The following is a 72,089-nucleotide window of genomic DNA, read 5'->3' as shown; positions in this document are numbered from 1 at the left end:
TTTGCTTCCGTCGTCGACGGACGGAAGCCGGTGTCGTCATCAACGGACGAAAGCTGGTGTCGTCGTCGACGGACGGAAGCTGGTCGTCGACGTCGGAAGGTGTTCTTCGTCGACGGAAGCTGGTCGTGACAATGGTCACGACGTTGGTCGGAGATTGTCAACATGTAGTAAACTTGCAACAAGGCCAAAATAGGTGATTCAGGTGCTAAGACCATTGAAGAAAGCGGCGATGTCTATGTGGTTTGTACACTGGCGATAATGCCAAATTTCAAACATTGTTAAATAGATTGAGTACTTGGACAATTAAATGATAGAGAAAAACTTTAAATACGTATAATGATTATAAAAAGAAATATAAGACAACACATATAATTACTTTTGATCTTGCAACAACATATGTTAGAAGATAATAATTTATTATTCACATATATGAAAGACATTAGGTTAAACCAAACATGTTGATGATCGTAATGTAGCTTTAAGGTCGTTTAATTCGAAAGTAGTGCAATTGAATCGCCTTGACATAATATTATATATGTTAACAACCACGAATAATACATAAAAATAAACGATGACACGCTAGCTCTTTGTCATGACATATGGTGTCGAACCCATTTGGGGAACAAAAACTCTTTTCAACATGGTTTCAGGTGGCAAGGCCAAATATGTAATTTGAATGCAATCGATAAAGATTTTCTTAATGTGTTGACTCATTTTCTGGCGTTAGGACCATTAACAGTTTTAAACATCGGAGAACTTTGTTATGGCGTCACAACCAAGTGGAATTCTTGTTATAAATTCTGGCGTCAGGACCATTAACAGTTTTAAACATTGTCACTGTACGGAGATAACATTCGATCGCTTTGTCTTGCGCTTAAAGCACAAAATAATCATCGTATGTGATAACTTTTGTAATATCGTTGATAACAAAGACTAGTGAACGAATATAATCATTGTATGACATAGAATCAGAGGATAAACTTTAATGTAATTCCATAGTTTTCGACATTGGACATTATGTGTCTATGTTACGGATGCATCGAGAAAACAAAATTAAATTAGGGATTGAAAAATATAATGTTTCACATATTAAATATTGAGGACATGCAAATGCATAAAAGAATGTTTTTCTAAAACTATTTTTATCGACACTAACGATATGTTGGGTTTCGTAGTGACCCACACTACACGGAATGAAACCTGCCAAGACCCGCCCCCATAATAAATGCAATTAACAAGCAAAACATAATTTAAGGCATAAGAAAGGATAAAAGATTATACCTTTGATGCGTGCTTCGCTCGCAAATCGAGCTCTTACTTCAAAAGCTCGAGCGTCACAAGTGTGTACACCTCCAATGGCTCGTACCCACGAACCCGACCCGAACGGTCCAAGTCCCGAAGGTTAGTTGGGACCCGACCAATAAAAACTTGGATTTTTATGAACTTAGAGGTTTTCTCACCTAATGGGAGATGCCTCATTGAGTTCTACTCAAGTGAATTCCCAAATGCCCAACCATTGGGTATTTATAGAGAAAATCAACTTGTCATCCCATTCATGATCAATGTGGGACAATTGCATTTTCCTAATAATTTATTTTAATCAAAAACAAATTAATAAACAATGCAATCAATGAGTTACAAGTGGCACATGGAGAGGAGAGGGTAGGTGAGGACCATTCCAAGAAGGGGGGACCATGGCCTTGGTGCCCAAGGCAATGCTCACAACTCTTGGTCCCCACCTTGCTCAAACTGGTTCTTCCATGTGGTTGCTAGGGACAACTGGCTGCCAACAAACCTTGGCTGCCAAGGCAGCCTTGCTGGCGCTTGGCGCCTAGGCGTGCTAGCAAGCCAGCCAGCACTCACATGTGCACAGCAAGCAAGCTACGCACACCATGCGAGCTGCTGCTGTGCCATGCCTTGTGCTGGGTGCTGCCTAGCAAGGCTGCTAGCCCATGCCAATGCTATCCTCACAATATGCCTAGCCCAGCTCTGGCATACACAGGACGCATTGCTAGAAAGGCCCAGCCCTGCGATGCTGCGTGCTTGCGAGAGGCTGGCTGCTGGTCGTGCGCCATTGCCTAGCATCATGCAAGGCTGCTAGTGCCTAGCACCACACATAGCCTTGCATTCTAAGCACGCTGCTATGCGATGCTCGATGCGTGGCTGCGATGGCTTAGTGCTGCTATTACCAAGCGTGCTAGCAAGGCTGCTAGCGCCCAGCACCACGCATAACATAGCATGCTGCTATGCGATGGTGCGTGCCTACGATGGCTAGGCTAGTGGTTCTAGCCCACGCCTTGCATCAGCGCGAAGCAAGCATAAGCCTAGCACGCCTAGCATGCTAGGCTTGCGATGGGTCTTGCCTAGCCTAGCACTCACATGGCTAGGCCAATGCAAGGCTACGGCTAGGCTTGTACTTGTAACTCGATTGATTTTGCGTCTTGTCGAATTCTAAATTCGACTCGACTTGCGACGCTCGATCTCGACGCTCTAAGCTCGATATCCGACGTCTTTGTTCGTAAAACTCCGACGACTCATCAAATCCTTCGGATTGATTCGTCTTCTGGAATCGGTTGTTCGATTGGGTTCGACCTGAAGGGTTCAGTCAAGATTAAGCTGTAATATTAATTGTACATTAATATTACTGATCGGAAGCGGCCTCCACCTAGACATTCCGATCACTTGACCTTACTGAAGAATTAGCTTTCCGATAATTCTGAACCCTCTATCGGAATAATACACTTGTTGGAAGGACACCATTCCTTTCAATCTCCCACTTGTCCTTCCGGACAAGTGTGCATATAGTGTATAGCCCATTTCCTATGTCGCTTAATGTCTCTTCGTGAACTATAAGGTATGATTCATTGTCATCCTTATTACGTTTAGAAGTGTTTCTGAATCTCCGAGTTCGGCTGTCAATAAGCAGATGATTTCTAAAATCCATCTGAGCACGGCCATGCATTTTCACAGTCTCGCTCATCGAGCGGCCTTGTAAACAACAAAGACATATTCCCTATTGTTAATAGGGGGACATTCCCAGTATTGCATTGTAAGTTTCTCTTACTAAGAGGACCTAATCTCCCGAGTGTTCCCGTTATGATTCCCAGTTACGGCAGACGTTAGGCAACATCAAAGAGACTAGTTCTTAAACAAGAAAACTTCACAATACTCATGGTCGAGGAAACGAGTTCCGATAGCTATAATGAGAAATGTACTTATGACAATTTTGAATCTCTTAAAGTACTCTCATAGGTCGATCCAGTGCAGTTCCAAACTGGCACCTGTGCAAATGATTTATGACCATCATGCCCTTGCAGCACAAGAAACGGTGCTGTAAATCATACTACACACTAATCTCTGGTGGTCATCAATCGTCCATCAGTTAGATGACCTTGATTAGGGATATTTTTCGATTTAAATATTCAATGTTCAGGAACAGGTGTTTCTTTATCCAAGACATGGTCTTGATACCCTATTTTGAATATTTCCATAAATTGAATGGACTCATTATTTAATTCTAAGCCACAATTAAATAGTTCGTGGAATTTTATTAGTAAAATTTTATTCCACTATGAAACTTCCAAACATTTCATCTTATGATAAATGGCTTTCTTCAAATGTTTGAAGAGTAATACTCTTCATTAAACATTTATAGAAATCACACCCATATCTAATATGCTTGATTTCTTTCATGCAATTGTGAATGTTGTCGTTCACTTATTGCATAGGTTTAGCCACTATTACTTTGCAAATCTTAGCATCTTCAATATCGAACAATTTCATAATAAGATAACAAGATTTTGAGAGTGTTATGGATCATATGTGATTTAGGATTTATTGTCCAAGTGATGGCTCCCACTCATTTTCATGACTTGAGATCTTTCAACTTGACAACCTACAATCAGCGTTTGACAACGAACTTTCCAGAGAACACTTTCCTTTTATTGCCTTCCAAGCAACAATATTCTCAACATATATTTCAGTAGACATTCTGACGTTGCTTTGCTCGGATTTTATTCCGAACGACTCACAAAGATTTGGGAGGCCCCTAATCTCTTGTGATTATGGAAATTTACCTTAATTTCCGCACATTATTCATGGATCCGTGTCCATGTTACCATTCTAAAGCCACGACGCATTCTAGCTCTTTCTTATAAACGACTTCCTTATTAAGGATCTAATCCTTGCTAAGGATGTGCTTGCAACATCAATTCTCAAATTGCAATTGTTTCTATGCGTCAAGAACTTATCCCCTTTTACTCATCAAAGTACTTTGGATTTTCTTGACCATAATCTAACGATTCATCACTTAGATTTAGATTGGTATTTTATGCTTCTCATGCTCTAGGCATGTAAGTTGAGTGACGAATCCATATCATATCATACATGATGGTTTTAATCGCAGAATTATTCCCAATATGTTTCATTCATGTGTCCCTTTAGCTCATCCAGTTTCACTGAGTCTTGCTAAACTGTTTGCTATGTGATACGGTTGAAAGTCTCTACTAGAGCCTTTCTTGTTTGACTTAGTATTTTCCCAGATTATACTTAGTTCAAACATTTACTTAGCTTTATACATATGGGTCGAAAGCCTTTTCAAATCCTTCATGTTTAACACAGTAAATTCCTCTACTCGTTTAAACATTTCATTAAGTCTATCCAATAGATCTTAATTCCCACTATGTACTAAGTATCGGCTTTTTCTTGGTCCATTGTCGAAAATCCTTTCAAACCTAAGCATTTAGTATTTGAAAGTCATTTCACAATAGAGTTCACAAACTCCTTGTTGGACCATACAAAATTGACCCTTGCTCCCACTAAACTTCATTTTTATAAGAATTTCTATGATTCTCCATTAGCCAAACCTTTTATTGACTTTCTGAGAATGCATGTTCCAATTCCTACATGCAACGCTTCATTTAATCCCACAATGGATTTCTTGAGCTTGCTTTCAAATCTAGCATTTATTTAGAAAAACCCTTAGACCATTTCCATAGTCTCTTCTAAAATTCAATTTTAGGAAGACGGTTTCATATTTTTCCATATTTCATATGCGCAATTTTTCTAGAACAATCACGAAAAGACTTTAGCGTTTCGATTGGTGAATAAGTTTTTATTAAAATCAACGCCGTGAATTAATTGTATCCTTTTCAACCAATCTAGCTTTATATGCTTATGCATTTCCGTATTTGTCAGTTTTCTCCTTGAAAACTTATTTGCGATTAATGGGTCTGTCACCCTTCACGCAAATGAATCAAGTTCCAAACATGATTTACAAACATGGAGTCTATTTCGGATTTTATGGCCTCTAACCATTATTCGGAATTTGGATTTGTCGTAGCTAATTTACAAGACACTATTCCCTCACCATCCAATGGTGAATAATATGCTTGTAAGTCTTAGGTTTATAGGATTCAATCCAACCCTTTGGTGAATTCTATACCTATACGGGGTAATAGGTTGAGCATTTACATTGTCTTTTGATTCTAACCAATCTTATCAACTGCTTCTAAAGCATTTTGATTGTCAGTTTTATCAGGTTGACACTGTTGCTCGTCCTCTCGAACTTCGTCGAGTACGATTTTCCTCCCACTTGTCATTTTGGAAAGGTGTTACTTTCTAGAAAGACACCATTTAGAGCAACAAATACTATGTTCTCAATTAGGTTGTGGAGGTAATGCCCGTAGTCTCACTTGAATACTTACAAAGAGACATGTATATTGTCTTTGGGTAAAAGTTCGTTGTAAAACAAATAGTTAGCTCCTTCTTGAGCTATCTTAGCCCTTATTGAGCCACTTAGCTCCCACTAAGTCAATGAACTCCCACTGAGCTAAGAGCCCTAGACATATACTTGAAAAGACGCTAAAAACTATTTCTATCCATAACTGAATATGGTGTCCCTTCTTATCTTTATAGGAAGGGATGTGATCCATCATCATTCGAGTCATTTCCAAATGGCATCGAGTTCTCCGTCAAGACACACTATGTTCTTTTGGAGCTCTTTATGAAATTTCAATTTCATAAGTTTGATATGATCACACTTGGCTCAAGTAAACATCATTTGATCTAATCTAGATGTTTTGATGTCTTGCCAAGTCGATTCTATACTTCACTGAACGTTTGAGCTACTCGAGGTCCAGTTTGCTCACATTTGATGAATATAGCCATATTCTTGCAAATTCTTGTGAGACATTTGAAGTAATGAATTCCTTTTATCTTTCAGAGTCAATTTGTCTATACCAAGCACAATAGGTCCTTTGTTTGTCTATTTCAATAAGTAAGACTTTCTTGTCTTAGAACGATTCCGAATCGATCATCTATCAAGATTCTATCTGATAGAGCCTTGAGTACGTTCTTGTTGTAAGTGACATTGCTAAAGGGTTTGGAACACAAATCATGTCCATGACTTGAATTTTGTGAGTTTCATGGTTAGGAAATGTTTGTTTATAATCAAGCATTATTGACTCATGGCTTATGCGACCATGTCATTCAAGTAAACCTAGCAACTATTACTTTTACTTTTGAATGTGAGTCTTTCCGTGTGTAAACGGATCGTTTGCTGATTATGGAACACAATAACCATTACGTGTTCCATCCTTGGCTTAAAAGGACTTTAAACAAAACAAGTGACCTTACAACTGATGTAGCATTACTTGCTTCATTCTAAGCTTGTAAGTCAATAACTTAGCTTGTCTTCAACGGTTTGAGGTCACTTTCAAAGTGGAACACTCAAGTAGTATCCAATACTTGTGAAGATAACGAGTTGCTAAGTTGGCCATAATAACATGACCTCAAGGGTAGAAAAGGAATCTCATTCTTTTCTTTGTTCCTTGTTTCCTATATTTCTATAGTACATCATCTCATAACTTTAAGAATCATTTCTTTAAGTTCCTCGACTTTTATACTTTGTTAGGCATAATTAAGCATCTAATGCGCCGCAAAACAAAGTTCTATCTTTTCAACTAATTCGTACCTGAATTACTTCATCAATGAGTCCTACTCATAAGTGTATGAAGTGAAAAGATATGTTGGTTTGTCAAGTATTGACAATTTGGAGTTTTTCAACTCAATATTTCATGTTTGTCAAAACTACCTAGTATTTTGAAAACATGACATCCAACCGTCCTTTCGGATTTTAGTCGATTATAAGAATTTGTATCTTAGAAGTGCCCTTTTCTTTCTTTTAGAACCATTCTCGAAAGATTCCTTTTACCAATCAATGAAACAATATAATTTGATTACGAATTCTACAAATATAAGTGCAAAGTATAACCATTTATCAAGTTAATATCATAATAAGTTTGAATTTTATACATGCAAACTTTCAATCTTATTATGCGTCTTATCCACGCATTATAAATTTGTCCCTTTTTAGGCGAGAATAAAATGATTCCAAGATCCCAAAAATCAGAAAAATTAAGCATGCTTTGGCTTGTCTTAACACTTAATATTTTAGGGTAAGCAATCCAATTCCTAATAGCACCAAGCTACTCTTGGTTCGATAAAACGTTGCATCTAATGCTTCCGTGACATTTTATCTCCATTGCCACGACATCTAAGGACTCCTTACTGATATCGTTGAGCTTAACCAAGACAACTTGTATACCTAGTATACCTTACGCTCCTAGTAAAGTAGTGATGCCTCGCTTTGGCGTAGCCCATCACATACGCGCATTAGTTCGGTAAGTGTTGTTCTTGGAACGACAAATTTTAGCTCAATATTATCAAGGGACCTAGGGTTTCTATGTTGGTTTGATTTAAGTGAACTTAACTAATCACCGCAACATTTGAAATCCTAGACAAATATATATATAATCACAATATATATAAAGCATAAAATAGATGCATTTGGCAACTAGCATGACCCCTTGAAATTTTCAATTTCCATGGGTCTTCATCTTGGCTCGTCTTCATCGAAACGCCGTCTTGAGACATCTTGGCCAAAATAAATAACTAGCTAGTACGACTAAGATTAATCTAAAGTACAAAAATACTTAACGATTCGCAGACCGTATTTAGATTTACAAAAATACATAACGGAGCGCAGTCCGTATTTTCTATCCTAGTCGGGCCCCACTAGTTGCCATTTTCAATAACCTGTTTTGAAAACAATCTTCCATTCACCCATTCACTATTTGTGAATGACCCATGCAAATTACGAAATACATAATTAAACACGCAAAACTAGTAACTAACTTAGGTGGTTAATCCAATTAACGCGCCTAATTAAAACTAGTCAAAGTTGTTTAATTCATTATTTCTAAAAGCAAAGTGCTCACTTAATTAACTAAGCTCCCACTAAATTCTGCATCCATACTTAATTAATCCGATTAATTAAGTCGGCATAACCCATAATTTGTCAAAATCAAAATTTTGCAAAAGCCGGAAAAATCGAGGTCTAACCTCGTTAAAATAATTACATAAATAATTTAAAACGGCAAAAATTTACGCAAAATTACATAGCCCGAAATTAAGCCGAAACCGCCCACTCGCATCCTAGTGGGCTGTGCACCATGGCTACTAGGCAGCCCATGGCCTGTACGTGTGGTGCTGGTTGCTAGCAAGCACGCCTAGCGCAGCCTGCTCTGCTAGCTAGCACCAGCAGCACGCTACGCATGCTAGCTGCTAGCTGGCGCAGGCAGCAGTGGGCTGGCTGGCTAGGGCTTGCTGCCTCGCTGCCCAGCAGCAGCACAAGCACGCAAGCAGCCTAAGGCCCACGCACCCAGCATCATGCAACAGCACGCAACAGCCCTCGCCACACACTGCACAGCAGCACCATGGCATGACCCCTGTGGGCACCATAGGCAGCCTACATGCGAGCTGCTGGGCAGCCCGGCTAGCCTTGGTGACGCTTGGGATTTTGCCTCGATTTGCGTGCATTTTTCTCATGATTTTAATCCCGATTTACATGCGACGTAAAATTAATCTAAAAATGAAAATAAAACAAGTCCAACTTAATTAAATTCAATTTTAACGGGGCACAAGCCTAAATTATCCAAAATTACTTTGGAACATTTTAGGTCTTTCTTAATGCTTAAAATTAAAAAAGGCTATGTCCATAATTAATTTAGCCAATATGCAAATTAATAATGGATTTGACAAATGGGAGTTGGAAAAATAAATTAACCATCTAATGATAAAAATTTTTCCAACTTTCATACTTGTGTAAAATAATAAGATTACATCTTCCAATATGAAGATTAATCAAAATTTTACTCACAAGTATTTGAACTTCATGGATTTTAATCAACCAAAAATGAAAAAATCCAAACTTTGTTCAATATGGAATTTAGGGTTAGAGTTCCAATCATTTAAACCTGTAAAGATTAGAACTTTAACATACTTGGGAACTTAAAATTACACATTCACATCAAGCATTCACACATTAATGCAATTGATTTGCATAATTGTGAAAAATCAAGTTTGCGTGAAAAAATAGCATATCAACTCAAGCACTAATTAAAACTCCATAATTATGCTTAAGGATAATTAAAATAGCAGTAGATTAGGGATGCAATAATGCATTTAATCTAACCTTGTAATGCTTGCATTAATCAATGCTTAAAAAGATTTAAAATTTTCGTTGAAAGACGAAAAAACCCCAAAAACTTAGGTTTTTGGTTCGAATTTGGCTTCTGGACAGCTCTCATAGAGGGTTGAATCTGTTTCAAAATGTCGATTCCACCCAAAAATCACTATTTTTGAGCCAAAAAATCTGGGTTCGACAGCCAAATCGATTAAAATACGAGTTTTAAAATTAATTAAAACGAGCTTCTAATCTAATTAGAAAAGCAAAACTAGAAATTAAATCTTACTTTAAAACACCTTAATTAATCAATAATTGCAAAAATTAAAAGGAGCGTGGCTCCGATATTGCTGTTGAGTTTCGTAGTGACCCACACTACGCGGAATGAAACCCGCCAAGACCCGCCCCCATAATAAATGCAATTAACAAGCAAAACATAATTTAAGGCATACGAAAGGATAAAAGATTATACCTTTGATGCGTGCTTCGCTCGCAAATCGAGCTCTTACTTCGAAAGCTCGAGCGTCACAAGTGTGAACACCTCCAATGGCTCGTACCCACGAACCCGACCCGAACGGTCCAAGTCCCGAAGGTTAGTCAGGATCCGACTAATAAAAACTTGGAGTTTTACGAACTTAGTGGTTTTCTCACCTAATGGGAGATGCCTCATTGAGTTCTACTCAAGTGAATTCCCAAATGCCCAACCATTGGGTATTTATAGAGAAAATTAACTTGTCATCCCATTCATGATCAATATGGGATAATTGCATTTTCCTACTAATTTATTTTAATCAAAAACAAATTAATAAACAATGCAATCAATGAGTTACAAGTGGCACATGGAGAGGAGAGGGTAGGTGAGGACCATTCCAAGGGGAGGGGACCATGGCCTTGGTGCCCAAGGCAATGCTCACAACTCTTGGTCCCCACCTTGCTCAAACCGGTTCTTCCATGTGGCTGCTAGGGACAGCTGGCTGCCAGTAAGCCTTGGCTGCCAAGGCAGCCTTGCTGGCGCCTGGCGCCTAAGCGTGCTAGCAAGCCAGCCAGTACTCACATGTGCACAGCCAGCAAGCTATGCACACCATGCGAGCTGCTGTTGTGCCATGCCTTGTGCTGGGTGCTACCTAGCAAGGCTGCTAGCCCACACCAATGATATCCTCGCAATATGCCTAGCCCAGCTCTCGCATGCACAGCACGGCATTGCTAGCAAGGCCCAGCCTGCGATGCTGCGTGCTTGCAAGAGGCTGGCTGTTGGTCGCGCGCCATTGCCTAGCATCATGTAAGGCTGCCAATGCCTAGCACCACACATAGCCTTGCATTCTAAGCACGTTGCTATGCGATGCTCGATGCGTGGCTGCAATGGCTAGGCGCTGCTATTGCCAAACGTGCTAGCAAGGCTGTTAGCGCCCAGCACCACGCATAGCATAGCATGCTGCTATGCGATGGTGCGTGGCTGCGATGGCTAGGCTAGTGGTGCCAACCCACGCCTTGCATCAGCGCGAAGCATGCATAAGCCTAGCACTCACATGGCTAGGCCAATACGAGGCTACGGCTAGGCTTATACTTGTAACTCGATTGATTTTGCGTCTTGTCGAATTCCAAATTCGACTCGACTTGCGACGCTCGATCTCGACGCTCTAAGCTCGATATCCGACGTCTTTGTTCGTAAAACTCCGTCGACTCATCAAATTCTTCAGATTGATTCGTCGTCTCAGATCGGTTGTTCGATTAGGTTTGACTTGAAGGGTTCAGTCAAGATTAAGCTGTAATATTAATTGTACATTAATATTACTGATCGGAAGCGGCCTCCACCTAGACATTCCGATCACTTGACCTTACTGAAGAATTAACTTTCCGATAATTCTAAACCCTCTATCGGAATAATACACTTGTTGGAAGGACACCATTTCTTTCACGATACTCTATATGTTTATGACACTTTGTACACTTAAGACATTATATGAACTTTAGGACTTGTGCGCTTTGCGTGTTTTGTTTATCAGTATGATTAATCGTTACGATTACTCCTTTCGATGTACTTTTGAAGAATAACTTTGAAAAAAGTTAAACTATCGTTGTATGGCCATCGTTGTGCGCCAATACCCCTTGCGTCCTGGCGTTTGACGCTGAACACGGAGGATTAAACTGGTAGTGTAGGTATCGAGTGTTTGGCATCTAACGCTAGGGTCTATTTTTCTCGGGCTTCGTTTGATACAATGTTCTTTTGAGCGACAGTTTTCCTCATCCCTTTTGGGGATGTTAGTGTAACTAACGCCTCTATGTTTTATGAGTAACTGTTGTTTGGATCTTTGGTCATGACCTTTTTTTTCCCTTTGACATCTTCCTTCATTGCATTGTGCAATATAGAGGATAAAGCAATGGCTATTCTTTTGACACCTTGGTTAGTGAGTTATCGTAAGAATTTGTAGTATGTTGTCAAAATAATCGCTTTTCGTAAGAATAGCATATATCATAAATAGTGTAACATAAAGCAAGAATGATAAAGAACATGATGACTAAATCAAATATATTTGAATGGGTTAGAGTTTACTTTCGTGTCGTCATGGCCTTTGATCATGATAATTTGATGTTTCGATCTCTTGTCAATGTCGCTACAATTTGCTAGCGTCGACCCTCGGTCGTCATCATCATGACATTGAGCCGTTGTCTCCATATATGTCATCATGATCCTTGATTATGCCATCATCTTCATGGCGCCGAGGTATATGATGTTGTCATACATAATACTGAAATCATTACGCTTAACTTCGGCGTCAAGAAACCTGTTCGTCATCACTCTAAACACTAATTTCGGATTTTTGCACCAAGTCATTAATAAATTGAGATTGTGAAGTATAAACGACGCATAAAAAGATCTAAATATTGCATTTGACGTTGATTCATAAATTAAAGTATGTGTAATCAAATGTTTCATCATAAGAGTTACTGATAACCAATTAAGAATAATAAATAGGCCAATTAACGTAAACTTAAATTAACAACAATGTGTATTGCTACGTCAACAAAGATAATAGAGATAACAATAAGTAAAACATTAAAGCGATAGAATCATGTCAATGACAATGATAATTAGAAAATCAAAGTAATGATATGTTAGTGAAGATGATCAATAGAAACAAAAATAAATATTTTAAGCTAGGCAACCAATTAAAGAGCATGATCAAGACAATGTAAATTTAAAAATTAAAAGTGATAATGTGGCGTACCTCGGTGGTGTCGATGACTGACATAGTAAGTGACATGTTTGATTGAAGGCGGCATGTATTAATAATAGAAATTTACCTTAGGGCGATGACATTGTGATCTAGACCCCAATGTTGAGTCACTCAAGAAGATCTCATTCTAGCCTAGCCCCCATTGTCGAGTCGCATACATGATCTTGGGTGTCGAGCCCCTAGTGTCATGTTCTAGGTTAACGTTGTATATATTATTTCTTTCTCACATAAAACTATATTGTTAACTAAGCAAATAATATACTTCTCCATATTTCCAAATAACATATATATTCATAATTGCATTAAGAATGAATCAAAACATTAACAATTAATCAAAGTCTAGTGATGAAAGTGTTAGAAACTAAGGCATTAAAAATCAAAAACATAATAATATGATCGTAATGATTAAAGCATTGAGAATTAAAAAGAGTTAAATGACAAAGAATGATTGAGACATTAGGTTAATATTCAAAGTATATTATCTTGCCCCCTTATGGCAACTTCATGAAAAATGCAAATAATATGAAATGAAGTTAGCCACAAAATATAATGTTATCGTCAATTTTTTATTGCTATTGTTGATGACAATATTCCGATGTCACAATCAACTAACGTTATGAATCTCCACATGTAATCTTACTTTATCTAAAAATAAGCTTGTTACATAGGTTAGTCGTCACAAGATATATATAATTACTTAAGCTAATGTCATGATATATAATCAGTATTCTAGATAAAAGTTAATGAAAATATTTGTATAATAGAGTAGTCTCAAGTAAAATATCTGAAGTTTGCATTAGGTAAAAGCTTACTTGCATCATCATTAAAGCTACATTTGTCTTCATGTCGTCATTAATTGATGACACTAGGTTGATGACGACGTTATTGATTGTCGTCGTCGAAACTGGATGTCATCCTCGACACTGGCTGATGGCAGATAACGTCGAGTTGTTGTTGACGACGTCAAGTTGTTGACTAATGACCGCAATGACCTCATTGGCGTCATCATTGATGGTTGGCGTCACTTGGCTACTTTAGTACCTATTTCAGCGACAACATAGCCTAAAAATAAATAATGTTAGTTAAACGAAAAATAATATTGTGTATGACGGCAAACCCTAAATTTTCGTGACATCGCGAGACCCGTGACTTAAAGCGGCGCTTTCCATGACGTCCTTCCCTTTAAGTGTGATGTTTACTTTGTTAATGACGATATAGTCTGTCATAGCTTAAAGGAAACACAAAATAGTTAGTTAAATTAAACCACAAGGAGAAATATTACCAAAACTCTTAAGGTTGTCAAGGATAATCGCCCTCGTCGCAGAATTTTGAGTTCAGTTGGTGTCAGTCGCCACACTGACATAGATTGTTAACTTGTCGCCGACGATCACCACCTCGACGTCGCCATCCCGTCACGTCGTCACCGTCCCGTCGCCGTCGTTATCATTATGTCATGACGTCACCATTTTGTCACGACTTCACCATTTTGTTGTCGGGACCACGAACAATTCATATGTGGTTAAAGGCACTTTACGGGATTGGATATATCTTAATGATGGGAATGTGTTTGAAAAGGAACTTTTGTAGGGTTGAGATTTTAATCTAGTTGCGTCCCCACAGACGACGCCAAATTGTTTATGCTAAATTTCGTCAAGTAGGATTTAATGTGGGAATAAGGGCTACGAATCAACTAAATTAAAATAGGAAACGTTGAATGTAGAAAGTAAATGACGGAAAAATAAAGAAAGAGAGTGCAGACACGATATGGTGACACGGAAAACCCCAATGAAGGTGGGTAAAAACCGCAGGTGGCAATGATACCACCAATCTACTATAATACGGGCATAAAACCAATAATTACAATTACCAGGTATATTTGATATTTGATAACAACATAAATGAGTATAAACAAGTATATGTACATGTCTTGCGCATAAGATTTTTATAGTGTATATGGTAGGGTGTATATGGCGTAGTAGACTAGTAGTATTGTAGAAGTACGTTATAGTAGTGATCTTTTAGAAGAGTGGTGTTGGGATTAGAATATAGTAGTTGGGCAATGACACCTTTAGTGGAAAGTCCATGTGGATGGAGATTGGAGACATTGCATGGGAATGAAGGAGTAATATGTAGTGTATTTAGGTGGAGGTTATATACGTAGGATGTCAATGACACTTGTAGTGGAATTCCTATGTGGATGGAGATACTAAGGATTAGATAAGCTGATATCAATTGTATGGGATTCGTGGGATTGTATATGGGCATTGGCAGTAGGTGAGTAACTAGCTAGGTTTTTCATGTCCTTTGCCGTAGGAATGGTTGCTTTTTTTATAGTCTTGATATGTTATAATCTTGAGGTACTTTGGATGGTTGTTGCATGGTTTCCTCAACCACATCCTTAAATAGTGGGAGTGGTGGTTAACTCTTTTACATGGTCCTTTGATGAACTTGGACTGCTTTTGGGAGTACATACACCGTAACAACCTTGAAGACTTATTCTTGTTGACCTATTATTTCTCCTTGATTTTAGGGACCACTAGTAACTATCTTTACATGGTCTTGTATATCTTGGTCTTGGCTGTCAACGCCGGTCAACGGTCGTACAAAATGATCCATAACATCAACTTCGCTTACATTACGTCCTTTTAATTATTATTATTATTATTATTATTATTATTATTATTATTATTATTATTATTATTATTATTATTATTATTATTATTATTATTTATTATTATTATTATTATTATTATTATTTATTCTTCCTACTTATAGAGTTGTATTTAAACTATTGAAAAGTAATATTCAATACTACGAGTCGGAGAAGATTTGGCGCATAGCTCCTATATGCAAACATTGCATATAGAATGGCAATGTATTAATAAAGTTGAAGTTGTAGTGGGAGTGTGAAGTACCATTTAATAGGTAAATAGTACAATTAAATGTTGTAGTGGTTAAATATTATGCTAATATTATAAATAAATATGTAAATGGTACATCAAAATATTATACCACTGTGAGATATAATAGTACTACTAAGATATAATGGTACAATATACATGCATAATAGTACAAAAAATGTACCTATTATTTCTCCTTGATTTTAGGGACCACTAGTACCTATTATTTCTCCTTGATTTTAACCATAAAAAGTACTGTTTGGGGTAAAAATTACCCTATGCCACGTGGCCCAATAGCATGCTGACCTGTGTCGGCCTCAGAGAGGCCCAATGGGATCTAATCCTCTACTGACAAGTGGCACCGTAACCCTAATAGGGGAATTGATCCCCTTCCACTATAAATAGAGGAAAATCCTCATTTATTACATATTCATAAATACAAACATAAAAAATCTGAGCAATCACTAGTAGAAAAAATGAATAAGGCACCGCAGCTTTCGCACCGATTTTTGAAAACCGGTGTTAAAAGAAATAGGCGGGATTGAGGGAAAGAGTTTTCGCACCGGTTCTTACAAAACCGGTGCGAAAAGTGAGTAAATCGCACCGGTTCAGTTTGAACCGATGCGAAAACTTTGTTTTAAAAAAAAAAAAACCCGGTTATAATTTAACTTTCTTTCTTTCTCTTGAAACCCCTCGATCTTTCCTCCTCTCTCATTCTCTCTCCTCCATTGAAGCGTACTCATCTGCCTCTCTCTCCTTTCCTTTCTTCTCTCTTTCGATCGCCTTATTGCGACCTATGCACCCTTCCTCGGTTTCATTGTGGAGCTCTTCAGTTGTGCTCCATCAATCAAGGTTTTCCTCTTTCTTCTTTTTCAGTTGCATTCGATCTTAGGGTTTTGTTTGTTTTTAACTTGAGGTGTTTTTTAGGGTTTTGTTTGGCGGTGGTGGCTGTGGTGGCCTTATTGCGACCTAAAATCGTTGGCTTCATCTTCTTTTGTCGAATACTCTTCATGGTGGCGCAATTGCGTCTTTGGTGGATTTGGTGGGTTCGGCTGTTGCACAATTGCGAATACTCTTCCTTTTTTCTGGGTTTGTAATGAAATTATTGGCTTTGTTTGTGTTTTTTTTATGAAATTATCTTGTGGGTTGTTTTATTTTTATTTTTTTTATGGGTATCTTCTGTTTTCCTGTTTTTTCTCCTTAATCTGATTATGGTTTGATTAATATGATTTTTGGACCTTAAATTTTTGGTTTATAATGTTTTGCTTTTATTTCATCTTATAGTGTTAAGAAATCCTGCAAATTTCGGAAGGAAATTTGTAATTTCATGAATATCATCAACTTTAGCATAAGTTTGATTAAGCTTGATGTCTTTGTGAATTGTGAGAATGCTTGTGATAAGGGTAATCCTACTTTTTTCTATATTTCTTGAGGTGTTTATTTTCCTGGATTCTTAGTTTGTTTACTGGTCTTTTTGGTTGATTGGCTTTTTGTTGAACTTGATGAAGTTGTTCATATTTACATTGTTTCATATGATACGTAGAATCATTATGGGATTTGTAGAATACACATAAAGTTGTAGAGGGTAGGTTGTTGTGCAAGTTTCACCTATGAACAAGATATTCCCTTTCTTCAGCTTAAGAGCTTTGCAACGAATGGTCTTATATGCAATTCAAATGATTAGGGAGGAAGGTGAAAATTAGCATTTAAGGTAGTAGGTCAAAGCCTTTTCTATTCAATGTGATAACACAATGAGCAATTCTTTCAACTTGGAAGCAAAATCTCAAAAGTGTAGCACAGAGTAACCTTTTGTTTGGGTATAATTAGTAGGAATGGTCAGCCTATAGTTACCTTGTGCTCAGTATTGGGAAGATTTGGACTTGACTGACCACAATTATCTGATACTCTGTTGAGAATTGCAAGTAAAGAGGGGTTCCATGAGATGTTGGAGTAGTTGTGACTACATACAACATGATTGCTTTTGATGGTAAACGTTCTGAAGAATCTGAGAAGATTATTGAAGAAATAAGAAATAGAGATGGGGATTACTTCTCATGGATGAGGTAACTACTTGTGTTGAAGGACCTTGGGCATTTTTGGGTGATAATGACCTTGAAGTTTAAGGGAAACATGTCTAACTTCCCCTTATTTAATCTGATGTTGCATGGGTGCATGTCGTTCCTGCTTAGATGTTTCGGAAAGTTATCAGCACTACAAAATCGCATTGCAAACTTGGGCTTACTGGTATTTACTTTTCCTATGATTTTATTCATGCTATTTATTTGTTGAGTCGATTTGTCGACCATACAAAGTTGAAAAAGTGATCTGTTTTTTTTTTTTCACGTGCCTACAACCTGCCTATGCGTTTTCCTTTGTTTTTCTTATTGTGTGCTTACTAGAGGATATTCATGGAAAAATTTTGTTGTTTTCTATGTAATTGGAGTAGTTATGTGATGTTAATTCCCCAGCGTGTATGTTTCCTGCTTTTGTTACAAGCGAATTATTTATTATGTTGTCAGCATTTCAAGTTGAGTGTTTATCTGAAATCTTTCTATCTTGTTTTAGGTACCACTGGATTAGACGCAAAGGACGGCCTGCAGCGAGAGAGATTGCAGAGCTATCTTGTTTTAGGTACCATTGGAGTAGTCGGGACTATTATTAGAGCTATGCAGGTATTAACTTTACTGACTTAATTTTCTTCCTGATTCTTTGTATCTTGTAAGTTCTTGGTATAGTTATATGTCATCCTATGGGTAAACTGAAATCTCTCTTGCGCTGAAGGCCAATGAATTAGTGACTGATGTTTGCTCAATTATATATGACTTTTGCACTTATATTATAAACATGACTGCTTACTTTTGTTTACAGGTTATATATGTGAATAGGTTCTCACCTTCATCATGGAAACATGCTGTTAATGAGATAAAAGTATAGGAACCTGTGGCTCTTTCTGATGTCTTTTCAATACATATATTTGTCTTCCTAATGGCCTCCTGCTGTTATTCTGTGTGTAAATTTAATAAGACTTAATGACCATGTTCCATGTTGATTTCCTGATTTTCATTAGTTTTTATCGTTTTGACTTAATTGGCTGTTCATCATAGGTGTTCCAAAATTACCAAACCTTCCTGTAGAATTATAAATGCTATATACTCATTGGGTAGTAAGTGAAGCTAGATTATGATGCATAACTGTAATCTTGGCTGTTCATCATTTTGGCTATGCAGATCTAGCTACATGACCTACATTTATCTTGTTTTGTTAAATAACCTTGTGTCAATCAAGACATTGTCTTCAAATTAGAGAATTCCCAGCCCAAATTTTATTAGCTCATGACATGGACTATGCTGACATAGCTACATTATTCTGGTTATGTTCAATATCTTGTATGATCCAAATTCAGCAACTTTTTTTCTTTTTCATATTTTTATAAAATAATCCTGCCCTTTTCATACTAGTGCTTATGTAAATGGCATTTAGTTCGTAGGTTAAGATATCATTTTGGGCCGTTTGATATGAACTGTTGTCTTGTGTAACAGCCATCATTATGCTTTGGTAGGTTAAGATTGTTGAGTGGTGGTCCTTTCCTAGCTACTCATTTTATAAAATTTTCCAAGTTATGTTGTCCTTCCTTGTCTTGTGCCCTCCGTCGTCTAGATCTGATAAAATTGACTTGTATCTAATTATTCAATTTCGATCTATAATATTTTGAAGATAACTTGTAACTTGTTCGTAGATTAGAAATTTAAATTGATAATAAATTCGCGAGAACCACAAATCATTTCAGACGACTTTGGTTCGTGAGTAGTTTGACTTTTACCTTATTATTCTAAGTTTGACAAAAAATATTAAGAGTATTAATCAAACTAGCTAGAACAATAGACAGGGAGTATAGAAGTGGTGATATGGAGGTCTACGTTTATTAAATTCCAACTTCTAATATCCTTCTAGCCAACTCCTAGAATGAGGAACAACAAATCATTTTTTTTTTCTTATACTTTGAACTAAATGCCATTTAAGGGCCATTTTAAACACTATTTCAAATTATGATCAAGTACTTGACAAACATTTATAGACATAAAAGAAAAGATTTTATTAAAATAAAACTGACTTCTCATCTATCTTGAAGTGTAATTTGGTCTTTTTCAATGTCTAACTCTATGCTTATTAAAGAGTGAGTTTATTCCTAAACTTGCTTGTGTGATTGTAATGTACCACTGTGCTTGTGATTGATTTTACAATTTTCTAGAGTTAGTTAGTGGATCCTATCCTAACAATCAACTTATTGTTGTTAAATCTGTTGTCCAGGCTGACGTTTGTCATGCTTACCAAATTTTGAAGAAAGGTGGTTTAAAAGATGAAAATATTATTGTTTTCATGTATGATGACATCGCTTATCAAGAGGAGAATCCGAGACCCGGGGTCATCATCAATAATCCCCATGGAAGTGATGTCTACGCTGGAGTCCCAAAGGTTTTCTCTAGTTCACCCTTTCCATTGTCACTTGATGAATGTTATGACGAATTTAATCTCATCTGCTTGATGTGGTATGGCAGGATTATACTGGGGAACATGTGACTGTCAACAATTTTTTAGCAGCGTTACTTGGTAACAAAGAAGCTATTACTGGTGGCAGTGGAAAGGTGGTGGATAGTGGCCCTAATGATCATATATTTATGTATTATTCGGACCATGGTGGTGCTGGTGTGCTCGGTTAGTATTTTGATCCTCATAGTTCTCTTGCAAGTCATACTTTCGTTGTTTATGGAATCTGTATGTTTTGAATGTTTATATTATAAATCTCTTACAATTATCTTATATTGTACTACTAAAGCTTTTTGAGTGTTGAGCATTTACCGGGAGTAACAGCATATTATGGAAATTATTGTGCGGCTAGTCTCTCTTGGCTTTTAGGTGCTTTCATGTTGTCTATTTGACTTATCCTTACAAAATCCTTCTTCATATAGTAGGTAGTACATTGGCAGGTTCTTAAATACATGTGGAATTGAACTCCTGCTGTTCTTATGCCATGCCTTGTTTAGTACTAGATCAATGTGAGCACACAATGATTATTTAATATTATGAAGATTTATGGTTTTACAAGTGCAACCGTTTGAAGATGAACATACCCCTAGGACTGTTACTTGTCATGTTCAATTTCATTACTACTCCATAATGTTGGATCCTCACCAATGTGCTCAATCAATTTTTATCATGTTGTTTCTTGTGAAAAAATGGATTTCAACACGTTGTGCTTGTTCAGGTATGCCTACAACTCCATTTCTCTATGCTGATGAGTTGATATATACATTGAAGAAAAAGCATGCTTCTGGAACCTATAAGAGCTTGGTGAGGTTATCCTCCCCCTGTCCACCACATACAATTTTTTATCATTGCAGGAAGTGTACGATTATCGTCAAATTTATCAAGGAAATCAATGTATAATGAATTTTTTTTTGTTTTCTTTTTTCCTTTTTTATTTTTTTTTCTTGTCAAAAAAAAAAAAAAAAAAAAAAAAGAAATGCGTTTTTTGCCAAAACAGTGGATACTTATAAGTAGCAATTGTATACCTTATACTTGCATCACTTCTATAAACAAGTTATTCTGGATGGGGTTTCAGTTCTGTGACTTTTGTGATGTACTGAATATTGTTTAAGAATTACTTTACAACCCTTCCCTCTTCCTTCTTTCAGAAACCAAAAGGCATGCATGCATCTTGTATGGAAGAGAGAGAGAGAGTGTGTGTGTGTGTGTAGCAGCTTTGACAGGTAAAACAGCAGCAATAGCCAGCACCAGGCAGACACAGCACCCCCAGACAACAGCTAACAGCCAGCCAGAAACAGAAAGCAGTAGCCAGCAACAGCTAAACACACCATGCAAACAGAAACCAGCGACCAGACACAAAGCAAACAACACAGCCAACAGAAAACAGCAGCTTACAAAAGGAAAGTTGACCTGGCTGTTAAATCAAGGACTACGCTTCTCCAGACCTTGATTCTGTTTTTTCTTTTTCTTCACTTTTTTAAAGTGTAATATTACAAGATATTGAAGAAAATATATGTGTTTTATGTATATTATGATTATATATAAGTATTTGGTACAATTTATGTGCAAAAAATGCAAAAAAAAAAAAAAAAAAAAAAAGAAATTTTTTTGTTTTTTTTGGGCATTTTTGGCACCGGTTTTGGAAAAAAAACCGGTTCTCATTGTTTTTTTTTAAATAATTTTGGGGACTTTTGGCACCGGTTCACCATTAGAACCGGTGCGAAAAGTCATTTTTCCCACCGGTTTTGAATCGGTGCAAAATCTGTTAGCTGTTTTAGCACCCCCCAAATCCGGACCAGTTCAAAACCGGTGCGAAATGGGGGGTTTGAACCGGTGGGGATTTCGTATTTTCGCCTAGTGAATACTAATTGCAAGATTCTCTCTCAATCAGAGAGAATCCATTTACCTTCCGCACATTTAAACATCCGAAAATGTTCTAACTTGATTGTCGGAGGCGGAACTCCACCCAACCGGAGTTTCGTGGTTTTGCAGATACTAACGGTTGAAGCGCATTCTCGGAATTGTAATTCTCCCGAGGGACTCCAAAACCCCGAAACATTTGGCGCCGTCTGTGGGGAGAGTACTTCCGAGATGGCATCCGATTCTGTACCACCTGGTAAGGGCAAGCGGCCGTACTAAGATCCATACGGACCAGGATAGCGGTGACGACTTTGAGGTCGACACCTATGTGGCCCCAGATGGGTCATTCCGAACTAGGCGCACCCGTTCCAAAGAAACAAGCGAACGGGGCGAAGACAAAGCTGGTCCCAGCAACATAGCCGGCAAGCCTGCTGGGCAACCCCAGGCGACAGAGGGTACAACCCCCGTCACTAGAGACGAGCTCATGAAATTCATGATGAGTTTCAAAGGGGAAATCAAGGACATAATAAAGAAGTCAACTGGCTCCAACAAGGGTCAGTCGGACAAGAACCTTCTCTCTCCGGAAAGAAGCACATCAAAGATCGGGTGCCTACTCCTCACCCTAAACCAAAGGGGGCGGATGGGCCCCTAATCGACCTTTCGAAACTTCGTTTCCCTGAATCAGGGCAAAGAAAGGCCATCCGGCAAGTTCAGCCGGATGGGTCAAAAAAGACTTACTTTGACGCCCGGATATTCATCCAGGAGAAGAAAAGTCAACAAATGTCTGAGTCGGCCTCAACGTCGACTTACCCAGACAGTTTCCGCAATACTTCAATGAAGTATTCGGAGACAAATCGAGAGAGTCAGTCACGCGGTATGTCCGCATGTACTGGCCCTCAGATTATCCAACCGGCTCCGTATGTGCCCTAACAGCCATACATGTTGTATGGATCACCATACATGCAGCCGACCCTCTTTCGGGGTCCGGTGGCACAGCAGATCCAGCCTATGGACTGGCAGCTCCGGTTACTAAACCTTGGGAAACAGCCGTCGGCGTTCTCTAGGGAGATAACCGAGGCGATTCAGCCGGCCAAGGTTAAGAATGTGTTGGTCGGCACCTATGACGGTACCACCAACCCGGAAGACCACCTAATGGCGTACACCAACCACATGTACCTACAGGAATTGGATGACGTCGTCTGGTGCCGATCCTTCCCGGCAACATTGAAGGGCATAGCCCAACGATGGTTTGACAATCTGCTAGCCGGGTGCATCAACAACTTTAAGACGCTTGCATACCTGTTTGCGTCCAATTTATGCTTGAACATTCCTTCCAAAAAGACAAGTCTCGACTTAGGAGCTATTCAGCGGGGAGACAAAGAGGGACTACGATCCTATGTCAGGCGGTTCAATCTGATGAGAATTCAGATTCAAGGGCAGTCTAACGAAGTTGCCTATACAAAGTTCTTCAAGGGTTTGAAGGACGGGTCAACCTTTAAGTTCGACCTGGTCCGAAAGAGGGTTGCTACCCTCCAAGAGGCATTGATCGAGGTCGAAGCCTACATACGGGCGACGGACTCTGTGCCGTTAAGCACTCGTCGGAACCTAGAAAATCCGATAGGAAAGAAAGCCGGTCTGCTCAGCCGACCAAAAAAGAAGTGAGCAAGAAAAAAAAAGAAGTCTGGACGGCGGACCGCTCTGGTCAGCCGTCCCAGAAGAAAAAGAGAGAGTTGAAGTCGTACGTCCCCAAGTACGAGTTCTACAAGGTCTGCTCCTCCATCCTCATGGAGATCAAAGATTGGCTGACCATTGAAAAGCCGGCAGCAATGAAGAGTCCAATCAACAGCCGGAACAAGAGCAAGTAATGTCAATTTCATGAAGATATCGGCCATGACACAAATGGCTGCTATAGCCTCAGGCGGTATTGGACTGTCTGGCTGATTAGGGGGCTTTAAAGTTCTATATGGTGAAGTCCAAGGGTAACCCCAAAACAAACAATGGACAACCGTCCAAGAAGCCGGCTATGAGCTCTGACACTGATGAAGAGCAAATCTTTACCATAGTAGGCGGTTTCGCGGGAGGGGGTCCTACAATTCGCGGTACCAAGGACAACATCCGAAAGCTGGTCAACTCAGTGGATGAGGGCCAGGCGTCGAAGGACACCTTCCCTGAGGTCCTTATCTCTAAGAAGGATCGGGGCAAGGTAAGACAGCCTCACGATGACCCTATAGTCATCGAATGCAAAGTTGCCAACCAACGAGTAGGCCGGATCCTTATTGATACCGGGAGCTCGTCTGACCTAATTAGCTATCAGAGCTTGGCGAAGCTCAAGTACAAGCCTAACAGTATGCACAAGGCTTCTCACCCCTTAATCGGCTTTGGGGGAGGGGTAGTGCATTCGGTGGGGAGGATTGACCTACGCATCCGGCTAGGAGAGAAGGGGGATGGACGACACATGGTCGTCAAGTTCTTGGTGGTTGAGGAGTTGACCGCCTTCAATCTAATTCTGGGATGTCCAACCCTCAACAAGTCCAAGGCAGTCATCATCCCATCCTTCGTGCTGATCAAATTTGAGAGGGATGACGGATCAGTGGGTTCCCTAAACGGGGATCAGAAGACGGCTAGGGAGTGTTACCTCTCCGACGTCAAGCCTACTGTGGCCGCAGCCAGCCAAAGCGAAGAACCCATTAACCTTGATGACTTCAAGGAAGTCGCGCCTGCTCCCAAAGCAGCCGGCATAAAAAGAGAAAGGCGGACCACCTGGTGGCCGTCTAAAAAGAGAAGCAACAGCAATCACTGATCGGGGGACGATCAGAGGATCTCCGTCCCCAGCCGGCTATCCACTTCCAAAGATCGACAGTCTAGACAACTCTACAGCCGGTCATGCCTTGATGAGCTTCATGGACGCCTACTCAAGCTTCCATCAGATACCCTTGTGGAAAAAGATCAAGAAAAGACGACATTCGTCACTGATCAAGGGTACTGATCAAGGGTTGTGTTGTTATACGGTGATGCCGTTTGGGCTGAAAAATGCGCCTGCTACCTTCCAACGGATGATCTATACGGTCTTCATTAATAAAAATTGGGAGGAATGTAGAGGCGTACATTGATGACATGATAGTCAAATCTAAGCTCCAGACAGATCACCTAGCTGACCTCCAAGAAACCTTCACCACCCTCAGGCGGCATAAAGTCATGCTAAATCCCAAAAAGTGCGTCTTTGGTGTTGAGTTTGGGAAGTTTCTCGGATTCTTGATTGATCAAAGGGGAATAGAGGCCAATCCAGAAAAGGTACAGGCGGTAATTGACATAAAGTCACCCGGCACTGTCAAGGAATTCCAAACACTTACTGGTTGTCTGGCGGCATTGGGGAGATTCCCCAGCCGGTCAGGTGACAAGTGCCTCTACTTCTTCCAGGCAATCAAGAAGAAGACTAGATTTTAATAGGGGGAGAATGCTGAGGCGGCATTCCAGAAATTGAAGGAGCACCTCCACTCATTACCACGGCTGATTAGCCCTCTAGCAGAAGAGGTTCTCTATATGTACTTGGCCGTCTCAGATCATGCCCTCAGTGCCGTTTTCCTAGCTGAGAGAGACGACATTCAGCTCTCGGTCTATTTCATTAGCCATGTTCTTCGAAACGCTAAGCTGCGGTACCCCTTGGTTGAATATTTTGGCCGAGCTCTGTTCATGGCAGTCAAGAAGTTGAAACCATACTTCTTGGCGCATCTGGTGGTCGTCTACACAGATCAATACCTCAAGCGGCCAATGACAACCTTGGAGTCATCCGGCAGAATGCTCAAGTGGGCTATTGAAATGCAAAGTTAAAAAATCACCTTCGAACCTAGAAAGGCAGTGAAGGGTCAGGCGTTCGCCGACTTTATTGTTGAAATGACAAGGCCGGCTCAGCCGGACAATGTCGATCAGGTTTGGAAGGTTTATTTAGACGGGAGCTCTACTATGAACGGCTGTGGTGCAGGCGTAATTTGCAAGTCTCCGGAAGGGGACAAATATGAATATGCACTAAGGTTCAAGTTTCAAGCCTTAAATAATGAGGTAGAGTATGAGGCCTTGCTAGCCGGTGTACGCATGTGTAAGGCGGCAGGGGCAAGGAAAGTTGACGCCTGCTTAGATTCTTAGTTGATCGTTAGTCAATACCATGGTGACTACGAAGCCACCCATCCGGCTATGATCAAGTATCTACAGGCGGTCAAAGATGAGGCTGGGACACTTGACGATTTTCGTCTAAGTCAGGTGCCCAGGTCAGAAAACAATCAGGCGGATGCATTGTCCAAACTGGCATCATCCGCCACTTGTGATGCGCCTAGGTCAGTCTTCTAGAAAGTCATGGAAAAAAGAAGCATTGAACACGATCCCATTGGAATTCTTGACCGAAGCTCTACCTGGATGGATGCCTTCCGAGACTATTTGGCAGACGATACTTTGCCGGATGCCCGTTTAAAAGCGACTGCGTTGAAAAAGCGAGCCTCAAGTTTTGAAATCTACAAAGGGGAGCTCTTCATAAAGGGCTACCTCAAGCCGTTGCTGAAGTGTGTTACCCCTGAAAGGGGAAAAGAGGTTTTAGAGGATCTGCACTCAACCTTTTGTGCATCACATATAGGCGGTAGAACTCTAGCAAAAAGGGCCAGACGACAAGGCTACTTTAGACCCACTCTTGAGGCAGACGCCATGAAAATGATGAAGAAGTGTGACAAGTGCCAAAGATTTGGTCGGCTCATACATTGTCCGGCCACAGATTTGACAGCTATCTACGGCCCGGTTCCATTTGCAAAATGGGGCATGGACATCTTAGGTCCGTATACGCCTGCTACAGGCGGGCGGAGGTACATCCTGGTGGCTGTAGATTACTTCACCAAATGGGTTGAGGCAGAGGCGGTCAAGGGCATTAAGACAAAGGATGTCATCTCTTTCATCTGGAGAAACATCATCACCCAGTTTGGGGTTCCTATGTTTATGGTCTTTGACAATGGCCCTCAGTTCGAAACGCCTACCCTCAAGAGCTGGTTGGGAGATCAAGGGATCTCACATTGTTTTGTATCAGTTGGCCGCCTCCAAGCTTTCAACAAGCTCATCTCAGACGACATTAAGAAGAAAATTAAAAGGGCTGGCGGTTTATGGGCGGATGAGTTGCCTCATGTCCTATGGGCCATCAGAAAATTGAAAAATGGGCAACCGGTGAAACCCCGTTTCTCATGACATACGGCACTGAAGTCGTCCTTCCAATCGAGCTTTATGAGCCAACACTCCGAATCATGCTCTATGATGAAGAGGCAAATTGGGGAGCCATGCGTCTAGCATTGGACTCACTCCCGGAGCGCTGAGGCAATGCCGCCTTGCGTCATGAGATTTACCATCTGAGAATGACGAGGGCCTACAACAAAAGAGTACACAAACGACCCCTCAAAGTGGGGGACTTTCTGCTACGAAAAATGGAGGCAACCGGTAGGGCAAATGAGCAAGGGAAGCTAACCCTTAATTAGGAGGGTCCCTACCGAATTTTTGAAGAAGTTAGAGGAGCACTTATCGCCTGGAAACTCCAAACAGCAGGCAACTAGCCAGAACCTGGAATGTACATAACTTGAAAAAGTACTACTTCTAAGGACTTGTAAATTCTTTGTAAATAGAGTATATTAATGAAAGAATACTTTATTTCTACTATCTTTTGTATATAAAGTCCCATCTGTGCAATGCACAACTGGGCAATTACCAAGTCCCATCTATGCAATGCACAACCGGGCAAGTATCGAACTTAGCTATTCATAAGGCCAATGGCCGAACATATTTTAAACCGCCTGCTCCAACATGAGCAGGCATCCGGCGACGCCCATTTGGGTGAATTCGTCGAAGAGAACATCTCCCTTCCGGGTGGTACATTGTTCTGCTGATCATAACTCAAACGGCTTTAACCGACTATCTAGGTTAAAGATAACTCATGGCCATTCGAATGAGCAATCAAATTCAAGATACAACCGGTCATTGCCTCAAGGCAACACAGACGGTGAATTAAATCTTGGTATGTAGCCGGCTTTGCCAAAAAGCACTACAACCACCTACAAATCTCATAAGCAAGGTCAAAACCTTGTCATTTAATCCACAATTGGTTAAGATGCCCAAAGGATAATCCGCAGCCAGTTAAAAGGATAATCTAGGTTGGGCTTAGCTGGCACCGCCAGCAAATCCAACTTAAGAGTAATTCTATAAAAAAAAAACGGTCAAGGACCATCTATTTATTCATCCGAATGCTTTATGGATAGCTGCCTGCTTAGAGTTGGATCAACTATAAGCACACAACCGTCCAGGGGCAGACAGAGCCAATGCATCCGGCATACCGAATATATCAATTCAAATAGCAAAAAAGAAAGATTTTGTGCAAGGCAAAAATTCAACAAAATGAAGCAAATAATATCAAGGCAAAACCGACTCAGTCGGCAAATATATTGAGTTAAAATGTCAGCCGAACCCTTGCCCGGGGAAAAGATACAGAAATTACACGGCACGTAAGTTGGATGTAGACAGGAAGCATAAAATAAAGCTACTACTGTTGTTGATGTTGTTGTGGCGGCTGACCCTGGCCAGTAGAAGGGGCTTCTTGAGTTTGCTGGGTTTGGGCTTCGCCAGCCTCACCCAGCACTAGCTCTTCCGCATGCTCCTCCTCCTCTGGGATGCCGGCCCACTCTTTAAAGGGCGCCGGCTCCTCGGTCCTGAGAACTTGGGCGTCAAATAATTCAGTAGCGTATTTGTACCTCAAGTCGAAGAAGGCATAGTCAGTGTCCGGATGGATCATGGACCGGACCATCTTCATGCACTCCTCGCAGTCGCGCTCTTTCTCGGTGACCAACCGGTCTTGTTCAGCCGCCAGCTTGTCTTTGTGCTCCGCTTAAGTCTGGGCCAACTCGTTCCTTAGCCAGTTGACCTCAGCCCGCAGCTCGGTGTTCTCCTTATCAGCCGCCCTCAAGGCTTTGACATCAGCCTGGAGTTTTTTTACTTGGAGATCAAATTCGGCTGGTTTTTTGTTAGCTGCATCAGTAGCAGCCGTGAGCTCCTTGATCAGCTCCTTTTGTTTCATCTCTCGGCTTTAAGTTTGGATTTCATACATAAGGGAGTTATATTGGGTAACATCTATGAGTTCGGCTGCCCGTCTCTTGGCATCCCTTACCTCCTCTTCCTTTTTCCGCAAGGGAACCTTCATCCCATCTACCCTCAACATCACCTGCAAAGTCAGCTGGAAAGAAGTTAGCTTCTCAATTATGCTACAACCGGCAATGAACGAATTGGCACAAAAGCACCCCAACCGGTGAATTACCTCAGCCAGCAGTGAGATGTGGTCAATGTTAACCTGGTTTATACCCGGTAGCGCCTCCTTTTCGGACCAGATAAGGGTCCTCGGCATTCTCTTGGCATAGTTTTGCAGATCCAGCCAACGAGAAGAGGCATCTGCATCATGAGATGTATTGGTTAAGTACTGAGCATATGCATCGCCTATATTCTGCCGGCTGCCTGAAGAATCCCCTGACTAGGTAGCTTGGGACTTGACTCGCACAAGCCCAAGCGGCCAGGCGGGATCAAAGGTGAGAGCAGTACCTTGATTTTCAGGCTGAGGGGTCACACAACCCTCAGCCGCATGGGAACCGGATGCTACAGCAAGCACCCGGCTTGAGGGTACCTCGGGCTCCCAAGTTCTGGCCTCAACCGGCCCTAAGCTCAATCCTAGGTCTCTCAGGCTTTTTCCTGCTGAGGTAGGCCTCTCAGGAGTCGGCGGTCTTCCGGTAGAGGCAGGGGCAACCAGAACCCTCCTTCTCTGTGAAGCAGGCTGGGAGGGCTCCACTCCCGGTCTCTTCAACATCTGTCTAAAGGAACGAGGAACATTTTTGCTCCCCGTCTGCAAAAGAAAACAAATCAACCGGTTAGTATCAACATGAGCTACAAACAATACAGATGGTAGAGAGATCGGCCGGTTCTTACCCCATCATCTTTGGCCGCTAGCTGGGCCGGTTGCTTCTCCAGCTGTTCCTTCTGGATTTCAGCAGTTGACTTAACCGAAATTTTTTCTAGAGGAACCATCTCAAGTCCTTTCTCTGCAAAGAGGAAAAATAAGAATCGAAAACTGTTCAAACATCATACAGACGGCTAAGTGTGCCGGTTAACAATTAACATACGTTTACTCCAAAAGGTGCTAAGGCCACAGGCGGAAAGGAACGCCTCGTCTTTGAGCCAATCCGGATGAGGGACCCAAAATTTGGGGACAATGACTTCTGTCCCATCATCCAGAGTCAAGGTGGTCTTTTTGAAAAGACCCGTCTCCATGATTTGATCCCAGGCCCTCTCCGGTATTTTGGGGAGGGCACACTTCTTTCCCAGGAGAGCCGAGTGTTTGTTGTAGCGACGCAGCCGGTGGTTCTGTTGCGGAGAAGGGGAAAAGACCATGTAAAATTTGCTCTTCCAACTGCTCCACTTAGACGGCTTTTCCAGCGTCATCATATACTCCGGATGCGTGGTCAATGTATACCACACATTCCAGCCGCCTGGGGCACGGCTAAGGTAATGCATATGTGCAAACGCCTCCCAGCTAGGCGTTATGTCCTGCATCTCGTAGGCGGCAATATATCCAAGAATGTTCACCCATGAGTTGGGTGTGAGCTGCCAGACGCCAAGGTCGTAACCCTTTAGAATGGCTTATATGGTGTTGTGGAGAGCGAACCGGAGACCGGCCTTGAATGCCGCCTCATAGTAGCCGAAGTAATCATCAGCGTGATCTAAGTCGTCATCCCAGACAACGGCTGCCTCCACAAGCGGCACAACAATCTCCCATCCGGCCCCTACCGGGCGTTTTTCTGAAAATGCCGGAAGGGTTGCGTTTAAGGTGACCACGTCCTGGGCACTCATATACGCCTCCGTTGGATTATTTATTGAGGGCCAATTATATGCCTCCTCGTCCTCTTGAGGGGCATCCGGCTCCATCGTTGACACAGTGGAGTCGAATTGTTGGACGGTCTTTTCACTGTCTGAGCTCCCGGATTCCTCCAAGATCTCATCTCCGGGCGTGCTAGGTACGCCTGGTTGGTCATAAGGAACATCATCAACCGGAACTTCGGCTGAATCACCTGACTAATACTGGGGGTCTACAACCGTCCATCTAGTCCGAGCCATTCTGTCCAACACATGAACAGAGAAGGTCGGATTCGCAGAAGAGTAAGGGTGGTCCAAACACCCCCAGACAACATCCCCAGTCCTAGATTCAGCCGTGTCCGGTGACCGGTTGACAACTGCCCTAGGCCGTGCCGTGTGTGTGTTAGGTGAGACCATTATTCTCTAACAACCTATACAACCGGAAAAAACTCAAAAAAGTTGCAAGGGGCAGAGACGGTACCTTGAAAATGTAAGAAACTTTGAAGACGGTTGACTTGCTTAAGTTAGCAGCCGAAAATCTTTTTTGTTTCTTGGAGATGCCCTAGACGGTGTCCCGGACGTACCCCTTTGAAGAGCAACTGAAATTTGCATAAGACCCAACCGTTTCTCTAAAATGTGGCTTGAAGATACCACAGGTGATAGAGACCGACTGTGGGTGTTTTGAAAGCGAAAGAAAATAAGCGGGTGGTCAGACGGTTTTGAAGAAAATGGCTTGAAGATGCCCCAGACGGTATATTATAAGCAAGAGCAGAAAATTGACTGAAGTCAGGCGGTACCTGAGAGAGTTGAGCAGAGAGCACTCGGACGGTATCAGAGCTTTTTCTCTCAAGAAGTTTGTGAAAATTTGCGAAGTGTTTCAAATGAGGGTGGGGTTCCTATTTATAGAAAGAGGCAGAAGGCGAGTCGTCACCTCCCCTCAAGCTCAAATTTGAAATTCGAATTCAAAAAAAAAATGGAAGGAAGGAGACGAACTCAAATATTTGGGGTAAAATTACCCTATGCCACGTGGCCCAATGGCATGCTAACACGTGTTAGCCTCAGAGAGGCCCAATGGGATCCAATCCTCTGCTAACACGTGGCACCGTAACCCTAATAGGGGAACTGATCCCCTTCCACTATAAATAGAGGAAAATCCTGCTTTATTACATATTCATAAATACAAACATAAAAAAACTGAGCAATATTAATTGCAGGATTCCCTCTCAATCAGAGAGAAAATCCATTTACCTTCCGCACATTTAAACATCCGAAAACGTTCTAACTTGATCGTTGGAGGCGGAACTCCACCCAACCGGAGTTTCGTGGTTTTGCAGGTACTGACGGTTGACGCGCATTCCTGGAATTATAACTCTCCCGAGGGACTCCAAAAACCCCAAAACAAGTACCACTTTGGATGTCAAAACTCAACACTTTTCCAATTTTGCCCTCCTATATACACAAAATGCATATAGGGACTATGCGACTAGTGGGACTCCTACGAGTCAGGGTATGTAAAAGTCAGAGTACAGTGTTGCAAATAAAAGACGAGTGCGTGACTATTTATTCCTTTTGCTAACTACCAACTCTACTTGGTTATTGGTGTCAAACTCTCCCGCCAACAACTTTTGAGAGAGAGAGACAGAGAGAGAGAGATGTAGAAGAGATTCGTAGAGCAGAGATGTTAGTGACTCCTAATTTGAAGGTTCAATACTTTTTATCTCCTCCCCCAATTTTATGAAATTACATACTGATCAACAAATGCAGCTTTAATATCAATTTAATTAAAATTAATTGAATATTTTATGAGCAAATTATAATTTGATCCTACTTTTTGGACCATATTGGAAGTTATGTGTTATCAAGTTACATATATATAGTTAGGGTTTACATTATTTGTGTTATTGATTGATCTAATGATATCTGGTTTTGATAAATGCATGTTTTTAATTTTAAATTGCTTAATAGCAGTAGAATCGTGCTTATGTTATACCACCGAATTAGAATCTTACAATTTGTTTTGTAATAATCTGAATTTTCCAATTCGTTTGGATGAATTGATATGAAGTATTGTCACTTTTCAAATAGGTTAAATTTTAAACATTCAGATATGTTATATATTCTCTCTAATTAAAGTTTTCTTTATAATAGTCTTTATTTTTACCAATTGAATTACTGATTCTTATTATCGATGTTAATTGTGGTAAATCTATTCCAATTATTAGGATTTAGGAAGAAGGTTCAAGAAACTAGAACTATGCTTTATGTTTTGAGGCTCTGAAAAAATATGCACTTTTATAAGGTGTCTCCACTATTAAACTACTTATGGCATTGATTGTTTAGATTTATCTTCGATTAAGTGAATTTTTGTTAATTGTATATCCCGTATCCGGGGTTTCTTGGTTGGCAAGGCTGATATGTTTTTTGCAAAAGTATTGGATTCTGATTATGTGCTTCTTTTAAGAAATTACGATTACAACTTTTATACGTAAATCATGTCAAATTAAAGCTGCTTCTTTTAAGAAATTACGATTACAACTTTTATACGTAAATCATGTCAAATTAAAGCAAGAAATGTTCTTTCTACTCGTACTATTTTGAAATCATTACAAGCTTTATAAGATGTAAATTATGGCTGAACTAAATAAAAGAGAGAGAATGGTGGTGGTAGAGGGAAGGAGTATGGGTTATACCTTACGGCCATACCCTTGTAAAACAGAATCCTGAGTCCCTAACTGTCTTGGCTAAATGGATAAAATGGTGGTGGTTGATCCCTCGTAGGGGTTTCATACCCTCACAAAATCTTCGCTATATAGTTTATACAATTATCATTCCACTTTGTGTTTAATTTATAACTTTTGATTTTTGGATGTTAGGAATTCGTTGCCTTATACTTAATGTATTCCTTAACTATGATTTTGCACATTCTATTACTTCTTTACCGGCCAGTTTAGCTCCTTTGGGATGCATATTTTGGTCAATTAGGACAATACAAGTGAAATGGTTGGAAAATGTAGTAGTTAAAGAGAGAGATTTGAAGTGCGCATGGGTGTGGTTTAATTTTTTTCTTATTGTCTCTACTAATATAACCTCTCATTAGCACCTTAGTGAGCCTGAAATACCCGGATATTGATTCTTAGACTTCTTTGCATATTATTTTCTCAGCTTTAACCAAAATATCAAAATTCACTTTCAACTTCAAATTATTCTTAAATGAAAATATACATACGTATTGAACAAAAATTCATCATAAATTTGAAAGAAAGTCATAAGCGCCCGGTATAATTCAGTAAACATGGTAGAGAGGATGAGAGGTACTAGAAATATCAAAGGTATCAACTAATGCAACCTGCACATTCGGACACAAAAACACATCTTCTAAATGAAACTAGTACACAAGTCACTTCCTGTTGTTGCCTTTCAATCAACGTGACTGATTTGTAGCATGGAAATGAGACCAATATTCATTCACAAGTTGGCCAAATAGTGTATCTTCCTTCTCCATTAGCTTCGTTGAGTCATCATATTCATCTAACCTTCCTACAACAACATTTCATTACATTTTATTTTACCAAATTCTATAGCGCTTGACTCAAATTCATTACGTTTTTATCTTGCGACCTATAATATTATTTAAAATTTTCTTCTAAATCTATGATTTTTGCTTTGGATTCATTACATATAAATGGTCACATAAATTTAAGGTAGAATATTAAAGATAACTCACCATCACTGATGGCAGGAACATTGGTGCAATCCATCACGGTTGGTTTCCTATGGGCTACGGTAATTATTGTGCAATTTGCAAACTCTATTTGTATTGTTTTCTGCAGAATCATATCAGGTTTATTATCGATCTATGCAGTTGCTTCATCGAGCACCAGTAAAACGCAGCCTAGACCAAATAGTTGTTGCTATCCCATGCTCCAATTTGATCCATTTTCCATAACTAATATGATAAAGTATAGTAATAATACGTCAAAATATGTTTGTTAAATAGAAAAAAAATCTTAGTCCACAATAAAGACAAAATTATACCAAAGGAATCTAGGCCCTGCTCATTCTTTCATACAGCTTCTTTGAGTTGACATTTCCCTGGCAACTATTACAAGGGGGAAAAATGTATGTATTACACTAAATGTATGTATTCTAGATATCGTTGGGGTAGAAAGGGAAACTGTACCTCCCAGATTTCTTCATCAGTATGCTGACATAATGGATCCAAGTTGAATCGTACACTTCCATTGAAGAGTGTAGGATCTTGAGGGATAATCCCGAAACGTGACCTTAAATCGTGAATTCCTATAGTACATATATCCACCCCATCAACTATAATCTTCCCTTCTACTAGTTCTACAAGGAGAAACAGTGCCCCTATTAGAGTAGTCTTTCCACTGCCTGTCATGCCAACAACACCAATTTTGTCTCCGCCTTCAATCATGCAATTGATTCCCTTAAGAACCAGTGGTGTGTTTGGTCTATATCTTATCTGTTTCAAACATAAAAATGTTAAGTATCATTCCAAAATACATTTTGATCAACCAACAACAACAACAACAATTAAATGCTACACAATAGTACAATACATGTTGATTATAGGAATTAGGTATTGGTTATATAATACATGCTGATCTTATTTAGGAAAGTGAACCTGTAGATTATGGACCACCACTTTTCCAACCGATGGCCAATTTTTTGGAGGGCGGCTATCATTGATGACTTCTAAAGCTTCACTGGGTATATCCATGCACCGATGAATCCTCTTCATAAAAATGATTCGGTTGGCTATTATGCATTGATTTTGAATTGAGAAAACCATACCTACATCTAACCCTAGAACATACGATAGCATCATTCCAATGAAGCCTGCATTGTTGGTAATATTAGAAATGCTAATGAAAGTTTTGTAGCTAAGAGATAGAGATAGATAGAGAGATAGAGATAGAGATAGAGAGAGAGAGAGAGAGAGAGAGAGAGAGAGAGAGAGAGAGAGAGAGAGAGAGAGAGAGAGAGATGTTACCTAGGCTAATTGTTCCAGATGGAAGCAAAACCATGCATAGTGCTGTTGTTTTAAGAACAGCAGCGCTGAGGATCTCAATCCTCTGAATAAGCCATTTAGTAGCTGCAAAGTTATGGAAGAATGGGCTTGCATTTGTGTCAATAAGATCGAGACTTTTAGCAAAAAAAAACATTCCTCCTGTTGAAAAGCTCTAATTGTCATGGCTCCTGCCATAGATTCGGCTAAATGGTTTGTAACCATAGACTTGTTTGTACCATTGAGTCTCATCAGCTCTTTTGCTGTTGCAAAGTAGTATCTCTGTCCACATATTTCATATAGTTATAAAATTAGGTGCAAAATCTCTTTACAACGAAAAAAACTTGCGAAATTTAGAGTTCATTTAAGCTAGACGGGGAGATGAATGCTAACTGCATGAGTTACAACCTATGGCTTTCGGTGAATATTTACCCAGCCTTGAGAGAAATTAGAGGTCCAAAAATCCATTAACAATCCATATGCAAAAGAGAATATATTTATTTAAAGTTGAAGAAATGCAAATGTTTGATACTTGGTTTCTCTAGTAAATTCATTGGAGGACCTTTATTTGTTAATGAGCGCGCCCCCATTACTCACAGTGAGTAACAGGTTATGTTATTCACAGGGGTATAGCCGACTTTTCACCTACTATAAGTCACTTGGTGGATGGGTGATGTGGCCTCATTTTGCTGACGTGTTTTACTTGGTTTGCCAATTGTACTCATGTTGGGTTTGTCACAATTGACGCCGTTAACATTGGACGTTTATGGAGTTTCATGAAAACGCCGAAGCCCTAGTCAAAGAAAATATCAATTGGACTTCGTTGAAGCTGAACTGGAATTCTGGGCGAAACCGAACCCGAAGAGGCTCGAAGAGGTCCAACTTGAATTCCGGGCGGAACTCAAGGCGAGGAGGTCCCAACTCGAATTATCGGTGTATTCAGGTTCTTTCTCATTCAATGTAATTTCGAACTGGCTTTTTGTTTTTCTGTATTTCGAATTTTTTATGGTTGGGGTTCGATGTTCTGTATGTCGATTGTTTCTGTTGATAGAATTAATTCGATGCTAGGGTTGCAGTTCCACTTCGGATCTGTACAAGCAAAGGTAAAAATGGTAATAGTTTGACTGTAATTGATAAATTGTGGAATTAGCGGAACGTAAGTGAAACTTGTTAAAAAATGGAATTGTTGCGATTATGTTTGTTGATTGGATGTAAACGGAATAAATTAATGGAATGTGTGCAATTTGCGGAATTTAATTGGAATTTTTAAATTACGGGTGCAATTATGCTGGTGAAACTTGTTAAAAAATGGAATTGTTGCGATTATGTTTGTTGATTGGATGTAAACGGAATAAATTAATGGAATGTGTGGAATTTGCGAAATTTAATTGGAATTTTTAAATTACGGGTGCAATTATGCTGGTGGAACTTGTTAAAAAATGGAATTGTTGCGATTATGTTTGTTGATTGGATGTAAACGGAATAAATTAATGGAATGTGTGGAATTTGCGGAATTTAATTGGAATTTTTAAATTACTGGTGCAATTATGCTGCTCATTCCATTATTAAGTTTCATGGAATGAGGTGAATTGTGCAATCATTGGTGGTCATTGTTCATTCGTTCTATGTGATATTGTGTTGTGGTGTGAAATCGTATGAATATTCGATTCGTTTTGATAGGTTATTGTGGGTATTCTTATGTTGCATATTATGAAAATGTCAGTGGGGAATGGTAAGCGTAAACGTACAATGGTGAGGGTTATTTAAATTTAAAAGATAGTCTGTAGGCTGGTGATGTGTTGATGTTTTGAATTGTGGTTTTATGGGGATGTGATTATGTTTTGAATTATGGTATAATGTTTGGGTATTTTGTGGTTATGAAGGTTGGGGCTGAAGATGAAGAGGGGTATGGGCTCATTAAGAAGAGTAATGTACGTGAGCAGAAGACCATGCCTTTGTATCCAGAATTGTTTAAGGTACTACATTACGTAATTCTGCGTGTGTGAAATTGTTTTGTTTGCACGATTAAGGTTTATGCATGAATTGAGTTGCTGGTGTGCTTAGGATGACGGATTTAGTTATGGAGGGGCCGTGAAATGTAGGGCGGAGGTGATGGCTGAACATTTAAAGGCCAGAAGTCGGGTAAGTTTGCTTGTTAATTCAGTTGTCAATGGGTGTGGGATAGCAACATTAACTTAATTACTGTAATTTCATTGGCAGCCTCGTCACATGAGTTGCCGCATCGAGTCATTTGGGCGCATATGTCAGAAATTTAATGAGAAGATGTTGGGTTTGTGAGATGGGATTTGGCAGTCTTTTACATCTTGCTTTAGATATGCATTTACCTAAGCAATTGGCATACTGGGTCATGACACGGGTGGATCCAATCAGTAAAATGCTTAGAAGTCCCAACGGACTTGAGTTTCGGTTTTCAAAGAATCAGGTTCGGTGGGTGCTAGGGATACCAATGGGTTCTAGGACTGTTCCTAGTACTAAAACCATGACCCAACATGATCGTGCGAAGGTTCAGAGATTTATTCTCAAGTATGGTAAATCGTGGGAGTCCAAGTCTAGTAGACAATCTGGTCAGGTCTACACGTCTGTAGGCATACCTTTAAGTTCAGATATGATGAATCGGTTGGAGGGGTACTTTGATGCTGGAGAGGAAGAGGAATTCAAGACGTTGTTCTTGATAATTGCTTTAGAGATGGTGTTGTGTCCCACTCAGTCACCTTGGCTTGCGTCTGACCTGCTACCTGCAGTAAGTTGTGCTATGGAGGCGATTGAGTACGATTGGTGTTCTTTAGTGTTGTCGAAATTGCTAGAGAGCGTACAAAATTTTGCTCGACGTTTCTATGCTAATGGGTTTGCCAGTGGATGCGGCGGGTGTGCAATATTTGCCGTAGTATGTGTTTTAGTGTATTGTTGGTTGTTCTTTTTTGTCTTGTGCTTTTGTGGTTTAGTAATTGCTTGTTTTGCTTTTATTATGTGGCAGATATTTTACTTGGATTGGTTGGATAGGGATCCTATTCAGTGGGATGTTTTTCCAAGAATTAAAGTGTATGTGGATAATGGAGCAGATTGGCAAGGCAGCAAAATCAGACAAATTGTTGTCCGGCGACTACGAGAAACTAGGGGTAAGCACTTTTGTATTTGTATTATATTGCATAGTATGCATAGTGTTCTGATTTAGAGTAACCTTTTTTCCATTGGTAATTGGTTGTGTGGCTGAAGCTATTGGATGTTGCTTACGGTGAACAACACCCAAGGGATGCAAGGGATAGTGTTGGACCCCTACAAGCTGGAGCGAATAATGTGAGGTTTGACCTTAAAGTAGATGTTTCACCTGTGTACATTGAATCTAAATCTGAATCTGATGTAACTTTGTTTGGATGCAGATGCATGATTTACCAGTGCCCGGGGTTAACTTCAAGGCCAGGCAAAGGAGGGGCCGAATGCCTGAGCTGACAGTTCAATGAGCTCAGTTACACTTGTATTTCTATTTGTATTTATACTTGTATCGCTCTTTCTATTTGTAATTTTTTCAGTGTGGAATGTTCTGAATAATGTTCTATTTGTATTCTTTCAGTTTGGAAAGTGTAATGTTCTAGGATATGGTTATTATTTTCACTTTGTTCAATAATCTTGTCAGTTGACGATATTCATTCCTATTGTTTGTTGTATTAATAATATAGAATATTGTTCCAATTGGGCAATTGTCAATTGTTTTAAGGTCTTGAGATTATTTTCGAGGCTTTGTAAAATAATTCGTACAGTGTCTTCAAAACTAATGATTGAATGAATTAGTTTTGTACTAAAGTGGCCTTAAAGATATAGAAATCAATGAGCTAAGTTATTTGTATTTCTATTTGTATTTCATTGAAGGGTTAAGGTGAAGGCCTTGAGCTAAGTGAATATTTTAAGGTCAAGGCCTAGAGCTAAGTGAATATTTAATCCCAATTTGTTTTTTTAAAATTAACCCGATTATAACTTTGAAAACATACTTAGAAAATATTGGACTTGAACAATACAATCTGCATTTTGAAGTAAAAGCAGCAACATAAAGCAAAAAAGCAGTAAAAGAGAAATACTATTACGAAGTTCGGCATAAAGTGCGAACGTCTCCGCCTAGGACCGTTCAAAGGTGTAGTAAACTGATTTAACTTTTCAGTGTCAAGGCTTTGAGATTTAATACAAGGCTTAAATAAATGTTGCGTTAGTAAAGTGTCAAGGCTTTGAGATTTACTACAAGGCTTAAAGAAAAGTTGCATAAGTAAAATTGAAGCAGCAAAATAAAGCAAAAAACTGAAAAAAGCAGTAAAAAAGACATATCATTACGAACTTTGGCAAAAAATGCCTACGTCTCCGCCTAGGGTTGTTCAACCCCTAGGTTTTTTAACTTTTTTTTTTTAATTTCTCCCTTTACATCCCTGAAGCACCCATAATCACCCGATTACACTTTAGAAACAATTAGTAAAAGAATTCAAAATAGGAATAACAAAAATGCGATGGAGGAAAAATGATCATATGCGTGACTGTAGGTTATGTTGTCTAGATTGATGTTCCAGATAAGAGCATCGCAAGTGAAACCTTACTGATAAATTTCTCCCACACCGCGTACTTGTAAATATAACATCTCTTTCAAAATCCAAGCACATCATTCTGGTTATATCTCCCGTCAAGTATCGATAACCAATTTTCAGCTGTTTCCATCTTATATGTTAAAATCTTCTGCTGTATTGCTAAATCCTCTTTCTCTTAGTTTAGGACCTGAATCATTTCATCTTTCTCTCTCAAATATTCCCATTTCTCCCTCTCCAAAACCTCCTTAACTACCTCAATTATGGTAGGTTTTTTCAGGGTAATGACGCTATAAGCCACCTTAAGAAATACCTACAGCGGTACTTCCCCAAGACCCCAATTTCAACCATTTACCCCAAAAACCCAAAATCGATAGCTAAAGTTTGTCACACATTCAAACATCACTTTCGATCTGGGTTCTAGCGCGACTACTAGTAACCAAATAAACCGAATTAACAAAATTAACAAAATCAACTACCAAAATTAAATTCAAGAAGTTTTAAGCACAAGTTGGATAAAAATAGTAGAAAACCAATTACCAATTTACAAAAAAACAAATACCCAAAAGAGTAAATGATTAAATTACTCGAAAAATAGTATAAAAAGTAAGACATTTAGATTCAAAACGTACAGTAAATGGGTATAAAATTATAGGCAGGGTTCTGAACCCAAAAACTCGTTTTGGTGGGAGGTAAATAAAACCACTGGGCTTTAATTCTTGAAATATATCACACAAATAAAATGTCAATTTTTGTAAAAAAATCAGTGGGTTCAATGAACCCACTTTGGACCCGCCCTGGCTGCTGCAGATTATTGAAATAAGCCAGAACGTGATAACAGCATCCTTGACAAGGGCATCATCTTCGACGATTTAATTGTCAAGGGCGCTGTTTTCACTGATCCTCCTGATTCCAATGACCTGCTGCGTAGCTCTCGATGGATTCCTTAAGGTGGCGTATAGCGTCATTATGGAGGAAAAACCAACCATAATTGAGGAAGTTATGAGGTTTTAGAGAGGGAGAAATTGGAAAGTTTGGGAGAGAAAACTGAAATAATTCAGGAACTAAACAAAGAGAATTAGGATTTAACAGGCAATGAACTTTGTTTGGGGCGTCGTTGCTTAAAAAAATGAAGCTTTGAGGTGGAGCTGAAGGTAAAATAGGTGGAGACATCAGATAGAGAAAAGGGGGGCTTAAATAATGGTTGCAGTGACGGTTTAAGAGGAGTGAAAAGGTGAGAATAGAGTTGTCATTTGACAAATCAATGAATGAACGTAATAAGTACATATGCATGTACTCCGTACTTCGCAATAAAAGGACGCAGGAAACAAGGTTAATAAATACCTTGAAAATCGGAAAGGTTTTATCAAAAATTTAAGTTATTTCCAAACAAAATTGTTCAAAAACTAATTTAGTAAATATCCATAGATATGTTCATCAAATATTATGTTCCTATTATTAAATCACTGCCATTTTTCTGGTCCAATATTCATCAAATTTTCTGTTTTAGCTTGTTCAGTTGTTTTTCATCCCCTGCTTTTTTATGGCGTTCATACCTTATTTTCATTTTGAATATAGTATTAAAGTTATGATTTTAATTATTATTAAGATAAGTTTCATTGAAAATAATACTTGACTATTAATTGTAATTGATTTTGACATTTTTAATATAGTATTAAAGTTATGATTTCAATTATTATTAAAATAAGTTTCATTGAAAATAATACTTGACTATTAATTGTAATTGATTTTGACTATTGCAATTAGTCAAGCGTTGTTGTCAATTAAAATAAATTCAGAACGTATTGAGGATTAATTTAGGATTAAATTATTTTTGATTAGTCAAAATAGGTTGAGGAATAGTATGAAACTTTAATTCTATTCATATTTGGTCTTAAAGTAGGTCAAACATGTGTACACATAATTAGAACACTTTGACAACATAGTACATGTTATTGTTATTGGGATTTGATTGCATATAAATATAGCCGAATCTTCACCATGACATATTACATGGTAATATCCATAACGCAATGGCCTTGAATTTCAACAAACATACAGAAAATCACATATTATCTCCCATTTTTTAATTCCGGCAAGGATGAAGGTTCAATAGGGTGATGGAATAATAAGTAGATCGGGTGGTTGAATAGAGTATGGTCATTTGTCGCAAGTATTAAATTTCAAAAGTGGTGGTTGAATAGAGTATGGTCATTTGTCGCAAGTATTAAATTTCAAAAGTCTTGAACGCAGTTTCAAAGTATAATAAATTGATTTAACTATTCAGTATCAAGGCTTTAAATTGATTTAACTATTCAGTATCCAGGCTTCAAAGATTAAAAACAAGTTGCGTAAATAAAACTAGAGTAAAATGTGGTTGTTCAACCCGTAGTGTTCAAACTTTTTATTTATTTCTACCTTTAACTAGAGTAAAACAATTTTATTTACTGCCATTTTTCTGTTTCGATATTCATCTGAACGGTTGAACAAGGTTAGTAATTATTTAAATTATTTCCAAAGAGAATTTTTTCAAAACATAAGTATCACATCAGAAAGGTTTATAAGAGGTCATTTCCAAACAGAATTAATCAAACCCTTATTTAATAAATATCCAAAGACCTATTCATCAAATATTTTGTTCCAATAATTTATTTACTGCCTTTCTTCTCTTCTAATATTCATCAAATATTCTGTTTTAACTTTTGAAGTTGTTTTTTATCCCCTTCTTTTTAATGGAGTTCATACCTTATTTTAATTCTTATTATAGGTTTGAAGTTTTGATTCCAATTATTGTTAAGAAAGTTACATTGAAAATGATACTTGGCTATTAATTAATAATAGCATGTACACATACGTTGGAATTGAACAATACAACTTGCATATTATCAGGCTTTGACGTTATCCTACGACGGTGGCAATTTTCCACCCTGGTTATTAACAATCCATTTCCTTTTTGTAGTTGTTCATTGCCATATGATCAGAGTTCAAAAAAAACGATTTTGATGGACATTTCGGGTGACAAGAAATATAGTTAACTAATTCTAATACGTTTAGTTACTCAAATGTATGACCAGAATCATTTGATTTATTTGGGTTAATGCTTCGAGCACAAAACGAATTTGTATGAGTAACTATATACTAAAAGACACACAAGCAACGGCACGTGTCATCTCCTACCGTGTTATTTTGACTTTTTTCCTTTAAAAAAACTGTTAGTTAAGGTAACAAATCATTTACCAAAATAATAGTATGTTTTGTACATATTTTTTGTTACAAAAATGGTCAGATTTTTTAAAATAATCTTATATTCTTAAAATAATCTGTGACCTAGTTTAAAAAAGACAGAAAAAAGAATGCTCAGATTTTTTTGCCAAATTTTTGTTTCATTTGTGTATTAGATGCTACAATTTAAAAATGCAAATACCAAATCAACCTATCACATACTTATTTCTGGAATAATCTATGATTATAATACTTATCAATCAATAATGTATAACTATATATAACAACTAGGTTAGGTCTTGTGCCACGCACGGTACGTTATTTTAAATACTTTTGACAAATTAATTTATTTATAGCATAAAATACAAAAATTGTTTAATATCTTGAATAAAATCGAAGTAACATGGAATATTTGAACAAGATCATATTCTTAAAATTTATTCCACTAAAAATACATCTTCTTGAAAAATATTATATATTTCCTTATTATTCTGTAATTAATTGAGTGTTTACATAAAAATGGTAATTATTATTGCTCATCTATAGAGTTGACAAAATCAAACTTTTTTTTTTTAAAATAATTTCCTTAAATAAAATTTAGTAACTAATTATTAAAAAAATATACTAAGAACACACTAGAAATCGACACGTGTTATTGTTGGTGTGTCTTTTAGTATGTAGTTATTGATAAATCCCTCAAAAAAAAAATTTACCTAGTAATTCCCAAAGACTGACATTATTTTTCCCACTGGGAAAAAGAATTAAATTTACGTGATAGATATATTAATACATTTACGGCTTAGATATGTACCACAAATTATAAATCTCCCCCATTATTTTAATTTTCAACCATCATCATCACAACTCAAGTCCACTACATCCAATCCCAGGCATGAAGGTGAACCGTCACTGATAAATCTACTTATATGTCAAACAGTTTTCGGAATAAATTCACTTCCGTCTGTACGAACAAAGCGATCTCGGATCTGCCAATCTCAAAAAAAAAAAATGGATGTAGAAGCGAATACCGCTACAACCTCTATGGTTGACATCCTTCCGCCAGAAGTGTTGGCGACCATTCTAAGTTGCGTTTCTAAGTCATCTCCTGCTGATCTATTTCGGTGCAAATTAATGTAGGCTTGTACTTGCAACATGTACTCTGTTCTCATCATATACACAAAGAATGTAATAATCTAATTTCTGCCGTATCATTTGATAACAGTTGTAAAACCCTGCGACGGATATCCGAAGAAAAGGGGGTCATTCAACAAATTCACCTCCCCTGGGTTAAAGCACGAGAGTTGACGCCACACCAAGAAGCAGCGGATAAGTTATTCGTCAACTGCGTGGAGAATGAACATCTTGAAGCTCTTCTTGAGTTTGGATTTGTACGTCTCCTTTCTCAATTATTGGGAAGTTTATCAGTAAATATCTGTTACTCACTATGTGAAACGGTTTTGTTTTCCAAAGTGGTAGTTTTATAAATCAAATGTACCACTAATACTAAAGTGGTATAATTTTATCATCCATTTTCTAAATAATATGTATCACCACAACTGCAGTGGTAGTTTTCGAATTGTAATTGTTAGAATTTATGTTGCAGACTTATAGTCAGTGTTTTATTATTTCTCTTTAATGTAGCGACAATACTTCAACACCATGGTGTTGGACAAAGGATTGACGATGTTGGCAAGAGCAAATGAGTTTCACAATTCGACGGCAGCATATGTACTAAGCCTGATATACATATACACCGAAGAAGAAGAACGGGGTGTTAAGCTTTTGAAGAAGACTATCAACAGCATCGGATCCGTGGGGATAGTCCAGTGTAGAAGGAAGTTACGTGATATGGAGAAATATAATATGATGCGCAATCATATGATTTTACATTATTTGCCAAAGCCAAAGATATTCTGCAAACATAAACTAGAGCACGAGAAGAACTTAAACCAATGGGAGCTTCACTATGACGCGGATGCGGAAAGCACAGTAACTTGTATGACTTGTAAATGCGTCAGGGAAATATGCGTGTTTTATGAAATACTAGTTGGTCAACTCACCGGTCCTGTGTACATATGATCTGTGTTAATGAACTTTCTTTTTCAAACTAGTGGATTATGATTCCTCTAAGTATATACAATATGTATGGAGGGCGCCCCCATTACTCACTGTGAGAAACGTTTTTGTTTCTCACGGTGGCAGTTTCGTAAATAAAATGTACCACTTTAGTCACGGCGGTACATTTTAAAATGTACCACTTTAGTCACGGTGGTACATTTTATTTACGAAATGGATGATAAAATTGTACCACTTTAGTCACGGCGGTACATTTTATTTACGAAACTGCCACTGTGAAAAACAAAAACGTTTCTCACAGTGAGTAACAGAGATTTACTGATATGCAAATGCTCAAGAAAATATATATAGACCCTATGTTGAATATAAAACATTTGTTCTCTCTCACCCGGCATAAGATGAAAATGTACACCGTAAGTTACCCGGCATAAGCTTTATTTGCCTAGCACTCTAGCAATAGCCGCGTACTAAAGAAAACAAATCAAATGCAGTATATTTAAGACACTGCATAATTAATAGTAGAATAATGTTGAAAATCCCAACACTGTTATTCAATACGCAGAAACTGTCCAAAAGACACTGCATAATTAAGCGAACAATACCAAATTGTTTTTGTTCAGCACAATACCAAAATGATACAGTTAAAGCATTGTTATCAGAAGTTCAACAGCTACTTCAGACATAAACGACACAAGGTTTCAAAACACAAATGATATCTTAGTTACCATCATCACCATCATCAAAATCTGGTAACATAGTAGTTTGGAAAACCCCTTGACTAAAATAACGGACGCTAAGAGTATCACCATGCTCAACATCATTGTCCACCACAAAGTTCTCCCAACCAGAATACAAGAACAGACCACGACCGTCACTAAGTTTAGAACCCAGCATTTCCACACTCCACGATGGCCCATCTGGTCCACGTCGAACACGAACAGGAGTCGAAAAACCAGCCGCAAAAGACTTCCAACTTCTAGGAAGAGGCTACGCACAAGGAAAACAGTACAAGCACTATATTAGTCACACACATATTATTATTCCACGAATAAAGAGACAAACACACATACACAAGTTAAACGCAATACCAGGGCATTTCTGTAGTGATTCTTATATTTAACTACGCATTCCAAAGGATCATGACCACCACCAACCTCATTCCGTTCTCCAGGATCTCCTCCAGCACCACCTTCATCCTTCTGTTCTAAATGACCTCCTCTAAAAACGTCCTCCCTCTGTTGAAGCGCCGCATCATCTCCGCCATTTCCTCCCGAACGATTACTAAGGAGTTCGTCAATTTCCCGGGCAAGCTCTGTAAAGCGCTGGTGTCGTAGCCGGTGCAACTGGGCCGTCAAGACCTTCATTTCTTGTACCTTTGCCGTATATGCCTCTGTAACTGTATCATATTCTTCTCTCTTGACCTTCCACTGCGCCCCAATTTCAGCCAATTCAGTGTACACCACTTCAACCTGTGCTTCCAACTCACTAACTTCCCTGTTGTTTTCCATGGCTTCGATGAATAATTGGAAAAGATGTCTAACAATTTGGATTAACTAGAATTAAGGTGCTTTAGAAAAAAAGACAGAGAAAACGGAGAACTGAAAAGACAAGGGTTTATTTAAAAAAAAAGAGTCTGATGCGAACTGGAAATGCTGTAAAACAAAACCGTAATCCTTCCTCGTTTCCCGGTTTCCCTCTTTACTGCTATGCGTGCATTTCTAATTATTACTTTTTTATTCAACCCATTGAATTGTCAAATCAAACCTTTTCACTTCACATGCAACCGTCACCTTCTTTTACTACTTAAACCGACTTTCTCCTTTCTTTCTCCCTCTTCACTGTATAATTTCTCATATGTGACTTCATATTTACAATAAACATTGCAACTCCTCACATATACTCTACTCGTATGTGTGACCTCATAGGACCGGATTATTATTAGTAGTAAACTACGTGCATTACTTTACAAATCACAATTGGTTTCTACCAAAACATTATGATTAGCTAAAATAAGCTTTTACAATTAATCTCCATATTTGTCCTATACCATTATGATTACCTAAAACCTTAAGTTTACCTATACATCTGGGTGATTTACCTAAAACATTATGTTTACCTAACAACTTTATGTTTACCTATACATTCAGGGGGATTTTAAATGTACCACTGTGTTACGGTGGTATAAAATGGCCCCATTTTGTACCACTCTCGAAACATGGTGTTACCCTTTCAATTTTGTCTACGCTTAAGAAATAAGTGGAGGGGGGAGGGAGTGAACTATTTGTTTATCATACTTGATTACTTGCCTTAGTGGGTAAAAAATGTATTCTGGTGTTTGTACTTTGGAAATGTTTTTCGGAGAATTTTTTCCCACTTTAGATACGAACCTACGGAATTAAACAGGGTGGTACATTAGTTGTATGTTTGGAACCACTGAAGTAAGCGTGGTAAGGTTTTCACACAATGACACACTAAGACAACTATGATACCACTACCGGCAGGGTGGTACAAAATTTCGAGTTGATTAAAAGGAGTTTTGGTAAATAGCTGAATAAGGCCCCATAAATATACAACTAATTTAGCCCCGGCACCGTACGTAGGCAATTGCATAAAATAAGATGTGATTAAGATGTAATTAATTTGATGAAACTTGATCACTTGTTTATTTAATCAATTTAACGAGAATAAGTATGTTACACACGTCGGTAATTTAATGACGGTACTCTACTCACTGAAGTGCCATGATTATCATTGTCAGAGGAAATATTATGGCAGAGGAAATTGTTTTGGCAGATGAAGGACTTCTTTTTCTATATTTCCGACAATGTGTCTTTGTATTGTCATTGTCAACAATATCTGTCCTTTGGAAACTCCTCGCTGATGCAAACATCCACTTAAATACATAAGTGCACCAGTCATACTCATTCTTTTGAGTAATATTTTGGCCTGTAGTGTTGCTTACTTTCCATCATCATGTTAGTTGAATAATTACCCCTAACATAGTTCACCTGTCACTTACTAGTCATGATACGAATAACTAATTAGTAGTCAACTGACTAATAAGTAACAACTAGTCATGTAACTAATAACTAATTAGTAGTGAAGATAGTAACAACTAATTACTAGTCAAGTTACTAATAGCTAAGTCACAGTACACTAGAATATTAGTGAGTTACAAATCAGAACGTTCGGATATTTACGATGACCGTATAGCACAGTTGGAAACCATTGAGTGGTAGTAAGCGGTTATAATGCCAATTTATCCAACAACAGCTACATGTATCAATAGTAGAGTTCTCTTTAGCGACTATATATCGCAGTCCGGGGGTCATGTCCTTGACTTGTCGTAGGTTGTTAAACCATTTTACCAATTAAACGTGTCATGTTTCAAGTACACCGGGTCATGTGATCAAGGGTACCACTATGACAACTTTGGTAGCGGGTTCAATGCCAATCTGTCCCGCAACAGCTACATGTATCAATAACAGAGTTGTCTTTAGTGACTACATATCGCATTCCCGGAATCATGTATGTGACTCGACGTAGGTTGTTAAATTATTTTACCATTCAAACGTGTCATGTTTCAAGTACATCGGGTCATGTGATCAAGGGTACCACTATGACAACTTTGGTAGCACTAAATTCAGGTACAAAACCTGTTATACAATGTCATGTCTCATGTGATCAAAGGTACCTCTTATCCTAAAGTCGTGGTGGTGTAAAACCAATGAACCGCATGAAATAGAAATGTATTATACGTCTTTTGGGTGGTACAAAAACCTGCGTCGTAGGGGGGCGTTGACTAATAACTAGTTACCGGTCAAGTTACTAAAAACTAATTAGTAGGCAAGTGACTAATAACTACTTAGTAGTCAAGTGACTAATAACTAGTTACTAGTCAAGTTACCAATAAATAATTAGTAGGAAAGTGACTAATAACTAATTAGTAGTCAAGTTACTAATAACTAGTTACTAGTCAAGTTACCAATAACTAATTAGTAGGAAAGTGACTAATAACTAATTAGTAGTCAAGTTACTAATAACTAATTATGAGTAGTTACTAGTCAAGGTACTGATAACTAAGTGACAGTACTCTAGAATATTAGTGATTTGAAAATCAGAACGTTCGTATATATGACCATAGAGCACAGTTGGAAACTATTCAACGGCAATGAGCCGGTGCAATAGTAGAGTTCTCTTTGGTGACTATATGTCAAAGTCCTGGAATTCTGTGTTTCACTCGACGTAGGTGGTTAAACGTGTCAAGTTTCAAGTGCACCGCGACATGTGATCAAGGGTACCACTAAGACAACTTTGGTACCAACCACCTCTTGGTGGTACAAATATTGTCATACAACGAATCACTGAAAAAAATGGTTTATACCTCTTGAGGGTGGTACGAATGCCTGCGTCGTCGGAGGACGTTGACATCACCTAATTCACCTGTCACTTATTATCCATTTAATTTTAGGATATCATTTTTCTTGTGCCATTTTCATATTTGGAATCCAAACTTTGTATGAGGAGCATGTTTCATTGAAAATAAAACTTGGCGATTAATTGTAATTCATTTTGACTATTACAATCACTCAAGCGTTGTTGTCAGACAAATAAATAAATAAAATAGAATTATTTAATTCAGAATTTATTGAGTATTAATATAGGATTCAATCGTCTAAGTCAAAATAGATTGAGGAATATTATTTAACTTTAACTGTATTCAGTCTAAATTAGGTCAAACATGTGTACACATAATTAAAATACTTTGACAACACAGTTCATTGTTATTGGTATTTGATTGTATATAAATACGGATACTAACATACTAATCATAATTTCTAAATCGAAGAGATGTACAGTTACCTCCAATGTCATACTGTTGTGTTTGGAGATGGAGGTAGGAGTTAGACATACACGTTCATTAAATATTTTGTTCCTATTTTTTATTTACTGCCAATTATCTGTTCCAATATTCATCAAATATTCTGTTCTAAGTTTTTTAGTTGCTTTTTGCGCTCCTGTTTTTTACGGAGTTCATACCAAATTCTCATTTTCAATGTAGCTTTAAATTTACGATTTCATTTTGGATTAACTAGAAGGTGCTTTAGAAAAAAAGACAGAGAAAACAGAGAACTGAAAAGACAAGGGTTTATTTTTTTTAAAAAAAAGAGTCTGATTAGAATTGATAATAGTGTAAAACTAAACCTTAATCCTTCCTCGTTTCCCGGTTTTCCTCTTTAGTGCTATGCATGCATTTCTAATTATTACTCATTTACTCAACCCATTGAATTGTCAAATCAATCCTTTTCACTTCACAACCGTCACCCTCTTTTACTACTTAAACCGACTTTAATTTAATGACGGTAATTTAATGACGGTACTATACTCACTGAAGTACCATGATTATCATTAGCGGAAATTGTTTTGCCAGACGAAGGACTTCTTTTTCTATATTTCCGACAATGTGTGTTTGTATTGTCATTGTCAACAATATCTGATTCACTATAAATGAAGTCATTGTCAACAAGATGCAAGTTGTCATTGCATTGCTATTGTCAAAAAAATTATCGCCATTACCATGGACGTTCTTTTAAGCTTTTACCACAGTCATAGTTTCAAATATCTCTTACACCCATTCGTAAATCGTGTCTGCAATGTTGGTAGTGCAATGCAATTGTGACGGAATATTAATCTTCGATGGAGCTTACAAGAATTCTAGAATTCACCTTGTATATATATTCGGGGTTATAAATTTGCGTTTATGAGGTTTATAAATAGATGGCACTATAAACTATTTTCAGTTGGATAATAAAATGTACAAAGTTAATTAGAAGTCGATATTTATTTTTGTTACATATTCTACGTAATATATAAGCTAATATGTAATCGTTGTTATTCGAACGTAATATATAAGTTAATAATAATTTAAACCAAACTGAAATTGTCTTAATTGAAACCTATATTCTGATTTGGCAATAGAGAATGCGTATATATGCATGTATGTGGCAATAGGGACGCAGGAAACATGGTTGATAAATACCATCTTAATCGGAAAATTATTTCCAAAATTCATTTTACATAACTGTTTACTGCCAATTCACGGTTCCAATACTCATGAAATGTTCTGTTCCTTTTTTTTATTTACTCCCAATTTTCTGTTCCAATCTTCATCAGATATTCAGTTTAAAGTTTTTAGGTTGATTTTGGACCTCTTCTTTTTTAGGGAGTTCATACCTTATTTTAATTTTCAATATAGGTTTAAAGTTATGATTTCGATTATTGGTAAGATAAGTTATATTGAATAAAAGACTTGACTATAAATTATAACTGATATTGAATATTACATTTAGTCAAGCATTGTTGTCAATTGTCATTTAACATAAAATAGATTTATTTAATTCAGACTGTATTGGAGATTAATTTAGAATTCAACTGTTTTAGTCAAAATAGATTGATAAGTACTATGAAACTTCAATTCTATTCATACTTTTCCTTTGAAATTAGGTCAAACATGTGTACACATAATTAAAACACTTCGACTACATAGTACATGGTTATTGTTATCGGGCTTTGATTGTATATATATACAGATTCTTCCTAACCATAACATATCAATCATCATTTCATAAACGTAGAGATGTACAGTAACATGCCATGTCATGTTGTTGTGTTTGCAGATGGATGTAGACATACATTGGTAGGTTATTGTTTGGTTTTATATATTATGTATGATTAATTTTTTTTAATCCTGTATGTAAATAACTTTCATCATATTAATTGTAGGTACTTCCAGAGGAATGGACTTCCTTATTGGCTGAAGTTTGTAGTCCTATGGAAGTTCTTCGAGGCCCTAATAGTCGTATATGGCCTATGCAGCTTGTGAAGGTTATTGAAGATACCAAAACTAATATGTGTCTTGATATTGGGTGGGAAAGTTTTGTCAATGAAAATTACTTGGTTGATGGTGAGATAATGTTTGTTTATTATGCCGGTAATAGAACATTTTACGTTAGGTATTTTCTCCGGCTTTGGGTGAAAGACTTGCTAGTATTGAGCCTATGCAAAAAGATGAGGTTGTATAAATTTAGCTAATTTTATATTTGGACTGTTTTAATAAAACATTATTATTGGTACACTTCACGGTCAATATATATTTGACACTCTTCAACGTTTTAGGTTTGCATTTTCAAAATAATAATACACCTCAATGGTGTATTTTTTCATTGGCTTTATCGGTAGTTTACCTAAATAGTTTGCTTTGCTGAGGGGGAATATCTACAAATAGGTTGAATATCTCTGTTGAAAATTGGACGATGCTTTTGAACCCCTAGTAAACCGCAAGAACTTCTCAAGACCTTGACCCTCATGTCACAGTCTTAGCGTTGTGAACAATTTTGGAAAACACCACAATATTAAAGTTCTGAACTATTCACCATTATCTGAAATATTTATAACTAGTCAAAGCTTTGGAAAATATCTTTTGATAATATATTTGCCACATTTACCTCCTCATAGATTCCCGATTTTCCCTCTTAACTGCAATTCATGCATTTCTTGTCATTAGTACTCCCATTGAAATGTCAAATCAGCCCTTTTCACTCCACCCTTCCAACTTCACACTCCTCCTCAACCTTATAGGGATTTGACCCTCTCTCTTTCTCTCTTGTTACTTCATCTCACATTTTACTTTAATCTCCATCTCAAGGCTTTGTCGTTCCTCAACCATGGCACCCAAACGAAAGTCCATAGCTTCCAAACCCTTGTCTTCTAAATCACTAAAGAAGGCTACGGGTAACGTTCCGTATTCGGAACCCTCGCAATCAGACTCCTCAAAATCCTTTTCTCCACCTCCTTCTACGGCGGCTGCTACGATGTCGCAAGAGGTAAATTCATCTATTCCGTCTTTGTGGTTTATTAATAACACCACCCATGGAAAATGGAAAGATGGTTTCCATTCTCTAAAATTCTGCTACTCCGAATTAATTGATGTCGATTTCGTTAATTCCTCTGATTTAGAATGCTTGTCTCGTTTTCTTTCTTCTAATCTGTACAACATTACCAATGTAGTTGATTTTTCATATCCTCGCCTGACTCATCTTTTCTATATCAACATGACTGTGAAACGAGACCGTGGAGACGTTTTGTTAAAGTCGCAGGTTAAGGGCCGTGATATTTCTCTATGTAACTCTGTGTTAGCCCAAATTTTGGGATGTCCTCAGGATTTATCCCGGGACTCATACCCACCTAGAGCCGAATGTGTTTCTAGGGCTAAGGAACAATTCTTTCTTCCTGACCGTTCCTCTTCCTCTCGCCAACTTACTCACTCTTCGCTTAAGTTGGAACCAAAATTCATTTTTACAATTCTTGTACGCTCCATAATTCCGCGAACTCACTCACGAGAGTTAATCACTGATCAAGCCCTTGAAATTATGTTTCTATTCTTCAATCGCTATGCTCTTGACCTTCCCTTTATCATTCTTAATTACATGGCCCATTGCGACAAATCCTCTCGTATTTCGCCTCTTCCCTATGCCAATTTGCTTCCTCTTGTTTTCAACTATTTTAACATTCCTCTTGATGTTGAGGAAATTGAATATATGCCTTCTGCTAAAATTGGCCTTGATTCCCTCACAAAATTTGGCATTCTCTGCCTTCCGGATAAGACTTGGAAGCTTCGCTCTGAGCTATCCAGTGAAGATCTTGCCTCTCTGCCTCCTTCTCTTTCCAAAGGGAAAGGCATTGTAGATTCTTCTGTCCCCGCAAAGCGTCTTGAAGACCTTGAATTTGGCTTGGACGAGCTTTGTAGGGACACCCTGACATCCATAAGACCTTGAAACCAAATTGGACCAAACCCATGAGCTGTTAGCCATGGTTAACGCTAAGGTCAATGAGCTTTACCACGTTTCTGCCCTTACCTTTACTACCTGTGGTAGTATATTGCCTCTACACGATGATGTGGCAGAGCATACTCGTGAGAAAGCTGCGAATGTCATTATGAACCGTGAGAGGAAGGTCAAGCTTCGCCCCATTCTAAGGCCAGTGGTGATCGAGCCTACTATCCTCATTGTTGAAGAATATGGTGTGGTGAAGAAGTACAGAGAGGAGGAACAGAAAAGGCAAGCTAAGATGATGAAAAACAAGACAATGGCTGATGCGTTTACACGTTTTTAGACTCGGGCCAGGGATGATATTCGTCACTAGCGAAAGAAGCGAGGACTATAGTTCATATTTCCAAGGCTTTGAAACTGTGTTCATGTTATTATTCTTACTGTTTTCATTCTGTATTTTGAATCAAAAAACTTCATGCTCCATAGTTTCTATGCTTAATTATACTATGCTTATGAATTCGTGATTAGTATATTTTATTCTTGGTATTTGGATATGTTTGTGTACGTCTTGTTTTTCGAGGTTGTTTTTGACTTCATCCAGGAGATTGAAGACTCCATCCTGATGAAGATGTTTTAGCATTTGTATTTGATGATGGGAGTCAAACCCTTATTATATTTTGTGCTGCCTAATATATTGTGTTTTGTATTATAGTGTTTTTGCGCAGCCACAATTCGTGTAGAACTATAATTAATTAAGTTCATAAATCTCATAGTAGTTTATGAAGTGTTTTGTTATTGGAAACTGATTTCATTAAGTGTAATCGGGTGATCTTCTAGTAGCTTTTGGACAGACTGTAAAGGAAGAAATAAAAGATGTTCAAAATCGCTTGGGAGTTGGGGCGAATAAATGTCCAAGCCCACCTATTGATAAGCCAAACAAGCAGCCTGGAAGACCAAAGAAAGTTGCAGCAACAGGGCAACCAGTAGCAGGCCAAGCACCAGGAACTACCTCATCCCAAGCTTCACAGACAGTCCATCTCATTGTCTGCACCCCAACATGGAACCCAACAGCCTCACTGAGTTAATCAAACTGCTAATGTTAATACCTATATGCTCTGACAACTAATCTTTTGATAAACAATTGGTTTACTTGTCTTTTACACCAACTTCTGTTATGGTAGTTCTATTTTGATAAACAATTGGTGTACTTGTTTTTTAAACCAACTTATGTTATGGTAGTTCTATTTTGTAAAACAATTGGTGAACTAGTTTTTTACACCAACTTATGTTATGGTATGGTTTTTCTGTTATCAGCAATTTCATTGCTTCAATTACTCTTACATTGTGTGCATGTTATTGTTGCTTCAACATCTGTGACAATATTTAGAAATCAAAACATGAATTCAGTAAACAAGATGGCATAAACACAGTAGATAATAAGATCGTTTGCATTTTTATTTCATTTGAAATTTGCTCATGATGGATATGTAGCAGGTTGTGGGGGTTGTATCCTTTTTTTGTTGGTGAGTAAATTGTTGGTACTGCCACTACATCAAAGGATTTTTTTAGTAATGTTATCTAATTTTCTACCGTCTCCCTCTTTGTAGATTTTTTATCTAGATCACCTCAGTCGCGTACCAATGAGGTGGGGTGTGAGACCAAGACTGGAGGCATGGTGCCAAGAAAAGATCAATGAGGCGGTTGGCGATGACAAAAAACAATCTGGGGATTTCGGGAAATTGCGGGTTAGTATCAGTTTGACTTACTTTTAATGGGAATACATCCCTGCTGAACATGTTGTGTTTGCTTCAATTTCAGTCGCTGGATGTAGCGTATGGGGAGCCGCATCCGTTGAGTCCTCGGGAGGGTCAAAAGCAAAGGGTGGAAATCATAGAGGTGCAACGGACTACGCGGGAGGTAGACGCAGAGAATATTACGTAGCAGGTATAATCCAAGTCAACGATATTTTCATACGTAGCTCTATAATGTATAAAAATAAGTGACACGTGCTATGGCAGCTGTTAATAGTTTGTGCTCATGCTTTCTTGAAGGTGTTGGATAAAATAACTCCCGCCGTGGTGGCTCTGATAGATCATAAATTAGCTGACGTTATGAAAAAAATGCATAAGCTGATGTCGCAGTGTGTTGACGTAGCTAATGCCTTGAGGGCGAGTAGGGGGCAGGCAATCGAGAAGGATATGCGAACGGAGAAGGCTGGTGTTGCGCATGAAGAACAGGGTTTGGCCAGTTGTTTGTTGGCAAAGACACAACTGGAATAAGGTGCAAATGTAGTTGGTAGGGAAGACCAACACGCCCATGCTGTTTCCGGTGACGAGGACCTGGACCGTTTGGTTCGAAATTTATCGGTGGATGCACTGGTTGCACGGGCTGGGGCTGTGGCCAACGTGTTAGGGGATGAATCCAAGGTGACTGGGGCTGACAGCGGTCTTCTCTCAGAGTTAAATGTCTGTTATTCTAATCATGAAGAGGAAGATGTGAACGTGGAGCCTGGACCTGAAACTGTTGTATGCTCACTTGGGACGAGGGGAACGACTGTCTTGGTTGATTCTCGGTGCAAATTGGAAAGGTCATCTTCATCTGATGAGGAAGATGAGTCTGCTGATGGGAGGGTGGTGAAACCTACCGAGGCAGCCTTGTCAGCCATGTTCACCAATGTGTCAAACACTCGTCGCCATACAGCGTTGGAGACACGTCTGCTACAGTTTGTTAAGCAGTGGAAGGACCTGAAGGATCCACTTAAGTAATTCAAAAAAGTGTATTTGAGTGTGAAAAGTCTGTTTATTGTGCATGCCTTTTGCAAAGTTTTTGTATTAATTGTAAATTCTAATATTTTTATGTGTATACTTGGTGTTATGATGATGGTTCACCACATAGCCGTGGTATGGTGATGATAAAGTGTGATCACATTGAAGCTAGCCAGAGGGATTGCTATGAAGTGGTGCACAATAAATCTTGGGTTCCACTGACTACGTTAGAATGGCCAGTGTGCTATACACCAAGCAATGGGCCACCAAAGATTTTACGAGCAGAAGCAAGCGTTTTTTGCTTGACCCAAGCTTTTCGGTAAGTGGTTCGGGGTTCATTTCACCATTGGGGTGACATATTTACGTTCACATTCGATGATTATCATGCTTCTTGTTTTTATTGTCTGGATCGTAGAATCGACTGTTGTTGAACGAAGGCAAAGAAGAGAATATTTGTAGGAAGTATGCCAAATCTCTCATCAGCTCTAACCTGTCGGATATTCGAGCGGTCATCAACTTACTCACATAGTCCAATAATATAGCGCAGGTTTAAATATGTTTTCCATGCATATGCGCTAAAATTGTGCTTACGGCATTGACATTGGCATTTAAACAGATTTTTGTCCCAGTCCTCGAAGTTCCTCGGGATTCCCCTGGAGATTCGCACTGGTGGTGCTTAGCTTTACACATGAAGGCTCAACAGTTGTGGTTGATAGATTCCATGTACCCTGCGCCGTTCGACACACATGCCAGGGAGATTGATCTTCTGGTACTAATGATGACTTTCATTCTAAACAAACATGGTATTTATTGGGACCATTTAGTAATGTGTAATGTGCTTGTCAAACTACAGCTTAGTGGCTTTGACGTCATTTTCCAACTCTGTAACCCAGCATGGAAGGTTGGTCACCTACAGTTTTGGACCAAATGCACTGTTGAGATTTTAGACCCAAAGGATAAGTAAGAACTTGTGTTCCCTAGTTTTTTTATTGCGCCAATGACTATCTGCCTACCTTTAAGGTCAGGAGAACGTATCTTCAGCTTTCATGTTGATTGTTGTCCTCTAATATGCAGCTCATACTGCGGTGTTCTTATGCTAGCGTGTATTAAGTTCTTTGCCAGAAGATTCACCACGAGGTTCAGTGTGGTAGGTGGTGTATATATCTGTGTTTTGTGTGAAGATCTCTGGAATGGTTGGCTAAAGTTTTTGTTATGTTCTGTTCTTATAGCGGAAGATTCCTATTGCTCGGGCAAATCTGTTCTTGGACGACGTGCAGTGTGAAGTGAACGACTTGAAAGACTGTCTGGGAGATGCCAACCCAGGGACTAGGAAAACAGCGCGACGACTGTGATGTGGGGCCTGACAAACAATTTGAACATTGTCATTCACATTCTATTGTCTTTGTAGGAATATGGTTTGTGTTGTTTGAACTTGATCAGTTTGTGTTCTCTACACTCGATAGTATTCTCAATTTTGAGGCGTACTATGTTATGCTTATTTTGCTTCTGTTTTTACTACTGTTATTTTTACATGTTAACACATGAAAATCAGACATACTCAAAGCATCGTCTTTTAAAAAGTATCGTTTTTTGAAATTGACCTTAAGACCTTAAACTGTTGTCTGTATATCTTGAAAAGGATTACAAGACCTTGGACCTTTGTGTGTATATATATTTGTCGCCTTGAAAATGATTTCAAACACAAATGTGATGAGTTTAATTACATGTTTCAAATGCTTAACAGTTTTACAAACCATTGGAAAGAATATGCCCCCGTAATCTGTTTTCATATGCTCAAACAAACAAGGAGCGGCCTAGATATGCTCAAGCTATATTTTCTTGATCATCCTATATTAATTTAACAACGCAACTAATATGGAATCGCCAACCACACAAATATTCAAGTAAATGATAGTTACTTTAGCTAACTCAAATTGTCACGATATGGCCATTAGTTCATCAAGACGTTTCTGCTTCACCTGTGAGAGGTGTGATGGGTTAAATGTGAAATAATCACTAAAGTAAAATCACATGAATTTAGTATTCATACTTACATGTAGCTTCCGAGAAGACGTATTTGCCTTCCCCTTTCCCTTTGTTGTCTTCCTAAACACCAGATCCTGCAACACCATTTCCTCCTCAACACCTGCATCCTGCTCCACAACATTTCCTGCCATTCCTGCCTTTTCTTACCTCCTCCGAAACACCAGATCCTGTAACACCATTTCCTCCTCCGACACACCTACATTCTGCACAACACCATTTCCTGTCAATCCGGCCTTTACCTGCATCCTCCTAAACACAAGATCCTGCAACAACATTTCCTCCTCCTCGACACCTGCATCCTGCTCAACACCATTTCCTGCATCCTCCTCCTCAACACCATTTACTCAATCCTCCTCCTGAACACAGTTTGCTGCATCCTCCTCAACAACATTCCTACTTGCTCCTGTATGTTTTAGATAGAGATATAACAGCAGTCAGAAAATAATAACAGGCTGAGCAGTCATATTCTTTAAGTATTGAAGAAAGCATAAATCTTAACCGGGCTAGGCTTCTTATTCTTTTTGGTTTTCTTGTAGCCGGTTTCAGCTAAAGTCTTGTGCCTTGAACCCTTAGGCCTGCCCCTTTTCCTTTTCTTAATTATAGGGTCCTTGATAACAAGGTCCATGGAAGCTGGACAGGAGTCTACGGCAGTAGCAGTAGGAGCAGGATTCCTAACCGAGGAAAACGTTCTGCCTTCACTGGCTGATGTCAGTGTACTGACTATAGCAACAATTTCCTTGCTCTTCTTGTCCCTACGCTCATTGACAGCTGATTGAAGCTTCGACAGTGTTTCAATTACCATATGGACCGTTTGATCGTCCACCATAGCAGCGGTTTCACACAAGGTCTCGAGTTTTTGCATCATTTTGTTGAATCTTTTCACATTAACTGTGTCCCCTAGATCATGGTAGGCCACCTTCACCCTAGTGTGCTTCCAGGGTATGTCCTTCCTCCAACGGTCTACAACGTACTTCTCTAGTAGATCTTCAACCAAGTTTTCATCCAAAATCCTAATACAGTGTTTGCAAAGTATGCCACTTGTCTCAAACTTCCTACAGTCACACTGCACCTCCTTTGTCATTGGACAGAAAGTAACATTGTAAGATCTTCACCTATTTGTAATGACATCCTCACTCGCACCGGGAGGTACTATCCATACATGATCGACCACCGAATACTGAATAAGCTTTTCAGACAAAACCTTCTCTCCTCGGACGTTGCAATACATCATTCTCGTACACTCCTTTTGAACTTCTTGAAACTTGTTGTCCGTGTATAACTTTTGGAATATTTTTTCGACTTTGAATCCAGTAACCAACCTCCTAAGGTACTTCGAGAAACGCGCATCTGCACTCAGTTCATCTCGAACTCGTTGATCCAAGGCCATGCAATACTTTTGAGGAAACTCATGGAGTTTTGTTTTGCGGTTCACATAGCCGTCAAAAAAACCGATTGATGCTCTCCACCCTTTGTGTGGTCTTCATACCGGCCCAAAAAAACTCCTTCATGTACGTAGGCACCCACATATGATTGTCTTTGTGTAGGCTCTGTAGCCATTCATTGTCCTCCAACTTATACTCAGCAATAAACTCTGCCCATCGGGTTTGGAACTCCTCGGGGTCAAAGCTCTCATATACCAGCTCTTTGAGGGGGTTGACAAACTCCTGGTAACTAGACAAAAATGATAACAGCAGACCAGCAACAACAGGTTAGCTTGTCTTTATTATGGGAATCAGATTATTACGCCTTTGAAGCTAATATCAAGACCTTGGAAATTGTAAAGCCAGAAGGAGGAATTTCACAACATACCGTGCACACTTGCCAAGTTTCTCATGGATCTTGCTCATGATATGCCATATGCACCAACGATGTACCGTGTTTGGCATGACTTCAGCAAGGGGCCTCCGCATAGCTGCCGCTTGGTAGGTCAATATGGCTTTAGGAGCTTGATTGTTCATGCAAGCTAACCACTGTCGAAATATCCACGCAAACGTATCGCAGTCTTCATGTGAAACAAGAGCACATCCCAACAACAAGGATTGCCCATGGTGGTTCACACCAACAAAGTTCGCAAACGGGAGCTCGTACTCATTCGTTAGGTATGTTGCGTCGAAGCAAACCGCATCACCAAAGTCCTCATAAGCTACCCTACTTCTTGCATCCACCCACAACACATCCTTAAGCCTCCCTTCTTTATCCAAACGTTGAGCATGGAAAAAAATTTGGTTCCCGGTTTGCATTTTGTCAAAGTACTCCATCATTACCACCGAGTCCCCTCCAACCATCTTCAACCGGCTAGCCTTGTACACCTCATGTTGTAAATCTTTTAACGTCAGATCAATGTTACCCTTCCGTTCGGTCGCCATGAAACCGTGTATTTGAGAAATTGGTACACTTTGCTCGTACAAATCTGTCAGCGTCTTCTTCGCTTTGCAGTTCATTTGCCTCATGCGGTACTCCTTAACAAGCTTATAATTTGCCGGATCAATCGCGTGATTATGCTTTAGTTCCACGCTCTTCAACTCCCACAAGCCATCTTCGTTAACTTTAGCATAAACACGGGCCTGACATTCGCACTTTTTCGAAGTCCTCTTCATACCACTTAATTCATCCTCACATACCACCCCATCAACTAAACCACCTGAACCTCCATTACTCATTGCCTTTGCCCTCTTCTTCGCTTCCCTCCTAGCCCTCATGTCGGGTTTTCCCCAACACTCACACTTCCACGTGACTTTGATTTTTTTTGGGTCCCCCGTCTTAAAAGTTACACCTTGAGCCCTTGTCACTCCAAACCCCATCTGCTCAGCATAGTCCTTATAGTAGGCTTCAACCTGTTGCCAACACTGGAAAACCATCCATTCCTTAGGCTCCTCAACAACTACAACTATTTCGTTGCTACCAACCACAGTGTGAGTTGTATGAATTGTTTTCGGTGGGGATAAATACCTAACATCCATGTCAAGTGCACAACTACCTGCATCATCTACGTCTTCTATATCCTCCTCCATACGGACTTTACTCCGAAACTTAACTCCACTGCCACAATCACCAACACCAACCTCACTAAACCTTATAACGCTTTCTGTTTCAATTTCCATAATAGCAAGATCTTCTCCAACAACAACAATTCACCCTTCAAATAACGAACACCAACATAATTACTACGATACAAATTAATCCCGAACGCCAACATAATTATAATATTAAATTCAACACAAATCAACCAAACACGTTTTCACGGCACACATTCAACCCATCACAAAAATACAACCAACCGACACAAATTAACCAACCAGTTGAACAACCAACACAACCAATCTTCACATAAACTAACAAATCAACACAGGGAATTTTTAATAAAAACATACGAAGACAACACGTTGTTCTCAAAAAGTAAGAAATTGCATTTTAAACTAAATTCACCGGCCATTTCCAGCAACCTCAACCCCATTTTAACAGACAAAAAGGTCCTTAAAATCCAATTGCTTTCAAAATTATTCCGACTTCGGTCGAATTTATGAATTCAATTTCATGAATTGTGGGCGCATGACAACTACAGAACAAAACTGAAGACTGCAACAAGCGACGATAAAATAGATCAGAAAAATACCTCGCAATTCGAAGATGTCTGTGTTTTTTTCAACTGGGCTTGTACAATTCGGCGATGTGCGAAGAACAGATCTTATTCTCCGAACAAGCTGCGTGTTTTATCAACTGGGCTTGTACAGTTCGGCGATGTGTGAAGAACATAGCTAATATTTTCCCGCCAAATCAGGAAGGAGTTAACGCCATCACTCCAACAGATTGACGGAAGGATGGCATAGACAAATCCAACTCAGCAGCTTGACACATAGACGATTCCAGCTCAGCAAGTCAGGAAGTGGAAAACTTCCACTTAATTTCCGAATTGCCACTGTGAGTAACAAGTTTGTTACTCACAGTGAGTAACAGGGAATTAGCGATTTGTTAATTCATTGGTAGATATACTTCCTCTATACTACAGTTTCCTTGGATATTTATTGGCAATTTGGGGATAAATACTAATGATCCTATCCTCTCCATGGCAAAGTAATGAATGAGAAATTGTTGAACCCATAGGGATGCACATGAGAGTTTCGTTATGATGTAGAAGATTAGTGGGGGGAGGTTACATACTTAATGCAAGATCCTTTAAAAACTTACTTGTATTCGTGTCATCATGTAAATAACTGGTATGGTCACAAATATAACCTGCCAGATCATGGCAACTAACACTCCAAAACTAGTGTTGTAGTAGCTCCTAGGGCTGCTTGGAAGTTAAAGGGGAGATCAAGATCGACTATGCTAAAATTAGAAGAGATCTGGAGAGTTAAAAGTAGTAATAAGAAAAAGTTATGTAAATTAGTTTAGTCCTCTGGTGTGAATTATAGTTGTGAGCATGTGACAAATATGACAGCTTTATACTTACCCGACTTAATATCCTTCCAAGAGGTGTAAAGTTATAGAATGACATATGAGCACGAAATAGGGACTTCAATAATTTAGAAAATAACAATCTTGATGAGTCCAGTCCTAATCTAACCATTGCTAGAGATCTTTTGACTAAACAGACTGTCGAGGAGACTACAATGATGAGGTATACCAAAATTAGCTTTACTTTACTGAGTTGAGGATTATCAATGCCTTTGGCCATCCAAGTGTACTGAAATTTCAGGCCCACCAGATAGGCTACATAAGCAAAAAAAAAAAAACAATAAATATGTACCAGTATCCTTTATTCTGCTTTAGGTATATGAAAATATGGCTTTAACCCAATGTCTCCTACTTCTCTCTCTTCTCGTTTAATCAATTGATCCCTGTTTGCTCGATTTTCAATATTGACATTGCTTATCTGAACTTTTGTAGTAGAATAGTTTTGTTGTTTAGCTGTGCTAGCTTCACCTCGTGTCTTAAAACTGACAGTTTCTTTGTGTGCATTTACAAGAATTGAAAACTTCTAATTTGAAGCTAATAAGTCATGGTAAGAGCCTGACCGGAGGACTTCTCCATCTTCCATTAGCTGCAAAAAGAAGATTTCCTTTCGTTGATGATTGTAAGGATAATAATGATAATAAAAAAAAATAAATGTGACAGCCAAATCTTATCAAATACAATGTAGCAATCAAATGTATGTGCGTGTGTGCTCACGAGTGTGGGAGAAAATGTTAACGACAATTAAGAGGTAGTTAGTGTTAATTAGAAACACCCTAAATTATTCTTCTTCATTAACTCCTTTAATTGCTTACCTCTTAACACAAAAGTATGTTCTAGCTAATTGCCTTGTAATTTCATTATTAATCAAGTGGTACTTAATGTTCTCCTAGGGGTAGTTTGGGACTAAGTGTTAGTAGAGCTTTATTTTAATTGTTAAGCGTTGAGTCATTTCAGTATCCATGATATTATGACCTTTACTAAGGCATAGGGTTTTTTGTGAGTATATTCTAGATATTTCCTTGCTACATTGTATTTGATAAGATTTGGCTATCACTGTTTTAACAAATACAATGTATTTGATATTAATCTTATCAAACTATTTAATATTGTTTGATAATATTATTTGATACTCATCCTTAAAGGAACTATTTAATACAATAAGATCAAATAATATTAAGGTTTAATGATATTATTTGATATAATAAACCTTAGTACAATTAATATTAGTTGATATATTAAGCTTAATATTATTTGATATATTAAGCTTAATGTATCAATTATTCAATATTATCTAATAATATCAAATAATATTAAGGTTTAATGTAAATTTAAGGTAAGATTAATAATCCTTAATAATACAATAATTTAAGGTAAGGTTTAAGGATATTATTTGATACAATAAACATTAATATCAAATAATACAATATTCTTTATAGTATCATAATATTAAATAATTTTATCAAATAATATTATGTGATACATTGAGTTGTGTTTTCATTAATGAGTTTGGTAATATTAAGCTCACAGAAATCTTATCAAATATAATGTAGCAAAGAAATCTTAAAATTATGACCCTCACAGAAAACCAATCCAAATATTCATTAACGCAGTAAGCTGGTTTGGTTATGAACCAAATGCCTTGTGTTGTCCTGTTAATGAATATTTGGATTAAGGTTTAATGTAAATCATGGTTTTGCTTTTACTCGTCTTCCTTCAAGGATGCAGAGTAAGTATAGTAGCTCAGAAGTATATGGGATGGTTAGCATATGCAATTAATTATGATTGAAGTGGCAAATCTCTAATAATTTTAATTGATCTTGCATTCTTGCAACATTCATATGAAGAATAATATATTCATAAGCCTCGGTTAAATGAAGGTACACTCACCAAACAACAATGAAATGCAGGAAGAAAATCAACTTGGTGAGTCACAAGCAAGACAATCTTTTCGGAAAGAGCTTCCATAACATATTCCTGCCACAACATAAAGAGTCATCTTTTAATTAAGTTGAATATATAAAGTGAACCATGACTAAGGTGTGAAAAATATACATTAAAGAGGCTAGTTGCAGTATGTGCATCAACAACACTAAATGGATCGTTTAGAAGGTAAATGTCAGCATTTTGGTATAATACCCGAGCAAGTTGAATCCGCTGCTTCTGCCCACCGCTTAGATTAACTCCTTTTTCCCCTGTTTCAGTCATATCACCACAAGGAAAAAGCTCAAGGTCCTTCACTAGTGAACACCTATGAAGAGTTTCTCTGTACCTGAGGTCATCCATGGCAGAGGTAAACAAAATATTTTCGCGTATTGTCCCTGTTTGAATCCAAGCTATCTGAGAAACATAAGAAATACTCCCAGAAACCTCCACCTATAAGAGAAATATAGTTTTAAGAACAAACAATTATATAACTAGTATATACCACAGAGTATAGTTCTAGTTAGATGACCCATCCATCCATTGTCTTTAGGTCTACATGCCACAAAAAAAAATGATGCAAATTTCTCGATAAGTATGAAAGTTGTAGAAGAAGCTTACTGTTCCATCCATGCATGATACTTCACCGAGAATTGCTGCTAATAATGTGGATTTTCCCAAGCCAACTTCTCCACATATAGCTCAGGATGAATATCTAGATCTATGTTTCTCAGTGTTGGCTTTGAGGAATCCATTTCCCATGATAGATTTGCTGTTCTTATCAAAATGGCATGATTTATGCAAGTCATATTGCTCATTTTCCTGACATTTTTAGTTTGGAGCTCTGGTGCTACAAAAAACTTCACAGTTCTTGCGAATGCAACTCTTGCATCGATTATGACAGCAATAATATCAGGGATAGCTCTGATTGGATCTTGCATTAGACGTAATGTTGCAAGAAATGTGAAAACATTATTGGCATGCAAAGGGATTCGAAGTAAATAACATGCCCAAAATGTAGCAACAGAGACCAAAACAGAAGACATCCAAAAGAGAAAAATATTATATGACTTTTGCAATTGCACAGCTGCTAAGTGTATGGACTCGTCTTTCCTTAATTTCTCAACTGCGTTCTTAAGTGGGTCTCCCAAACATATAACTTTAGAACCTTCATGCTCATAAGAGCCTCTGAGCACGCCTTCAACCTCCCATCTTGAGCGGCCATCAACTTGCTTTGGAACTTATGTTGTAACTTTGTTGTAGGTGCTTTACAAATCACAGTTAATACAATCACTACTAATGATTCCATAGTTGCGAGTTTGATTGGATGGATCAATATAATTAATGCAAGACAAAGCTGGAGGCTTGTAGTCCAAGTCTGATGAAACCAAATGAGGAACTCCCCAATCCTATAAGCATCCACAGTTACGTGATTTATTATCTCACCACAAGAGTACTTTCTCTTAGCTACATTTAAGAGTCGTAAATGCTTCCTATAGATTGCTGCAGTAAGCATGGACCTCACTTTAAGACCAATCAATCTGGTCCGGAAGAACCATTGCCTCTGTGATAAAGATTCCAAGATCTTCAATAGGCAAAGTGAAACTGTTATAACATACTTTTCATATTTGAAAGCTTCTTTACCCTGACCAATCTTAATGAAGTAATTTAGTAATAGAGGTCCAGCTGACAATGAAAGTGTCTTCAGGAAAGCGAAGACACCATGATCTCCCTCCAGTGGCATTCAACTATTGTCCACAATATTGAAGGTTCTGATAGGGCATCACCATGTTTTTGTTTACTCAATTGATCAAGAAACTGTGAGTAACAATGTCCTGCTTTGTCTTTGTCCCGTAGTTTGGGTATGTCTTCTTCCTCGAGAGTCTTTTTCATAACTGATTTCATCAAAGGGTTTAACCAACAAAATAGCATTTTATTGAAGAATCCGGCTTTGGCAAATGGTGTAACTTTGGCAGGTGCCCCATTTTCATTGATGCCTCCTTCGTCCTTAGAACTATTTTTTCCACAGTTAGATTTCCAACCAAGCATAATCCACAAATCGCCTATCATTCTTCTGCTCTTTATCTACATCATTGCATAACCACATAAGCACCAAATCATCACATAAAATCTATTGATGTCTTGTGTTTGGAGAAATTGTTTGTCGCTATGTCATTAATGACTCTAATAACGTTATTAGAGTCATTAATGATAATGTTACTAGATAAAAGTCAAGTCTAATAATATTATTAAAGTCTTAATGGCTCTTATTTAGATAAGAGGCAACACTAATAATATTATTAGTAATAAATGACTCTTATAATGTTATTGGATAAGAGTCAACTCTAATAATATTATTAATCATAAATGACTTTAATAATGTTATTTGATAAGAGTCAACTCTAATAATATTATTAGTTATAAATGACTCTAATATTGTTCTTTGGTATTAAATTGTGCTTAATTGGTATTATTATGCTACCAAAATATTTTCATTAATGCCAACAAACGCAAAATATTTGTTAGCATTAATTGAATTATTGGTTGTAATATGATGATACGATGTACTATTTGAACAAATCTAATACAGAGTACTAATAAGTAATGTCTCAAATCATTAACTTTGACTTTTGTATGGTTGTTATTAACTTTGACCCTATCTAAATATCTAACATTAAAAAATTGATATAAAAAATGTTATTGGAATTATATTTTTCAAAATATAAATTTAGCAAATATCATAAACTAAAGTACTTCTAATTCTATTACATTTATCTTAACAAATTACTTCTAATGCTTTTTACGGAAATCAAGAAATTATTTTACTTTAATTAATTACCTCTTTATGGAAGTTAAGAAATTATTTTTAAGAAAGAGAAAAAAGTAAATTAAAAGTAATTTGTATAATTTCTAAGAGTAAAAGAGGTGGGTCTCCTTTTTAAAAATAATAGAGTAATAATTTATACGTGTGTAAATTAAAGATGCACTTTTAAAAAAAGAAAGTGAGTAAATTAAAAAAAAAAATATATCGTCGGGAGTGGTAAGCTTGTATGGTCAAAGAGTTATTTTTTATATTTATTTATTTATTTATGTATTTTACTAAATTTTTTTTTATTCATATGAGCCTTTTAGGGCGGGGATGAGAATCGATCCCAGGATCACCTGGAATCGGGAGGAAAGCTCTTACCAACTGAGCTATCCCTCACTCTCGTATTTTACTAATTGATAGTAGTGTAAAAATGTCAAAAAGATATAATTATTGTTGAATAGGATTATGGACTATGAAGCAGCAATTAATTGTACTCAATATTGTTTAACACTAGATGAAGCCCGTGCGATGCACGGTTTGTTTGTATTTTTTTTAAAACAAATATTTTTCTTATATGTATGTGATAAAATTTGTCATTTTATTTGTTATACCTAGAATATCATTTTATATTTTTATTTTAAAATAAATTACGAATTTATATATTATATTTGTTATTATCATCATGAAAGTCAAAGTGTTGCAATAATACATTTGATTTATCACTGTCAAATGTAACATACTTTTCAATACATTATTTTAACCCTAAATAAATATTACTAAAAATTATATAAAAATAAATTAATATTAGATAACTTTATATTAATACGTACTTTTCTGTTTATTAATATTTTCATCAATTGACTATACACGTTTGTTAATGCATTATTTTCACTAATATTTTTAATCATCTTTTATTAAAAAAATATTTAAAATAATTAAATTTTAGAAATATATATCGAGATTAACTTAGCAACAATTAAAGTACTAAAATTTATTTATATACATTTACGGTAAAAATGTAATATGGTCAAAGTTGAGATAAGAATATTGTAAAAAGTCAATTGATGCTAATATTGAGAACCAATATTTAACTATAATTTGCCATGTTTTTGTATTTAGTACAAAAAAACTGTAGTCAAAGTGTGTAGAGGGAGTATTAAAAACAAAATAAGAACGTGTGTTCTAATGACAAAGGAAAAAGAGATTGATAGTGACTCTAATTGAACCCAAACAATTTTTAATCAATCATACTCTAATAACTATATTCCTCTATAATTATTTAATTTTGTAGTGAAATTCTAATTCACGATAAAAACTAAATAGTAGCATATATATAAAAATAGAGATTTAAAAATGAAGGAAAAATGTAAAATCGAAACCAGTAAGCTTCAGATATGATAGAATTAATGCTACCTTTTATTTGAGTTTGTCAACGCAATTCATTAAAAACTGTGAAAAAGCACACCTGCAACAAAATATTTCCCATTGACATCAGTGTATCACCAATATATTCAAAATTTCAAGTAGTTCTTATAACTGAAAATAAAAAAATTAGAACTAAAACAAAGGTGCAGGTTTAAGAGAGCGCGGCACCATTGATCTTGTTGATCAATTTAACTTGTCAATCAAAATGACTCTTTTGTAAATAAAGTGAACAACAAACATCCACATAAGGGGGGGCTATGATGGCAGTTAGTCAGGTGCTGAGTAGGAGTGCAATTGATTTAACGTACATTAGAGTGTGCTGTAGCTGAGTCCGTTAGTGATGTAGCCGAGTGTCACCGTCAAGTTCTTATGTCATTGATTTTTTTTTGAAATTATTAACACATATTTAATTTCAAATTAGTATTAAAGTTCAAAAACCAAAAAAAAAAAAAAATCTTTAATAATAAAAAAAAAATCTTTAATAAAAAAAAAAATTACGAACTGCTGGGTGGCGTCTGGTCGGGACGCCGCCACTATAGCTGTGGCGCCCCGACCACCCAACAGTTCGTAATTTTTTAATTACTTAAGCAATATTATATTGGGGTACTGTGTAATTTGTTTATATCATTATTATACAATTGGTTTAAATAAAACATAGCAAAACCAAATCTTAATTTGAGGTCATAGTGCTAAAACAAAGTAATACGCCCAATTTGAGGTCACAATTTGCGTAATATCAATACATGAATTTAAAAAACAAAAAAATTGAATGCTTAAAAGGGGAGTAGGTGCATTGATGAGATATGGGGTAGCTGAGGAGATAACAACCAAAATTGACGTGACGGTGCGATAGATCAACCTTGGAAACGTCATTACTCAAGCATATACACGTAGATGTGTGAGTGTGGCAAAGCTGTTGAGTCAACATAAATGCTATTACCCAAATGCCCAAGGTTTAATGATGGAAAAGACTGTTTTACCTTGTTGATTGACGAAACAAGTTGATCAATTGATCAACTTGTATTTTGCGGGTTTAAGAGGTTACTTCAGTAGTATCCCTCTTTAAATCTCTATCCAAAGTACATCTTTATTCTCAATAAACTTTCGCATTAGGAATAAACCTCGTAAAGAGGAATTTCTAATACTCTGTATTCTTTTTTCTTAATACAAAGTACTTGTATAATATTTAAAAATCACCTTAAACTTAAGATTAGCCAACATGTAACATGCAAAATTATTGAAACCCAAATATATACTTACATGCAAATAATTTTCTTTTTTTTAGGGGAAATGTTGATGCTCAACTTAATTTACCTGTAACTCCCTAGCTTTGTCTCTGCCAAAGCAAAAGATGTTTATGTGGAAATGGATCATTGCAACGTGTAGCAATCTTGGAAGAATGGGGTTGGACATTAATGTACATTGTGATCTATATGGATCACAGGAGGAGGATTTACAGAACTTGTTCAGATTCTGTATATCTCCTCAGGAAGTGTGGAGGGGTGGGATTCTACAAATCCACTCACAAGCTATGCAGACCAATCTTTTCATGATTGTGTTCGATACTATATATATCGAGCTTTTTCTTAGCCAGGATGATTACAATGCCCATAAGACTACCTTTTTCATAGCAACTCTTTAGGGGATGTGGACATCGAGGAATAATAGGATCTTTGGTTTCCCGGGCAATGTCGTTTTTTCGACACCGACTAGTATTACGGAGGGTCTTCGTCAATAAGATTTATTTTCAAACTCAGCCAAGGATAATTTGAGATCTTTGCATCCGCCAAAGGACTGTTCTGACCCCCCCTCCAGGTGTTATGCGAGCTATCTTACAAGATATTGGGGTGCTTGTTACCTACTGTTAGTATACTTGATGGGTCTTAAAATAGGCATACTCATACTGCATATCGCGGATGGGTTGGGTTGGTGTCCGAAAAGCGAGAAATATGGAGCA

General features: G+C 38.0%; 1 protein-coding gene and 1 pseudogene across 3 annotated transcripts; one reads left to right on the top strand and one right to left on the bottom strand.

Moving 5' to 3' along the window:
• Positions 1–16,197: 16,197 nt before the first annotated feature.
• LOC110702972 (vacuolar-processing enzyme-like) lies at positions 16,198–21,701 on the top strand. Of its 3 annotated transcripts, XM_021880731.1 has the most exons (7): positions 16,200–16,514; positions 16,590–16,751; positions 18,228–18,334; positions 19,971–20,135; positions 20,219–20,375; positions 20,926–21,011; positions 21,356–21,701. In XM_021880731.1, the coding sequence occupies exons 2-7, from the start codon at positions 16,673–16,675 to the stop codon at positions 21,416–21,418; spliced, it is 657 nt and encodes a 218-aa protein (XP_021736423.1). In that variant the 5' UTR covers positions 16,200–16,514; positions 16,590–16,672; the 3' UTR covers positions 21,419–21,701. The 3 variants fall into 3 exon arrangements, with proteins under 3 accessions (XP_021736422.1, XP_021736421.1, XP_021736423.1); XM_021880730.1 differs by having other exon boundaries at positions 16,198–16,514; positions 16,590–17,906; positions 20,926–21,701; XM_021880729.1 differs by having other exon boundaries at positions 16,199–16,514; positions 20,926–21,701.
• A 12,694-nt stretch (positions 21,702–34,395) lies between these two features.
• Positions 34,396–68,010, bottom strand: LOC110702968 (annotated as a pseudogene).
• Between the last annotated feature and the right edge of the window lie 4,079 nt (positions 68,011–72,089).

This window comes from Chenopodium quinoa, unplaced genomic scaffold, assembly GCF_001683475.1.
Source record: "Chenopodium quinoa cultivar QQ74 unplaced genomic scaffold, ASM168347v1, whole genome shotgun sequence".
Lineage (NCBI taxonomy): Eukaryota > Viridiplantae > Streptophyta > Magnoliopsida > Caryophyllales > Amaranthaceae > Chenopodium > Chenopodium quinoa.
The sequence above is the reverse complement of the archived record's forward strand: the minus strand, read 5'-3'. Positions and strand labels throughout refer to the sequence as shown.

Bases quoted from the DNA above. Each gene is read 5' to 3' on its own strand.
- LOC110702972 (XM_021880729.1), top strand. From the start codon at position 16,673: ATGGTGGCGCAATTGCGTCTTTGGTGGATTTGGTGGGTTCGGCTGTTG. The intron at 16,752-18,227 runs GTTTGTAATGAA...ATCTTGTTTTAG, and splicing joins ATACTCTTCCTTTTTTCTGG to GTACCACTGGATTAGACGCA. The intron at 20,136-20,218 runs GTTTTCTCTAGT...GTGGTATGGCAG, and splicing joins TCTACGCTGGAGTCCCAAAG to GATTATACTGGGGAACATGT.